The 72089-nt window shown below is 38.9% G+C and overlaps 2 protein-coding genes across 3 annotated transcripts; one reads left to right on the top strand and one right to left on the bottom strand.

The window, feature by feature from the left end:
- Positions 1 to 2562: 2562 nt before the first annotated feature.
- Positions 2563 to 15683, top strand: rlf (RLF zinc finger). Its single transcript, XM_046855433.1, has 8 exons — positions 2563 to 2860; positions 6675 to 6829; positions 7676 to 7757; positions 8853 to 8988; positions 9877 to 10079; positions 10450 to 10586; positions 10700 to 10841; positions 10929 to 15683. Exons 1-8 carry the CDS (start codon positions 2684 to 2686, stop codon positions 15450 to 15452), a joined length of 5556 nt encoding a protein of 1851 aa, XP_046711389.1. The 5' UTR covers positions 2563 to 2683; the 3' UTR covers positions 15453 to 15683.
- Positions 15684 to 23094: 7411 nt separating this feature from the next.
- abhd12 (abhydrolase domain containing 12, lysophospholipase) lies at positions 23095 to 54127 on the bottom strand. Of its 2 annotated transcripts, XM_046856086.1 has the most exons (14): positions 53994 to 54127; positions 52964 to 53108; positions 37879 to 38000; positions 36136 to 36241; positions 34253 to 34372; positions 33548 to 33578; positions 31132 to 31177; positions 30350 to 30479; positions 29065 to 29102; positions 28758 to 28837; positions 28462 to 28544; positions 26713 to 26791; positions 26381 to 26508; positions 23095 to 25395 (listed from the first exon to the last, which is right to left on the bottom strand). In XM_046856086.1, the coding sequence occupies exons 2-14, from the start codon at positions 53104 to 53106 to the stop codon at positions 25362 to 25364; spliced, it is 1140 nt and encodes a 379-aa protein (XP_046712042.1). In that variant the 5' UTR covers positions 53107 to 53108; positions 53994 to 54127; the 3' UTR covers positions 23095 to 25361. The 2 variants fall into 2 exon arrangements, with proteins under 2 accessions (XP_046712042.1, XP_046712041.1); XM_046856085.1 differs by lacking the exons at positions 33548 to 33578; positions 53994 to 54127 and adding an exon at positions 31947 to 31977 and having other exon boundaries at positions 52964 to 53394.
- Between the last annotated feature and the right edge of the window lie 17962 nt (positions 54128 to 72089).

Genomic DNA, 72089 nt, shown 5'->3' with positions numbered 1-72089 from the left:
CAGCTCTTAATATTTGGTTTTGCTTTAAATTAAAATTATTTACTGAATCAATGATTTACTGTTTTTTGTTAATTAAATGAAGATACCATTTTGAACAATTGCTTTATTACTTTGTCTTTTTTTTTTAACTGCCATTTTTAATATTTGTTTCATTATGTGGTGGTAAAGAGGCTGTTTTGTTGTTTTTAATGCAGTGTTGAAGTCTAAAAATTGATTTGTATTTAAGGAAATAAAACATCACAAATCAGCTGTTTTGGACTTTTCACTAACGTGTGTCTTGGTGTAGAAGGACTAGTGCTAGGGTTAAGTTTCCTCACTGTAGTTGGTGCAAATAAAGTAAAATTACAGCAAACTATTGAATGTCTGGAAAAAGGGATCTCTTACATGATAGAGTGCCTCCTGACTGAGGTGCTTCAAGTTCTTTTGATAATCCTCCCACCAGTTTCCTTAAAGACAAACAAATGTGATATAATATGCATGCACAATCAACAAAAACAGAAATGGCACACACCGGTTTAATCAGATATCTATCTGTCTGTCTGTCTGTCTGTCTGTCTATATATATATATATATATATATATATATATATATATATATATATATATATATATATATATATATATACACAGAGTTGAAAGTAACAAATTACATTTACTTGCGTCACTGTAATTTGGTGTTTTTTCTACTTTTTATTCTACTTTTTATAGTAATTTTTTGAAAATCTTTAATTTTATTTTTACTTAAGTATGTTTTGTTGGAATTCTATTGTACTTAACTACATTTTAAATCATATCTGTTAATGAGTAAAAAATACATTAAAATAACGCAATCGCGCCTTTTTAGGCAAAACTTTCAATCCACAATTACTATTGTCGCAATTTATACAATATATATGCCATATGAAATGAATGAAAAGTGTTATATTTAAGAGAAGATCTGCTGATGTTTTTTTAGACTTGAGCATTACAATATAACCAATCATACAATTTTGTTGAGAACGCAGGGTCCAATCAGAGCGTTTTCGATTCGTCACTGCGGAAAACGCCGGGGTTTTTCAACACATGCGCTCACTGTCTGAATTCTGAATCTGCATTTCATGATTTCTCTCATTTGTATAAATGACATTATAATATAACAATATAATAACGTTTTTGTTATTGCACTTTAATTTGTAATGGTGTTCTTTCAATTGAAAAACAACAGGTTTGATATTTATATACATTTGTCCTTTTTGAGCTACACTAGATTTCCCCATCCCCACTGGGTAAAAAGTAACTGGGTAAATTTTACTCTGAGTACATTTTAAATAAGCTACTTTTCACTTTTACTTAAGTAAATTTTTAGATCTGTAAATATACTTGTACTTTTATTTTTAATACTTTCTACATTTTATTAAAGTAGCATATAAAGTAGTATATATATGTTATAGGTAGCAGTTATTATCCACATTAGCTGTGTGATGTTATTGCTTATCACAGCTAATAGAAGTGTCTATATTATAAACTATCAATTGATCCATGCGAGAAGATTTCAGCAGAAAACAAATACTGCCACATCACAGATGCCACCGTATGCAATCGCAATCATTGTCTTTTTCACTCACCAGTCACATTGCACAGAAGAACATGTGTGGTTAAAGCAAATAATAAAAACTTCATGATTTCTGATCATCTATGATCATCTACGACAAACGAAAGAACCTGCTGTGATTAGGGCTTATATGCACTCTCAAAGTGCAAGGTACAACAGTTGTTTTTTATCTTAAAGATCCACCTGATTTATAACTTGGAGACAGTATGTGGCAAAGTGCAAGCAATAGTAATAATAAAATGTGCATTTCTGTGAGCGCAGAGTTGATTTTATTAAAGGTAATCCAGAAACCTACAAATTATTATGTTCTGTAAAAAGAAATAAAATACGTCTGAAAAAAAAGAACTGAAACTGTAATACAAAACAGGCTGTATAAAAAAATCTTATTTAAATTCTGCATTTGTGGGTGGAAAGCCCCTTTGGTGATCCAGCCCCAGTGGTGGATGAGGCCTAACCTCGACCTGCTCTAACTTCATGATTGCTCACAAGGGAGTTTTCTTTTTTGACTATCTATATATATATATATATATATATATATATATATATATATATATATATATATATATATATATATATACCCCAAGAAGCTGAATAATAAACAAAATATTACACCTGGTCCAGTTTGTATTTTTATTATTAAGGAAAAAATTAAAAATTTAAAAAAATTAATAATAATAATAATAATAATAATAATAATAATAATATAATAATTACAAAAAACATATAAATATATATAATATAATATAATATAATATAATATAATATATCTTAATAATAAAAATACAAACAAGACCAGGTGTAATATTTTGTTTATTATTCAGCTTCTTGGGGCACGATGCCAATAAAACCCATTCTCTAGGGTCCCCCTTTTCGTGGGCGTGGCCTAAATTCGACCTGTGTAACAGTGCGCGCTGTTAAGCTGTTGACCCCCCTTATCTGATTGGACGCAGCTCGACCCCTCCCACCTCGGAGCCTCTCCCTCAGACAACTCCTCCCTCCTCTTCCCACCCACCCACGCTTTTCAGTCGAGGCCCACTGTTGGCTGGGATCACGTGACCCGCCGAATGCGTACGCGCCGGGGCCAGGAGTGAAGATGGCGGACGAGAGCGCGGACGGGGATTCGGATCGGAGCAGCCAAGGCTGGGCGGGCGGGGACACGTTTTACGCCATGGAGGGTTTGCAGGCGACCCTGCAGCACCTCGAAGCCACGTTGAGGCAGCGAGACATCTCGGAGGCCTCGTCCACCGAGTACTGCGACAACTTCTGTCAGGTAAAAAAAAAAAAATCAACAACAAAAAAACGGTTTCCTCAGAGCACTAGCAGCGAGTGTGCTAATGCTAATGCTACGCGCTCCTAGCTAAACTATGCAGCTTGGTTTGAGAGCAGGAGGAGGAGGGATTTTATTTTGATTTAATTCGATTTTTATTTTTAATGCGGCTAATTCGTGCTAAAGCTCCCACATGCAGGGTGACTTGTGTTTTGTAATTGTTTCAGCGTAACGGCTGTAGTTTTGAAAAGCTGCTCGAGCACAACTCCCAATTTTAGTGCCAATATGTGCCATGCATTGGCTCCTAGTGCACCAGGCACTATTTTAGTGTCATGCATTTTAATGGACACTTCTTCATGTCTTTCAATTGATAATCATGGAAGCTTTGGGTGTTATATATATATATATATATATATATATATATATATATATATATATATATATATATATAAATAAACATACACACACACAAATAAACTTGCATACATGTATAGTTGGTCAGTTTTGGGTGGGGCAACTGTGTTTATGGTCTGTGCATCTTGTCAATAATAACAATCATCCCTGTTGTCTTTTGTGCTTTATTATTACTATTAGTAGTATCCATTTTTTTGGTTGGTGCACGACTAACTTTCCAAAGTTCAACACCACAAAGTGTGTAAGTCTGATTGGTCACACAGCATCTGCCAAGCTGCAGCTCATGTGAATATGGAGATGTTGTGATGATGTTATTATGGGATTATTGGAGGGTTTATGCTTTTTAACTAGAAAATAGTGAGTGAAGCATTAAAGCATGTGGTGCAATGTTTATTTTTAAGATCGTAATGCAAAGAATTTGGAGCAAACCTTTTGTGTTTATTTTATACATGTATATAGAAGGGCACGTTAGAGAAGCTTTAACGTGATGGTAAAAAACAAAATCTGTTTTTATTTCATTTATTGTCTCACACATTTGCGACGAGCGTGTCGTACTGTGTGTTTGTGTATGTGACCCTTTTTATTCTCGTTTGCTTTCCGACATCGGTGTCAAACTTTTCTTCAAGAGCTACATTTGCTTCCTGTTTTCTATTTCTTGTGCGCTTGGCTTGTCGTTTTAGCGAAATGTAAATAATAGCAGTGAAAGGAAGAATGCTTACTTGCTGAGGTGCAACGATGCATAGGCTTCCTTTTTTTGGTTTATTCTACAGTAGTTTGGTCAAGTAGATTTATTTCTGATGGGTTTCAAACTTTTCTTTACCCGCTTTGGCAGTAAACAGATGTCCTTTTTAAAAAAAAAAACCAAAAGGAAGAAAAGCCACTAAAAAGTCATTTCCTGTCCGACACAGCCCTGGTACAGTGCCTGACTGTAGCACATCTGCAAGTGACACCAGCGTCACACATGTACTTGTGGGTGCTGGTATTACTTCACTGGTAAAAGTGAATTTCCTGAGATTTTTTTCTCTCTCTTGCTTTGTATTGCAGTAAAAAGTTAATGCAAAATATACTCTTGAGGAACGTTGTCAAGTTCCTACAAATAAAGTGTGTAATTAGTGACTAGGGCTTTTAAAGATCGGACGTGTGAAATGAGCACTGGACAAATAGTCTTTGTAAAGGAAATTGTGGGTGAGTATTGGTTTATTTCTGAAATCAAAGCTCAATTTAACGACCCTCACACATAACCATAATCGATGTAATAAATAAGAAATGTGCATGAAGCACAGTGTAGGTGTGTATCTGATGATGAGCAGGAACATTTCCTCCTCTCCAGTAAGAATAGAAACGGTTGTGATCACGGGCGGAATAGTTTAATGGGAATACAGGATGTAGTGCACATTAGTGTGTGTGAGGAATTTGAGCTCTCAAACGGCAGCGAGCAGACGCTCTTCTCGTATCGGGAGATTTGAGGAAACCAGCTCGGCAGCTCTAACCACCAGTGCAGTCATTTCACATGGTTGTTCTGATGCCCTGGTTGGTGACACTTTCACCAGGTGACATGTCCTCTTCATGACTTTCTGTCTGGCTTTACGGGTGTCTCTGTAGGACAGACCCACAGAGATTACAACCTGATGCACTCCCACCTGCTGCTTTTCATTGTGCGAATTTCAAAAAAAGAAGGACAGAAACCGACTGTATATCTGATAAACACTGATGGTATAACATCAACTTTTCGATAGATTGTCACAGTGTTGTTTTATCAATAGACAAGTTTGTGGACACCCGACCATAAAGTTTGTTTGTGCTTTTTAACATCCCATTCCACATGTACTCCCCCTTTTGCTGCAATAATAACCTTTACACTTTTAGGAAGATGTTCCACTAGATTTTGGAGAGTGCTTATGGAGATTTGTTTAATCTCCAGGTGTGGCTGTAGGTGAGGTGAGGAGGTCTGATGTGCAGTCAGCAGTCCAGTTCATCTTCAGTAGGGTTGAGTTTAGAGCTCTATAGAAGGCCACTCAAGTCATCACCAGGGACAATGTGCATTGTTAAAAGCGCTGGCATTACACTACATTACATTAGGACTGCTGTTTTATTTATCAATATGAAAAGGTTTCTCCTGAGCGTAAAAACAATCTTGACTGTTAAACACAGCACTAAAATCTGTTCTTTATTTCTAGCATGCATTCTAAGCTTTTGTCGAAGGGGATTCCTTGTGTGTGTGTGTGTGTGTGTGTGTGTGTGTGTGTGTGTGTGTGTGAGTGTTTAAGAGCCAGGGGGATAGCGCACTGTTACCCTAGGTACATCCGCTCTGATCCCGAAGGTTCAATCAGTGTGCCGCAGAGCAGATGGTTCGAGGTGAAAACGGTCAATCAGGGATTTCCTCAAACACGGTCTCTTCTGAATTTGGCAGCTCATTAACCTCTCAATGTTCATAACCGGTGTCTTCTGTACAAAGACGTTAAATCATCTGATAATTGGGTCATCGCTAGATATAGCTATACTTAAATCGTTTGCAAAGGATCTAATAGATGTTGTGAAGTGGAATGGGATAGAGCTGGCCCAACGGCACAATTTCACCGAGATCAATTACAACCCGTGAAATTCTCAAGTGATCAAGTAAAAATGAAATCTGTGAGACTGATGGATTATTTGTGAAATGCACACACTACCCTTAAAAGGCACTGTCTGGATTTTGCACCACGCTGTTTGCTATTAAACTTTTTTACACTCTCTCCACGTTCGAAAGCAGAAATGTGTTTCGCAACTTGACAGTAGCGAAAATGTGACTTCCTCATTTTGTACCACGCTAAAGCCGGCGTGTATTTTAACCGCTCTCAGACCGCTGGATTATTCTGGGCCCGAACCTCTTTTCCATTACAGCTGCGCGGTCATGTTTAAATACGATCCGCACTGTCCTTTAATTTAATTCTGAAACTACTTCATGATGCACAGCGAAGTGGTAAAACAAATCAAACTAATTCTTAACACAGGGTAAATCTTCAGGCTGGAGGGCTTCGTAGTTTCTCGGTGTGATGGAAAGCTTCAATCTTTTGGCAGTTTAGGAGATAAAAGGGTGCTGAAGTAATGAAACGGTGGAACTTTTAGTAATAAAATGGACATGCTTGTTTTGTTCAAAAGTAACCATGAAAGAAGAATATGCTGTATGCTGTGTTAGCACTTGCATTTTAACACGAGTTAATGTTGCAATAATCGACTCAAATAAGTTATTACCCATTAATAACGAGACGCTCATCACTAATTCGAGGTGCGTTTTGTGTATAAGTGCAAACGAAACATAATCCTTGTGCTCTCAGTGAATCGAAAAACCTTTATATCTACATTTAAGGACCACGAACACTAACCGAGCTGAATAATGAATGAAGGATTTTTCCGTTCTCCGCAGGCTCTGGTGCACTACGCCGGGAGTCGGAACTCTGTAGAGCACGGACTCACACTGCTGGATGTCTACTGCCTCTCAATCAACTGCTTTGCATCAGCGAGGCCGCACCTGGCGTCCAGCTCATCCAGCGTCGCCCTCGTTCTGAAGAGACTCGCACTGTAAGCACCGCTTTCACTGCACAGATCGTTATCCGGGCTCTGGATGTGGATCGTTAAGGAGAAATAAAGTCAGTTACGTTATGACATCTTAATCAACATCACGGCCTGATTGACAAAACTGTACAGAGGAAACTTTTAATTGTTTTGGTGTTAAATTTTTTGTTTCTTCACTACAGATCAGTGGTATGTGTATTTTAAATAGTGCTCATTTCTGGTAGTTATAAAAGCTCTATCATGTAGAAGCAGCAGCACAATACATTCAAGAGCTTCAGTTAATGTTCACATCAAACATTGCACATTTTCCCTTTTCCAGATATTTTTTTTGTGCTTTATAATAATAATAATAATAGTACTAATAATTTTTTTTATGTAAGTACAGCTTTAAATTATGGTTAAAATTCAGTATTGTAATGCCTGAGTGTATTTACACAGTTTACCACAATAATCACAATTATTTAATCACATTGTCCAGCCCTGATTTTGTCCACAGTGAGCTAATTGGTGCTCAGAGCATTCAATTTGAATTATAATTAATTTTATTATATTTATTTATTGTAGTAGCAAGTTAGGTTGATTAAAACGAAACAAAAAAAATGATGCTAAAATCAGTTTTTCTGCGTTCCTATTGAGGTCTGCCAATAGTTTTGGTTTGACCAAATGTTTTATTATTATTTGTTTTCAGCTTAATTGAATTCCACACCTTAATTAGTTGTTTTTTTTTTTCGTTAGTCAGCCCTCGCCTGTATGTTTAGGGTCACCTGAATGTTCACCCCATCTTCCTCTTCTCTTTTACTGACTTTCCCCCCCCAGCATTGCCTAAATGCTGCTCTGTTCTGCTTTAACTAGGAGCTGCTTTGAGTTGTTTCTGTCCGTTCCTTCGAATGAGATCCCATGTGAAGCCTGGCAGCAGTTTAACGGCTCTGTCCAGGTAAGATTTTACCCCCTTCATTACACAACCACAAATGCCGAAACTTTAGTACTTCGGAGGTCATAATCTGTGGTTTCTTTCATTTTTTTTTTTTTTAGAACAGTAATGTTTTTTTAAATGGCTTTTATTATTTAACACTGTTCCAGAGTTCATGGGTTTAAAAACGTATTCAACCAGTCGACTGTAACAGCAGACCTGCATGAGCTGAGTGAAGCATTGGGCAAAATGTGCCTGAACTTGCCTCTAATGTAAAGCGCAAAAGGGAAACTTCTTCAGTATTCGATGCAACAGTGAATATTGTCACTTGAATAAGATCGACCTGCAAACCTTTCCTGCTCCTATTGTTCTGTGGGGCAATCGGCATGTCCACTCAGTCCCAGTACAGATACTTCTGATTTATTCAGATTAGGAGAAAATGACATTTCCTGCTATTAATTAGGGTTTGATAAAATGGTGATTCAGTAAAACTTCCTGCAGATAGATTTAGATTCAGATAGTGATTTAGATGGTGTAGTCACACACATTTGCACCGATGGATAGTGATCGTGTCCCTTTCTTCTCCTCGGATCCGCCCGATTCATCCAGACGCCCAACCTCTGGATGGATTTCTCTTTAACCGGAGACCACTCTGCAGCTGAGGAGGGTTTTTTCCATGAACAGCCTAAAGATTCATAAAGTTACTGAGCAGTTTATGAATACTGAGGATGGATTTGGACTGTAATTAATACAAGGTCTATTACAATGGCTTTTAGGAACACAGGGTCTATGAGCTGTTACATTTCTATCACTAACCAGTGAACCTCAAAAAGGATGGAATTATAATGACATTAGGTGCCACCCCAAAAACAAAAAAAAGGGACAGTTTCTTTTTTGAATCGGTTCCTCTTGAGATTCCTTCTTAATTCAATGCCCATCGATAAAAGCGCTCTACTAATAAATTGATTTGAATAGATAAACTCCAGATTTATCTCCCCTGACTTTTAAAACACTTTATAGCCTGGACTAGTTAAACCACAGGACTTTGTTCAGTGTGATAGCTTTGTGCACGTTATCCGTTACACAAAAGACGATGGGGTACAATGTGTGTCTCTGCAGGCGGCGCATGAAGCCATGCTGGAGTATGGGAGTACAGACCTCCAGGCGCTGGTACAGATCACTGGAGAGGGTGGGGCATGGGGTAACCCTGCCCTCGTTTCCCTCCTCACAGAGCAGCCTACAGAAGCTGATAAATGTCAGTAGCTGTATATTTCCTTGTTTTATAATCGCAGTGTTTATAGCGCAGTGTTTTCCACATCTGAGGTGTTTGTCAAGCCTAAGAGAAATTATCTTGGGAGAATATATGCACGTTTGTGGTGTTTCCTCTGGGGAGAATTTATGTAGTGTCAAATGAAGGGCTCCGTCTGGTTAACGCTCGCATCCTAATTTTAAGGATAATTTGGTGAAATGCGGGTGTAAATATGTTGATGCGTTTTTCTATCACATTTTTTGTAATAGGGCTTCTTAAATGACCATGGGGTCGTTAAAAAGTAAAAAAAAAAAAACCAAACAAATTTTAGACCTTTTTTAAAAAAGCTTTAAATAATCTTAAATACACTGTTTTAAGTCTTAAATAATTGTAAACAGGTCTTTGTTTTCCAATGTCCATGTAACTCTACCTCTAATGCACATTTAAATTGCAGCACTTGATTTTTTTTGTTTGTTAGTTTCCGTGGTGGTGTAGTTCTTTCTTTCTCAAGTCCAAATATAATTTGCGGTATTGCGGCTACAAATTAGAACAACATGCAACAGCCAATCAGATTTTTGTTATTGGCACAAATTTCTCCTGGATTATACCACGGATATAAACGGGTTTTATTTTTCAGCTATAGGGAAGTGCAAGTGCAACAACGTGTTTGTGTGTTTTTAAGGTCATGTGATGGGTCTTAAATTACATTCTTATTGGTCGTAAAAAGGTCTTTAAAGTCTTACATTTGACTTTGTGGAAACCCTGTAGAATTTAAAAGAATTTTGTTGAATTTAGTAGAATTTTTTTGGGAATAAAAATGCTTGAATCCACATACATGTAAATTGGTATTAATCTACAATTCCCCACAGCAATTCAATCTTATCTTCCCAACAGTAAACGCCTACCTGGGTCTGGAGGGAGGGGACTTTTTGGAGATGAGGATCAAGCATCTGGAGAAAGTCGGTGAGGTCGAGAAGGCCCTGATCCTCACCAAAGCCTGTGGCAACTGCAGCTTGTTGCCCAATCAGGCCACATTTCGCCAAAATTATGTCACACAGCTCTGCCAACAACTGCCCAGCGAGGAGGCAATTCTGCAGGTAATTAACCCGGTCGCTTTGCACACAATACAAGACTGGGATTTTCGTTTTAATACTTCCATACACATAAACATGTAAGAAACTAACAGGTCTATACAGAATGATCTCTAATCATGCATTTATAAGCACGATTGTCTTTTTCAAACATGATTGTAAATCATACATGTGCTCTAATGAAACATTTGCCAACCTGTTTTCCCCTCAGCCTGCCTTTTTTTCATGTTTTACCTGCCACAATTTAATCTCCTACTCTGTCACTGGTGATTGGTTTGAGTAGTTTTGAGTGTCTGTGGGTTTTTTTTTTTTTTTTCTTCTTGAAAGGACTCTGCCTGGGCAGTGTGGTTTAAAATGCTTGTCCCATCCTGTTTAGATTTCCAGACTGGACGGCAAGGATGTTTTAGAGATCATTTGCAACATGGAGACAGAAGGTGATGAGAACACGGCCTTCATCCTTTGTACCACGTACTTGACGCAGCAGCTGCAGAAAGGAAACCTGTACTGCTCCTGGTCAGTGTTCATACTTTTGAGCTGAACAAATGTTTTCTACAGATTGAAATTTTAGGTGAATAAAAATATGCCTTTGTATTTTTGATATTCCTTTATTAATCTTTTTTCTTCAGGGAGCTGACATTGTTTTGGAGTAAGCTGCAGAGGAGGCTTGACTGTTCCCTCGACTCGTTCCTCGAACGCTGCCTCCAATTTGGGGCTATAGCAAAGATTGCCCACCATCTGCTGTTCCTTATTCGAGTAATCCAAACTGAGGTGAGGAATTGTTTAATTAAAGGATTTCTTTATCAGCTTTTAATAATTGAGTGATATCTATCCATCTATGTCTTTGTTCCCCCTCAGGTAATGCACCTTGGTCTGGCAGTGTCTGTTGAACTTTGTGTGAAAGCCCTTCAGCTGTTAAGGCAAGAGTATCCAGAAACCAAAACCATTGTCTGCAAAAATGTGGCCTGTCTCCTCCCGGATGATTTGGAGGTGCTGCGAGCATGCCAGCTGACCGAGTTCTTTTTAAGCCCCTCTCCAGAGGTGTTTGCAGGCCTCGAGGAGCTCTACAAGCGTCCGGATCAAAAGTATGACGAGGAAAACGCTATAATCCCAAATTCATTACGGTGTGAACTGCTGCTTGCACTCAAAGCCCACTGGCCATGCGACCCAGAGTTTTGGGATTGGAAGACTTTAAAGTGCTATTGTATGAAGTTGCTTGGACTGGAACTCGAGGAAGACGATAGTCCTGTGTTGGAAAACATCAACAGTGTCACGACTGGGATAAACAGCGAGAAAGAACTAGATGATGATGATGATGATGATGATGATGATCACGAGGTTGAAGAATACAGCAGTTCTGACGAGGCGAACGAGCATGACAAGGAAGATGAAAAACGAAAAAGCTCTAGAGATCTTCTTTGGACTTCGGAAAGATCCAAAAGGTGGCTTCAGAACAAGGTGCGTTGTGAGATATGCCAGAAGGATGTGATCGAGTCACGGCTGTGTCATCACGCCAGAAAGCATGTGGAGAATGGCGTGTGGAAGTGTCCTGTGTGCCTGCAAAATTGCGGGAGCAAATCCGAATTTGTGCCACATACCAAAAAACACCTCCAAATGCCTGCGTGCCATCTGAAAAGAAAGAAAGTTAAAAACAAGGTGAAAGCCAAACAAACGCTGGAAACGGACGTATATCATTTGAAAGAGTTGGAACCTGGTGAGCTGCGTGTGGACCCATTTTGTGGTGGGCCAGAGCACGCCGTAGAGCCACCTGCCGTAGTGCCTAATAACGAAGCGGATGAAGATTACATCACATTTGATTATATCAACATTCACTATAAGTTACAGGATCGCGAGGTTTACATATGCCCTGCCACCGACTGTTCAAAAACGTTCAAGCTTTTCAAATATCTGGGCGTTCACTTGAGGAACGAGCACGAGGAGACGGACCCGAACGTAAAACATTACGTCGAGATGAGCAATCGGCGCGAGAAGTGCACGTTCTGTCGGCGAACGTTCATAACTGCGTATCACAACCAGAAGCACCGGCGCATACATTATGAAGATTGTCCTTACACGTGCGTAGTTGCAGGTTGCAACGCTCGCTTCGAGTCAATCAATCAGCTCATCATGCACAAGCACAGACATGGCTTCCGGCTCTCCTACCACTGTGAGCTGAACGGCTGCAGCCTCTCCTTCTGTGATCTGGGGCAGTTATACCACCACGAGGCGCAGCACTTTCGAGATGCGGCGTACACCTGCCCCAGCCCGGGCTGCAAGAAGTTTTACTACTCTCGGCAGGAATTTCTAAAACATACAGACACTCATGGCATCACCTTCACAGAAAAGGACTTTGAGGCTCAGAGGAAAGCGAAAAGGAAACTTCTGCTGCCCGTTGTGGGGGAGGGCGACGGCTCAAAAGCATCCTTTCAGCCAAAAACGGAATGTGCAAACAGTGAACAATCACAACACTCGGAAAGCAAAGACTCCACGGGTTTTCCGACACGTGTAGCCGTGTGTTTCGATGGCAAAAAATTTACCTGTGGCTTGGAAAAATGTGGAAGGACATTCAGCAAAGCCAGAGATATTCAAAAGCACTTAAATATTGTCCACCCCAACCAGTTGAGAAAGGAAAATCCAGTATGCAGAACGGTGGAAAACGAAAAGCAGTTAAAGGCTAAACCGGTAAAGGAGCCCGATGGTCAAGAGAAAGGGCTTGCAAAAGGATGTAGTCAAGAACAAGCTACAGATGCTGCACTCTGTGATAAAACACTTTCAACACCAAGTAGCCCTGCATGTCTCAGCGGAATGACTGGCGCTTTGACTGAAATTGTCTTGGGGCTTAATCAGCTAAGTCTTAATAGTACCATGACTAGACAAGTAAATCAGAGTTTACACGCTTCAGGATCGAAAGCGCCCCCGGTGACCTGCTCTAAAACTGCGAACGCTATAACGCAAACCAAAGTAACGGCGAACAAGTCCGAGATCGGGTCCTACCAAGCAGCTGCTGATTTGATGAGAAAGGAGGTAAAGGTAGAATCCCTATCTATACCGGTTAAGGGTCTTTCTTCCAACCCCGACAAACCAGACAACAATCTGCACATAATTAAACCTTTTGCTTGTGAAGTCGAAGGCTGCTTCTACAAAAGTGTTACAAGTCATGCTCTGGTGCAGCACTACGTCAAAAAGCATAACTACACCGACGAGACGGTGAAACAGATGGACATTTTTAACCCGCTCAAGTTCAAGCCTTTTAAATGCCACCTATGCTTTCGCGGATACAAAGAAAAGAAAGAGTTGAAGTCCCATTTGATTCTGAAACATAATATGAGCAAAGACATGGCAGAGAAAATTCTGTGTTCTTTGGCTGTATTGGTGGATCACTTCCCACCTTCAGCACTGAAGACCAAAGAGTTCTTTATTGACCAAAAGGACGCACCTACCGGGCTTCTAAATGGAGACCATTATGCCTGGAATGTCAAAACTGAGAGAATTAATGGCAGCATTATGCCTAGACACAAGAGTGAAAACAACGGTTTGTCGTCACAAAAGGGCACCTACGTGGGCAAAATACGTGTAGTAAAATCCAACAGAAGGGTTAGTACACGTTTGAGGAGAAAGCTGAAGATCGACGAAGACAAAACCTATTGTTGTTTACACAAGGGCTGTGGCGCTGGCTTTTCGAAGAAGTTCAACCTTCTGCATCACCTACAGACCGTGCATTCCTACCGCTCCAATCTTTGTTGGCAGAAGACTTTCCCTTGTAAGCATGAAGGGTGTAATAAGCAGTTTAACCACGTGTCGAGTCTGAACAGGCATTACCGCAAAGACCATCCGGTAACCGAGGATCCCATTCCGAGATTCAAGTGTACCTTTCCCAAATGCAATGCCACCTACCACCTGAAGAGCAGCCTCCTGCGCCACACCAATCTGAACCACCAGCATCAGACTCAACCGAAGTCCACGGCTCCGACTTCTATCGACAAGTTCAAAAACGTATACAAGCACTTTGGTAGCTCTGGTCCTCTGGTGGTACGGCTACAAAATACACACAAGAGAGAGACCTCTAATAGTGGCTGCCAAAAAAAACTGATCATTACCTCCAGTTCTCAGTCCAAAAGGCAGTCTTTAAGATGCCACCCTAAAGCTGAGGAGGATGTTGAACACGATGTGGAAACCACAGAGAAGAAACCAGGTGTCAAAAGTATAACACCAAAGAAAACAAAAGGCAAGTCTGGATACCGAACACCCGAGGAGGCTTTGCAGATGTGTCAGGACCGTTGTTTACCAGAGGCTTACCCGTGCATGGTTCAAAGCTGCAATTCTGTGGTATCTAGCAAGCGCAGCCTACAACGACATTATATAAAGTGTCACAGAATGCTTAACACCAAAGTGAGAAAGAATAAAGACACCCTGTTTTATACCGCAGAACAACTTGAAGAACTGATACAAAAGAAATCAGCGGTATCTGCTTTGCCAGACCGGGCCCCTAATGGAGTCCTCAAAATGGAGTATCAAGCCGAGACTGAGAACTCCGGCACGCCACACATTCCCATGAGCCTCCATTCGGTCAACACCGAAAAAGTGAACCAAACCACGGCTTACTCGAGGGACACCAGTGCAAACTGCAGCGTAATAATCGGCACGGACGACCTGCTTTTTGGGAAGTCCAATGGCCAAGCTGACACAGAGGAGCGAACAAAAACAGAGTCCCCTACTCCTCCACTTGTGCCCCCTCCACCCCTCGACCTTTCTCCACCATCTACCCTGAAAATAAATGTCAACAATACATCACTGGACGTTACAAACAGAGAGAGCAAGACTGTCGGTGTTCCTGCCACCGTCTATATACACACAAATGCTTCCTTGATGCGTCAGCCTCTATGGGGGAAAATTTCAGAACTTTCTGAGCCATTACCTTCCACACCTCAAAAAGACACTAACCTGGGTCAACGCGCGTTTGACATGGCGACTTACAAGCCGCTGGGTTTCGAGTCCTCGTTTTTAAAATTCATCCAGGAGAACGAAGAGAAATCTCAATTCGACCCTGTGCGGACAGTGGCGGTTTTAAACCCATGCTTCAAACCCGGCGTCGCTCGCCGACACGAGTCCTTCCGACACAACAACTCCGTCAAGGAGAACAACCTGAGAAAATCCGCCATCCGCCACAGTCGGATGTCACACTTGTCCCCGCTTAAGTCTTTGCTTTCTAAAGAAGAATGCAGTTCTATCCAAAACCTGCGTTTTATCCTGGAAAGAGCGTTAATGGGCTGTGGTGACCAGGCAATAAAGCAGCTTCAGTTCCTCAAGCCCGTGGTGGTCCTAGAACGACCCAAGTCATCTGCTTCCCTGCTTGATCTTCTTCCCTCTGAAACACAAGCGTAAACTGCACAAACCGCTACTTAGTCATGTAGAGTTTTCAACTCATGGTTTATTTTTTTCCCTTTGTTTTTTTTTTTTTTGGTGATCCAAAATACTTCCACAGTATTTTTTTTTTTATGATCATTATTACAAACTGGTTATTTGCCAAACTGCAGAGGATGATGTACCATGTTTGCTTACCAGTCACATGTTTGTATGTGTTCGAAGAGCAAATAAAAAGATCTGGGAATTAAAGTGCAGTTTTTTTTATTATTATTTAGGACCTACTCCTTCTATACACTTTCATGATCTACATTTTTTTTACATTTATTTAAATAATATAAAACTGTTTCATTTTGTTGCTAAATTATTGTATTTAAAGTAGAAAATGCTGAATTTGCATTCTATAGTGATAGTATACTTATCGGTACTGTTATCAATACTACGCTCTATGATTTAATGCAAAAAGACGTTAAAAAAAGGTTATTTTATTACTGCTAAACTTTAATACTGCAGTTTACAAATGTGTCCAAGCAAACAGAAAAAGGCACATTTTAATCAAATAAAAATGCCCTTGAAAAAAAAAGTGCTCAGCATACAACAGCACAACTTATTTGAATTAGAGGTTAATCCATAGTGGATTTTACCGATAGCTAGCTTGGATCGTACTTGCTAATAACCGATTAATCGACCGATTTAAAAATTATTAATGAATAAATAAAAAAAACGTAAACTAGAATTTTTTTTTTAAATACTGATTTTTCAAAATGTGCTAAATAAAATAGATTCATATTTATTCATACAAGTTATTTAAATCATCTTTCGGCTGCTCCCATTGGTGGTTGCCACAGCGGATCTTCAGTCTCCATACTACTGTCCACTACATCTGCCACTTTCAAATGTATTATCTGCATGTCTTCCCTCACCACATCCATAAAACTTATCCTTGGTCTTCCTTTTTTCCTCCTGCCTAGTGGCTCCATCCTCATCATTCTTCTACCGATATATCCCATGTCCCTCCTCTGCACATGTTCAAACCATCTCAATCTCACCTCCCTCACCGTGTCTCCAAAACATCCTACATACGAAAAGCTTAATAGTTTCAGGTCTGCTACCTCCAGCTCCACCTGTTTTATACTCAATGCCACTGTCTCTAAACCATACAACATCTCAGGTCTCACCACAGTCCTATAAACTTTCCCTTTCACTCTCGCATATGCTTTTAATTATCTCAAGAAAAAACACGAGAAGGAGAGGAGGAAGACGTCTACAGAGACAGCAGGGAGACTGGAGGAGAGTGGAGGGTCAGGTTTGTACTTTAAATGTTGTTACTATGACTGGTAAAGGGAGAGAGGGAGCTGATATGATGGAGAGGAGAAAGGTAGATATGTTGTGTGTTCAGGAGACCAAGTGGAAAGGAAGTAAGACCAGGAACATTGGAGGTGGGGGTTTAAACTGTTCTATCATGGTGTGGATGGAAAGAGAATTGGTGTAGGGGTGATGCTGAAGGAAGAGTACAGTAAGAGTGGAGGTGAAGAGAGTTTCTGATACATGTAGGTGAAGGGAACAGAGGTGATGAGGAGGTGATGGGTAGGTATGGTCTTGAGAGGAATGTAGAAGGGCAGATGGTGGTAGATTTTGCTAAAAGGATGGAAATGGCAGTGATGACACTTATTTTAAGAAAAAGGAGGATCATAGGGTGAGTATAAGAGTGGAGGAAGGTGCACACAGGTGGACTATGTTCTATGTAGGAGATGCAACCTGAAGGAGATTGGAGACTGTAAGGTGTTGACAGGGGACAGTGTAGCTAGACAGCATCGGATAGTGGTCTGTAGGATGGTTTTGAAAGTGAAGAAGAGGAGGAAAGTGAGGACTGAAAAAAGGATGGGATGGTAAAATAAGATGGGGAAATCATAAGGAGAAAGAGGTTGGCGAAACAGAATTGGGATCGACAGAGTGATGAGAAAAGTAGGAGGAGTACAAGGAGATGCGGCAGCAGGTAAAGAGGGATGTGGCGAAAGCCACGGAAAAGGCATATGAGGAGCTGTATGAGAGATTGGACACTAAGGGAGGAGAAAAGGATTTGTAGCGATTGGCCAGGCAAAGAGACTGAGCTGGGAAGGATGTGTTGCAAGTTAGAGCAATAAAGGATGGAGATGGAAATGTGTTGACTAGTGAGGAAAGTGTGTTGAGAAGATGGAGGGAGTATTTTGAGCAGCTGATGAATGAGAGAGAGAGAGAGAGAGACGGTTGGATGGTGTGGAGATGTGAAGCAGGAAGTGAGAGCAGCGATTAAAAGGATGAAGAGTGGAAAGTCGGTTGGACCAGATGACATACCAGTAGAAGCATGGAGATGTTTAGGAGAGATGCAGTGGAGTTTTTAACAAGATTGTTTAACAAGATTCTGGAAGATGAGAGGAAGCCTGAGGAATGGAGAAGGAGTGTGCTGGTACCGATCTTTAAAAGAGTAGTGGAAGCCAGGCTGAGAAAAGAGGTGACCATCTGTGAGCAACAGTATGGTTTCATGCCGAGGAAGAGCACCACAGACACAATATTTGCTTTGAGAATGTTGAAGTATAGAGAAGGTCAGAAGGAGTTGCATTGTGTGTTTATGTGTGTTTGTGGATTTAGAGAAAGCATACGACAGGGTGGAGAGAGGAGTTGTGGTATTGTATGAGGAAGTCAGGTGTGTCAGAGAAGTATATGAGGGTGGTGCAGGACATGTATGAGAACAGTGTGACAGCAGTGAAGTGTGCAGTAGGAACAACAGACTGGTTGGACTGCATCAAGGATTGGCTCTGAGCCCTTTTCTTTTTGCAGTGGTGATGGACAGGTTGATTGACGAGGTCAGACAGGAGTCTCCCTGGGCTATGATGTTTGCGGATGATATTGTTATTTGTGGTGAGAGTAGGAAGCAGGTTGTGAAGAGCCTGGAGAGGTGGAGATATGCGCTGGAGAGAAGGGGAATGAAAGTCAGTAGGAGTGTGAATGAGAGGGCAGTGGAGGGGTGGGGTTGCAGGGAGAAGAGGTGGAGAAGGTGGAGGAGTTCAGGTACCTGGGGTCAACAGTGTAAAGTAATGGAGAGTGTGTTGGAGAAGTGAAGAAAAGGGTGCAGGCAGGGTGGAGTGGGTGGAGAAGATTGATAGCAGGAGTGATTTGTTATATGTGTTTGTTTATAGGACTGTGGTGAGACCTGCAATGTTGTATGGTTTAGAGTGAGAGAGGTGTGAGAGAGGTGAGGGAGGCGAGATTGAGATGGTTTGGACATGTGCAAAGGAGGGACATGGGGTATATCGGTAGTAGAATTCAGAGGATGGAGCTACCAGGAAGATGGAAAAGAGGATGGCTTTTGGATCTCAGGGAGAAGGTTTATGGATGTGGTGAAGGAAGACATGCAGGTAGTTGGTTTGAAAGAGGCAGATGTAGAGGACAGGGGCGTATGGAGACGGATGATCTGCTGTGGTGACTCCCAACGGGAGCAGCCTGAAAGAAGAAGAAGAAGAAGATCTCAACACAAAATCTTTGGTTTGGGTATTATTAAAGGTAAATTGATACGGAACAGATTTTTCCTTTGATTTCTTGAGCAGAATCAATGTTAAACATTTCATGAATAGTCCCAAATGTGTCCAGTTCCTCCTTAAACAGTTTCCTGCACACCAAAGTAAATGAGCAAATGATGCTATATGAAAATCCAACAATGGGCTGCTGTTCCCTTAAAGAGTTTGTCAAATGTTTCCTGGAAAGTCTTTGGATTCACCTCGATCCTTATAAAGATTTAGAAGTTACTGAAGATGATTGAAGGAACAGATGCCTCTAGAATAAAACTGCACACACTAAATCTAGGAGCAAATGAGGTCAGAGCAGCTAGGAGCTGATTGTTTTGCATTTTTATTTAAAAGCGCATTGCACCCGAGAGTGAACGTTTTGGACCAGATTGACCTTGAAAAGTGCAGGTGAAGGCAAACCACAGGCCTGACCAGTAAGAGCCTTACATAAAGGTGAGGTGACTCTGTAATCATGACCATTTACACTAATACATAACACTACACTGTCATTATCAATATCTGGAAATGGGTTCGCACCAGGGAGGCATATGTCCGTTTGGGTAGAAGCATTGGAGACTTGGGGGACAGGAACCAGCTGGTATGCTGACCACAGTCTGGGGTCTGCTGGGAGCGTAGAAGACAGCAGTGTGTCAAGGAAAAGCACATGTTCAGCAGCCACATGCATTAGCAGAAATTGGCGAAACATCACAACATGCTTTGTTGCTACTTTGCGCACGTGGTTAGTAAACGAAAGTAGCAGAAGTAAAAAGCAAAACAGATACTTACACATGGTCAAAAGGGGTGTGTGTGTGTGTTTTTGCCTGATGTACAAAAATAAAAATAAAATGACAAGAAAGCGGTAGGAATACAATGATTCTTATTCTTTATATACAATTTTAATGTGTCTCTCTCTCTTTATGCTTTCTTTCTTTTTTGTTTTTGTTCTAGCTTTCTTTTATTTTCTTTTTCATTACCTTGTTATTCTCTTTATTAATAGAAAATTGTGTCATAAATTTGTAATGAATTGTGTAATGGAAATTACGCCAATCATGAAATGCTGTTCATATAATGTTCATGCTCTATACAGTGTGAAAATAGCGCCCTCTTGTTGAACACAACACAAATCTGATACAAAACTATTACACTTTTTTCTCAGTTTCTTTGGAGCGTTTCAAAAACCTGAACTTTTCTCAAAATCCTCAGTTCATCTCTCGAAAGTAAGTATTTGTATCAATGAACAGCTCATTGCCTTCAAAATGAAAAGTCCTTTTGTCATTGTTCAGAGACAAGATCGTCAAAATGTTTAGGCGTGTTCTCAGTATGATGCACAGTTTCAATTCTTAGTTGTTCATCCATTTTTAGAAATTGTAATTCTTTGTTTTGCTCTGTTGTCAATTGAAGGGTCATGAGATTCACCTTTGACCTGTTTTAGAGAACTAGTTGATTATTGGTTGGTTGGTTGGACTGTTTTAACCATTTTGCATTTAATGACGTATACAATAAACTGATGCTGAGATGTTTTGGGGGTTTAGACGATTCAGGTGAAAAACCAGTATAAAATATTTTGATCAACATGAACATAAACAACTGATAACGTAGGAAACAGCAGACACTCGTACACAATCGATTAAATGATGTACGAAAGCATTCGCAGTTCGATCAAAGCAACGAGAACTCCTTTTACGATGGGCACAAACGATGTTGCGGTTGAACAAGTAGTTTTGAGATCTTTATTTCGGATCTGACAATTGCTCCAAAGCAACCGAGAAAAACTGTAATCTAGAATATTTAACCCTGAATCGAAATGACTATGCAAAACGTAAACAAACAAACAAACTGCTTTTCCTGGATATGTGTTTAAGTTATAATGAAAAGATGAACAGATGAAGTGAGACCAAATATTCAGCAAGTAGCATCCAGGGTTCTGGCATTGATCCTCATGTTATTGTCTGTTCATTCTTACTGCATGGTCTCTCTTTTGTACAAGGGTTTTCTCTGGATCCTCTGGTTTCCTTCTACCTCTTAAACAAACAACAGTATGGTCTCTAATATTTGCTGTAAAAGAATAACTCACTGTGTAAATGTGTGCACGTGTACTCTGACACACGACAGATTCCTTATCCACCATGTCCCTGACCATGATAAACTCTTAATATGTGAATGGTTTTTAAATTTCAGCCAGAAAACGTGTAAATTCTTACGTATCAGCTTTTTCGTTAGGTCTAAAAAGCATGAAGAGATCTAGCTTATCTATACATGAACATATTCACACACCGTATGGCTAAAAGTATGTGGAACCCTGTCACACCCATATGTGGTTCTTCCTCAAACTGTTACTACAAAGTTGGAGGCACACAATTGTACAGGATGTCTTTGGATACTGTTTCCTCTTCACTGGAACTCAGAGACCCAATCTTGTTCTAGCATGACAATACCCCTGTACACAAAGCCAGATGTGAAAGAACTCGACCACAATGAATGGCTTTGGGATCAACTGAACATTCACTGACCTCAGTCCTCCTCACTGAACCTCCATAGGTACTTTTGCTCTTGTAGCTGAATGAGCACAAATTTCCACAACCACTCTAAAATCCACCAGACAGACTTCACAGAAGAGTGGAGCTTATTATAAGGGGAAAAAATGGAGTGAATCTGAAATAGAAATGTTAAAAAAGCATGTATGAACTTGATGCTCAGGTGTCTATCTACAGCATTTTACAAAAGTGAGTACACCCCTTTACCTTTCAGCAATCATTTTAGTAAAATCCTCTCAAGAGACAAAACTATAGAAATGAAAATTGGAAGGAGGAAAAGAGGAAGGCTTTTGGATCTCCGGGAGGAGGTTAAAGAATGTGGTGAGGGAAGACATGCAGGTGGTTCCGCTGTGGTGACCTCTAACGGGAGCAGCCGTGAAGGGCGTCAAGCAAAGTGGGCCTTGCTCAAGGCTGGGATTTGAACTCATGACTAACCAAAAAGTCCAACAACTCCATTTTTGTGGTACATTGCAGGATTGAGAAAGCCCCATTTCCTGATCAGTGCTCTGACTACTAAACTATGGAGCTGACTGAGATGCACTGTGTTACCTAACCTTGATAAACAGGTGCTTCTATATAGATTCATATTCATATAGATTAATATCAGATTATGGGCATTTTTTATTTCACAGATACTCTAATTGAAAATTACCTGATGTTCACAGTATTCTTCTTCTACTGAGTTCACATGTGTTGAAAACACATACATCATGCTAGCATAATTCCTACCACCTAAGAACCTCAAAACCTTGCTAGCTCTGATCCTACATTGAACTCCTAAGGATCTTGAGCTCATGAATAATGTATGAGATGGAAATGGTATGTCAGACCAAGACCTGACTTGTTTTGCCAATAGGGAAATAATATGGAAACCCTTGATGGGCTTTTTTTTTTTTTTTTTTAAAGGGAAATCAGTCCAGGTCTGAGTAAACACTATCCGCATGTCATCAGTATGGTCTTCTTTCAGCTTCTCCCATTAGGGGGCGCTACAGCAGATCATCCGTCTTCATACCCACCCCCGTCCTCTACATCTGCCTCTTTCAAACCAACTACCTGCATGTCTTCCCTCACCACATCCATAAACCTCCTTGGCCTTCCTCTTTTCCTCCTTCCTGGTCGCTCCGTCATCAGCATTCTCCTATTGATATATCCCATGTCCCTCCTCTGCACATGTCCAAACCTTTTCAATCTCACCTCCCTCACCTTGTCTCCAAAACGTCCTACATGTGCTTTTGTCAGATAAAGAATAAAAAAGATAGAGAGAGGCTGGTAAGGGGAACAACTCTTTATAGCTGAATAAAAGTATTAGGACATCAGAATTTTTGAGCTATTTCTGGTTCTTCCCCAAACTCTTACCACAAAATTTGAAGCACACAATCATATAAGACTTAATGTAGTAGCATGAATTTTCCAGTCACTAGGAGACCCAAACCTGTTCCAGCATGACACCGTTTCTGTGCACAAAGCCAGCTCCATGAAGATCTGCATTACATGGTTTTGGAGTGGAGGAAGATCTCCTGCTATATAGCTCGAAACCCAATCGAACTCCTTTTTGATGAATGTGAACACACTGAAGAATCCAGTCAGTTGTGAGTTCAAACCTTTATTATGTACAAACAGATAATACATCATCTTGTTGTTTTCCAGTAGTACAGTAAGGTACAGCAGCTAAAAAAACCCAAAAGAAAACTGTAAACCACGTGATATTTTGCCAAAAGAAAAAGGTAGTAAATCTTTAAATAACAAGAGATTTCATAAAAGTATTTAAAACAGACTGAAAATATGGTGTGTTTGGTCTTCGACGAAGGCAGCTGAAAGGAATTTGAGCCGAGAGCTCAGTCTTTTCTCTACATTAGTACACATTACAGAAAGAATTGATGTAGAAAAAATTGATTCGGCTCTGGAATTAACTAATCGGGATTTAAGATCTGAACATGCGTCGGATGCCTTATCATGTGGAGAGGAAAAAAAAAAAGAGGGGTTCATTTGATTTGTTGAACATTTTGGTCACTCATTTATAGGAAGAAAAAGAATTGAGAAACAGTGGAGTCTCACAACATAATCAGAGACTGAGGAATGTTTCCAAAAAGAAAGAATCCATCAAATTAATTTAACATCTAATATGATGGTTTTTGATACATAAAGTGAGCATAATTTTTTTATTTTTTTTAGTTTAGACTTTAGTCATTAATCCTCAAGCCATGAGCTACTTTCAGAATTGGCAATAATAATAATAATAATAATAATAATAATAATAATAATAATAGGACGTCTAACTTTTCCGATTTGCGTATATAATATGTAAAGGACATGGACCCTAATCTAGAGCACGTTCTTTAATTGGGGGGGGAATAAAAAATAAAAAAGACTCGGAGGCCAGTAAAGCTAACATGCATGTGCATAAACACTTCCCTTCATACATCTACTTCATACAGACATGCTCAAGTTCAAGTCTTTCAACCTCATTTTATGGAGAAAAGTTGAAATGCATAGCAGGTGATCTCAATAAAGAAACTAGAATTTAAAAACCTAGGTTACGAGCACATGATCACGTTATGTACTTTTGTAAAACCGTCCTTTTCTCATTGTAATCGAGTCGACCCCCAAAAAATAGAGATATGGACCAAAATTATCACGCAATGGAAATTCTTCTCTCTCCGATTCAAGGTTTTTTAGATATAATCTGGTTTCTCAATGCTTTTACAATTTGCACACACACACAGTACAATCCTACATTCAGAACACATTGACCTATGGCTCATAATGGGAACTTGTTGAAAGTCCCGATGAAGCAGTACAGTACATTATTGCTCCACAGCCCATGAGAAGGTTGATGGCTTCAACGAAACGTGCGAATTGCTTTCTGCAGTAGTTGTAGCTTATAGCTAGCTGATGAAATGCATCATTTTGTCGTAACAGAAACAAAAAAAACCATCTGATTGCCTTCTAGGGACTGTTTTAATTGTACTTATTTACGTATGGTGCAACTCAGTTCTACAATGCTCGTTTAAAAACCATGGATTTCTCAATAATACCGTTTCACACCAGTTTAATATTTGTAGCGAATCCTGGGACACGTGATTAAATAACCCTCGATAATTCACCCGAAAGATTTATACACACATACTGTATATTTATATTTTTGGTAAATATTCATATTATTTTTATATTTGCGAATTTTTCGACATTCGTTCCTGTAAATCTCTAGAAGCAGTTATTTTATTGGATGAGAGAATTTGAATGATATCAGACAAATTATCGATTTGAAAGTGTTCGAAATTAAAAAAGAAAAAAAAGTTCAAACGGTCTGGAATGTGTTATAATATTAAATGTGTGTTATAATTAAATGATATAAAACATATCAGACTTGTAAAATCTGAAATCATGGTGAATGGGAGGAGATTAGAAGGTTGTGTACGCAGTTATTTACGAACTAAACACAAATGTAACAGATTGTCATCACTAGCAAGCTAAAAAAAAAAGGCTGATTTTTCTAAATTAGTTTCTCTCTCATTTTTTTTTTATTGCATAAATCTGCCTTTTTTTTTTCTTTTTTGGAGTTATGCAAAACCCCAGCTTGAACTGACGGCTAATCAAGACACGGTCCAATAAGTTCTACATCTTACACTCGTACGCCACTTTTACTGTGCGTCACTAACAAACATCCAGATACTGTTCAGTGCAGGTTTTGCATATTTCTTTGCATATGTTGTGCTCAAGCTGCCGTTCCCCCATTTCTTTCCTCAGCCTGCTGGCTGTTCTCTGCTCGTCACGTGATTTACTGATGTATGGAATGTACAGGTGTACATCTGTGTGGGGCGGTGGTGGTGGGGGCAATCTGGTCGAGTGTGCAGCTATACGTGGGGATGAGTCATGCTAAGAAAATCACTAGAGAGTGAGAGAAAGAGAAAGAGAAAGAGATGGGAACATTGTGTATGGCATTGTCATTCCATCTATGCATCCATCTATCACCTTCATTCTTTCCATCCATAAACACCATCTTTCATACTTTCCATCCATCCATACATCCATCCATCCCCATCATTCTTTCCATCCATCCATCCATCCATCGATCCCCATCATTCTTTCTATCCATCCATCCATCCATATCATACTTTCCATCCATCCATTTATCCATCCATCCATCCCTATCATTCTTTTTATCCATCCATCCATATCATTATTTCCATCCATCCATCCCCATCATTCTTTTTATTCATCCATCCATCCATCCATATCATTATTTTCATCCATCCATCCATCCATCCATCCATCAATCAATCCCCATCATTGTTTCTATCCATCCATTCATCCATATCATTCTTTCCATCCATCCATCCATCCATCCATCCATCCATCCATCCATCCATCCATCCATCCATCCATCCATTTATCCATCCATCCATCCATCCATCCATCCCTATCATTCTTTTTATCCATCCATCCATCCATCCATCCATATCATTATTTCCATCCATCCATCCATCCATATCATTCTTTCCATCCATCCATCTATCCTCCATCCATCCAAATCATTCTTTCCATCCATCCATCCATCCATCCATCCATATCATTCTTTCCATCCATCCGTAAATCCATCCATCCATCCATCCATCCATCCATCCATGTCATCCTTTCACTGGCTCACTGAGTCAATTATAACTAGTCTAATTCCCCTCCCTCATTCTCTCATTCTCTCTCTCTCATTCCCCTCTCTCAATCCCCTTTCTCTCTCATTCCCCTCTCTCAATCCCCTTTCTCTCTCTCAATCCCCCTTTCTCTCTCTCAATCCCCCTTTCTCTCTCTCATTCTCTCTCTCTCTCTCTCTCTCTCTCTCTCTCTTATCCCCTCCCCCTTCTCTCTCTCTCATTACCTGAGTATGTGAGGCAGCTGGGGACTGCGGTAGATGAATTTGTGCCTGTAGCCCTGAGTGCTGGGAAATGGAATAAACTGCACCTTGTGTCCGTTCAGACTCTTAGACTGAGCTGCGATATTGTAGAGCTGAAGCAGAGGAAAAGAGGGAAAAAGTCATTAGAAGGAAGAAGCGTGCAGTCTGAAGCAGCTCAGAAGAACAGTCAACAAAGCACATATACATGAAATACAAACTACTGAGAACTTACACATCATTCCAATTTATAGGAGCAACCTAAAAAAAACCCCAAACCAAACAGCAGGTTAATGTCTATCAAAGTGTACGTTTCTTACCTTTTTACCCAAGTGAAAAGGGACGACAGGATCGTCTTCTGCATGGAGAATCAGGACTGGACATGAAATGTGATTCACACTAGAAGATTTAAAAACATCAAACATCTCAGAACATTTTCAGGGCAAATCAGAGGTCATGACATCGCTGTCATTCAACTATCAGTGCAGCTACGAGTTTGTATAAGTAATTGTGGTACTTTTTTAAACATCCTGTTCCACATTTAGTCCCATTTCCTGTTACAATAACCTGCTCTGTTTTCAATAGGAGCTTCATGGTGCACAAACCTTCATGGATCAGGGTTTGTGTACAGGGGTAGTGTCATGCTGGAACAGTTTCGGATCTCCTCAAGTGAAGGGAAAATTTCATGCTATAGAACCTAAAGACATCCTATAAAATGGTGTGCCTCCAAGTTTGTGATTAAATTGGAGGTTTTGGGTGTTTCAATACTTTTGGCTGTCTGTTGTATATTTAGTTTTCCACCACAGTAGCAGGGCACGATGTTTTCATTTAAATCTGCGTCATGCGATGTTTACTATTTTCCGTTCAGAAAAGTTCTTGAAAGCTGAACACAGAGACGTGTGAGATTCTTATTCCAAATGAATGTGTACCGAGTAAATAGGGAACGAAGAGGAATAAATGCAGACTGGGCACTTGTGTACCAGCCTACACTATTCTATTTTTATTCTGTCCAGCTTCTTAATACCATCACACTATTGCACGGTAACAAATCGCTCAGATTTCTGCTGCAACGCATTCGTGACGATTGCGCGCGTTTTGTCAGAATCAGCGGCTCACTTGCTCTTAGTGCAGAACACGGTACACTAGAGTTCACTAGAGTACAAATAGAGTTCTATTAATAAACAGCATCCTGGGATCAAATATCAGCAAAAGAAAGGGTTTTGTTATTTATCACAGTGGATTTCTTCCATCTTGCAATCCATCCCTTCATTCTATACATTCATTCCATTCATTCTATCCATCCATCATTTAATACATTCATTCCACCCATCCATCCATCCATCCATCCACCATTCCCATTCATTCATCCCTTATACTTTCATTCTATCCATACATCCCATCCATCATACCTTCATTCTTCCCATCCATTTATCCACCCACCCTATCCATTCACCCATTTATACCTTCATTCTATTCATTTAATTATACCATCTATCCATCCAATAACATCCCTTACTTTTTTCCATCCATCCTTCATTTTTTCCATTAATCTATTCTTCCATCCATTCACACACCCTTCTCAACCATTCACCCATTTATACTATCATTTTATCCGCCCACCTGCCCGTCTGTCCATCCGACAGACAGACAGACAGACAGACAGAGATACAGAGACAGACAGACAGACATACATAAAAGGGACATACAGACAGACAGAGACAGACAGAGGCAGACAGACATACATAAAAGGGACATACAGACAGACAGAGACAGACAGACATACATAAAAGGGACATACAGACAGACCGTTTTTTCTTTTTCTTTTATCAGTAATGTGGACATGAGTCATAACATTTAAAGACCCTCTGACCTAATAATGTGCCTCCCTTTGCACATTGCGAAAGTCTAAGTCTTAAGTCCAACAGAGTGCTACAATGACTTACTAACAAGATTCAAGACATTAGAAGCATTTGCATTAGAATACAGTGTAAACTGAATGTGTGTGTGTGTGTGTGTGTGTGTGTGTGTGTGTGTGTGTGTGTCCATTCATCTGTCTCACAAACGCTTACTTTTCATCACTGGGAAATCGGATGTCATTGGCAGTGATGGAGTCCAAAAAGAACCAGTCGAAGCCTGGCAGATACCTGTAAACCTGTTATACACGAACAAACCGATTACAATCCGAATACAATATACACATTTCTGCTCATATAAACAAGAATAGAATACAAATAATAATATTTCTTCGGTAATCCGTTTAAGCAGAGATTAACCAAAGACCATTTACACGTCGTCTGAATTACACGATGTTTCTTGCACCCTCTTGGACATGCATGAACACAGACAGAAGATGCAGTGGGCTCACCATGGAGAAAGGGTGGCTCTTGGCCTCCTCTCTGATGTTGGTAAAAGGAGACTCTAGGATAACAGCGTCAGGTGGTGTTCCTAAAAAACAGCAGGTGAGCGAGGATTTGAAATTCCATGGATTTGCGACAAGGAAGCTGACGCTTGATTTCAAGAGAGCAACTGTACCACGAATTACGGATGTCTGCCTCCGATGTATTATATTACGTTACATTATTGAAGCGTGTACAGACAAAGTCATTTGGAAAATTCAAGGGTTTTTCCACTGTATGATTGTGTAGTTTCTGCTCACACATGCACGCACTCACCTCTGTCACAAAGACGCCTGGCTAAGTTTGTGGCCACTCTGGGAAAAAAAACAGAAATAAAACAGTCATGCGCAAACTCGCTACCGTCCTGCTTCTTTTCATGCTCCTTGTGAACATTAATATGCTGTCCTGTCCATCAGGTGCCCTACGTGAAACGAAATTGAATTGAGAGACATATTTATTGTCTGACATCGTCGTCTTGCTTTTGTATCTCTGTATGTGCTTCTTGTATTAACAGTGAACTTAAAAATAAAATAAAATGTCAGTCATTTGAAAATAATTTGTGTTATCGTATTACTGAAGAAGCTCCACTAAAAGTGTAGTTGTGGAGTCCAAATTGTCTTTCGTTTTTTTTTCGTCTGTAAACAGTTATTTCAAGAAACTTTGGCATGCTGTAGCATTAAAGGCCATATGCTCTGAATCCTTAAATATGAACCTTCAACGCCTCTTTTCTGTCCAGTCACTCACACAGCACCATTTCCAGGCATAGAAAAACAAGGCGCTCAATTACGCCCCCTGTCCCGCGGCCGCCCGCGCCCATTTGAATTATTTACCTGTTTCTTTGCTGAAGTTTAATATACAGTAGATATTGCAATTTTAAACACAAAAAATGTGTTTAACCACATATTTATGGAATGTTGCGAATAATATGTATAGTATGGGGTGGAGCTTTGTGGTGGGAGGGCGGAGCCATTTGGGGTGGGGCGTGGTCAGGGTGACGACAGGAATCTAGGGTGCCAAAAAGGCTAGATTCTATTACAACACCTCTCTAACAGTGTTTTATCCACAATTGTTTTCTTCGACTGTAATTTACGCTATATGGACAATTGTATTGAAGGACCTTAGGAGGCGCTAGCATTTAAATTTCCCTTCACTGGAACTAGGAGACCCAAACCGGTTCCAGTATGACAATAACCCTGTGCACAAATCCAGCTCTCTGAAGATCTGCTTTACATGGGTTGGAGCTGAAGATCTCGACTGCTATAGAGCTCTGAGCTTCAACCTATCAAACACCTTTGGGATGAATGTGAAAACCGATTGCCCCTCAGGCACATTCATCACCATCATTAGTACCTGACTTGTGTGAATAAGTAGTAAATGAGCACAAATTTCCACAACCGCTCCAAGATATCGTGGAATTTTTTATCCCAGAAGACTGAAAGTCATTTTAACCAGCAAATGGGGACTAAGGTCATTTATAAGTTGCTCTTTTTTCAAATGGTGTATCCATGACTGGACATAAAAAAAAGCTTCCAGGATTGTTTAACGGGAACTCGAGACTCACCCGGTTCCCAGAGAGTGGCCCCAGATATAGAGTGGCTTGTTGCCGATCCTCTGTTTCAGCCACTGGTAGAGGAAGAGAGCGTCCTGTGTCATCCCTCTCTCAGATGGGCTGCCTTCTGAATCCCCCCAACCTGAAACACATACACCATGTGTTTATACATCATTTACATTAAAGGGGGAAAAAAATGTATTATCAAGGTCTTAAATTCGGCCCACTTTCTCAAGATAAACTATTTAGATTCATACCTTTACTTATGTTGTATAAAATAACATTCGAGACAAGATTTTTGGGACGGCCGAGAAGATCATTGGAGTCTGTCTCCTCTCTATCACGGACATTTACATCAAAGCCAAATTGCGTTGTGGACGACCCCACAACAAACCTGCTACAAACCTGAACTCAAACGCACAATACTCATTTTAATTAATAACCACATCGTAACTGTTTACCTGCTGTTTCGCACAACAATTTTGTGTTTATGTTTACACTCTTGTTTATAGTCCTCTTTACACACATTGTGCTGTTCAACATATTATACAGTTGTTTTGCTGGTATTAATTTGTCTATTTTGTCTTCAACGTTTGCACTCGATGCACTTTACGTGGCGAGGACAACTTTAGTCCTTATATCTGTGTTCTGATATGTAGCTCTATGTTGTAGCTGTGTATTGTTTGATGTAGCACCAGGGTTCTGGAGAAACGTTCTCTCATTTCAGTTATATAGGGTTGAAATGACAAAAGCTTCTTGACTCGTTTCAGGAAAAAATAAATAAATCTACTTACCTCTATAATCAAATGTGACTACATGGTAGCCTAATGAACTAAGGACCTGAAAGACCAAACAATGTGAGAGAAACAAAAGGTTCAGTATTTAGAAGTTTCACAAACAATTTAAAAAAGAATAAAAAAAAAAAAAACGTTTTGCTAACTTGAAAGTCATTTAAACTAAAGTCCTAAGAAGCAATGCATTATAATATTTTTTCTCTCGTTTTCTCGTTATCACGACTTAATTTTCACGCGATCTCAACATAAAAATTTTCTCAAGACGTAATTGTATTGTGAGGAAATTTTGTGAATGTTTCTGGAGCATATCGTGCGTTTGTGTCCGAAATCGTACCATGAATTTGTTCGTAAGTTGTTACCGTGTTCGTTATTGACTACGCGTGTCTCCTAATGATGTAAGAGCTATAAATACCATCAAATAAACTATAAAATATACTAAAAACAAATCACAATACTGCATACAATATTTTGTATTAAGTAAAAAAAAAAAATAGAAAAGAATACAAAAAAATTCAAAAAAAGGCGCGTTACGGTCGAGGACTAGCTCGCGGCTTGTTTTTCATTTTACTTTGAGGACAGGTTTGTTCGTATCCGCTAAAGTTAGTAAAGTGGGGAGTGTCTGTAATTTATATTTTTGAAAATGTTTCTATCTACAATAAAACACTACAATGTGATGACAAAAATTGATCAAAAATGTTTTACACATTCGACAAAAAAATAAACAAAAAATGGTTTTATAGTACTGAAGTGTATATAATGGTGTGTGTGTGTGTGTGTGTGTGTGTGTGTGTGTGTGTGTGTGTGTGGTGTTTTACCTTATAGAGCTGCACTCTGTGGTCTCCTCCCCTGAAAAACAACCACAACCGAGTAAGACAACATTACACACACTGGCAAACCCTTATGTTTGTATTCATGATAACTAAGTGTTCCTGGGCGGCTTTTGGCTTTTTCTTTTGTGTTGATGTTTGGTTACTAAGATTAAGGTAAATTACAGATTAAGGTTTAGGTATAATAATGATCTGGATTAACACTTACACAATATGGACAAAACTATTGGTACACCTGACTTTTCCAGCCATATGTGATTCTTCCCCAAACTGTTACAAACCTGGAGACCTGGAAATTGTATAGGAACGTCTTTGGATGAAACGCATGAAATTTCCCTTCACTTGAACTGAGTCGGAGTAGAAGATCTCCTACTATCGAGCTTTAACCCGATTAAACACCTTTGAGATGAATTTGAACGCTGACTGAACCCCAGACCGCTTCACTTCACCTACATCAGTGGCACAAGAACACTCAAAAAATCTAATTCCCAGAAGAGTTGAGGTTATTAAAACAGGAAATAAGGCTGAAGGTGGTATGGGATGTTCAAAAAAGCACATGCCAATCTTATACTCAGGTCTCCACAATTTTTGTCCATATGTGCAGATCAGTGCAAAATCTTCACAAGAAAAAACAAGCGTAAGAGAGTGTGTGTGCGTGTGTATGTATATATGTATGTATGCATGTATACCTGGTTCCTGCATTGCCATGTAGATAGAACATGACTGGATGAGAGGAGTGGAGCTTGTTTTCGTACCAGTTTCCATCTTTTTCCTGTGCCTCCTTCCATAGCACAGCTGGTACTGTGTGCCTGAAGAGAGACAGAGAAAGAGAGAAAGAGAAAACAAAAGGTTCAGTATTTAGAAGTTTCACAAACAATTTAAAAAGAATAAAAAAAAAAAAAACGTTTTGCTAACTTGAAAGTCATTTAAACTAAAGTCCTAAGAAGCAATGCATTATAATATTTTTTCTCTCGTTTTCTCGTTATCACGACTTAATTTTCACGCGATCTCAACATAAAAATTTTCTCAAGACGTAATTGTATTGTGAGGAAATTTTGTGAATGTTTCTGGAGCATATCGTATGTTTGTGTCCGAAATCGTACCATGAATTTGTTCGTAAGTTGTTACCGTGTTCGTTATTGACTACGCGTGTCTCCTAATGATGTAAGAGCTATAAATACCATCAAATAAACTATAAAATATACTAAAAACAAATCACAATACTGCATACAATATTTTGTATTAAGTAATAAAAAAAATTGAAATGAATACAAAAAAATTCAAAAAAAGGCGCGTTACGGTCGAGGACTAGCTCGCGGCTTGTTTTTCATTTTACTTTGAGGACAGGTTTGTTCGTATCCGCTAAAGTTAGTAAAGTGGGGAGTGCCTGTAATTTATATTTTTGAAAATGTTTCTATCTACAATAAAACACTACAATGTGATGACAAAAATTGATCAAAAATGTTTTACACATTCGACAAAAAAATAAACAAAAAATGGTTTTATAGTACTGAAGTGTATATAATGGTGTGTGTGTGTGTGTGTGTGTGTGTGTGTGTGTGTGTGTGTGTGTGTGTGTGGTGTTTTACCTTATAGAGCTGCACTCTGTGGTCTCCTCCCCTGAAAAACAACCACAACCGAGTAAGACAACATTACACACACTGGCAAACCCTTATGTTTGTATTCATGATAACTAAGTGTTCCTGGGCGGCTTTTGGCTTTTTCTTTTGTGTTGATGTTTGGTTACTAAGATTAAGGTAAATTACAGATTAAGGTTTAGGTATAATAATGATCTGGATTAACACTTACACAATATGGACAAAACTATTGGTACACCTGACTTTTCCAGCCATATGTGATTCTTCCCCAAACTGTTACAAACCTGGAGACCTGGAAATTGTATAGGAACGTCTTTGGATGAAACGCATGAAATTTCCCCTTCACTTGAACTGAGTCGGAGTAGAAGATCTCCTACTATCGAGCTTTAACCCGATTAAACACCTTTGAGATGAATTTGAACGCTGACTGAACCCCAGACCGCTTCACTTCACCTACATCAGTGGCACAAGAACACTCAAAAAATCTAATTCCCAGAAGAGTTGAGGTTATTAAAACAGGAAATAAGGCTGAAGGTGGTATGGGATGTTCAAAAAAGCACATGCCAATCTTATACTCAGGTCTCCACAATTTTTGTCCATATGTGCAGATCAGTGCAAAATCTTCACAAGAAAAAAACAAGCGTAAGAGAGTGTGTGTGTGCGTGTGTATGTATATATGTATGTATGCATGTATACCTGGTTCCTGCATTGCCATGTAGATAGAACATGACTGGATGAGAGGAGTGGAGCTTGTTTTCGTACCAGTTTCCATCTTTTTCCTGTGCCTCCTTCCATAGCACAGCTGGTACTGTGTGCCTGAAGAGAGAGACAGAGAAAGAGAGAAAGAGAAAATAAAAGGCAGACAGAATTTTAAGCAAACTTTCTTAATGTCCTCAGTAAGACAATGTCAACAACAACAACAAAAAGCTGTCCCAATGATAGTCAACACTCACCATCACCTTTTTTTTTTCCCTCATAAAAGAGCTGCTACAATCACTGCCAGGTTTATTATATACATGTAAACAGGTGGTGAGCATTTCACTGCAGATTTTACTACTTATACATATTGGTAGTTTTGCAGTTATCAGAACAATTGGACTCTTCCTAGACTGAAAATCCTAATATTATTTATATGCAATAAAAAAATGCACACTACACCATTATAAAGTATTAGAGTGGCGACCTACAGTAAGTTAGCAGCAGTAAATAGATATTTAGCAATGCTTTACTGGAGTTACAATGCTTATATTTTAAACTGTGTATTTCTGCACAACGATATATTTTTATTAAGTTAATAAAAAAAGTTGCGGTTTTGAACATACAGATGTTATGATTGATTGACTTATGATTTTTCGTTCTTATAATGATGAGAGCGACATGACAAAATGACAAATATTTACATTTTGTTACGTTACAGCCCTATTCCAGAATGGAGTAAATTCTTTATTTTCCTCAAAATTCTACAAACAATACCCCATAATGACAACATGAAAGAAGTGTGTTTGAAAACTTTGCAAATCTCTAAAAAAAAAAAAAAAATTATAATAATCACATGCACGTAAATATTTAGTCTTTGCTCAATACTTTGTTGAAGCTCCTTTTACACAATTACAGCCTCAAGTCTTTTTGAGTTTGATGCGTTCTGATGACTTTAAAAAGTCGAGACATGGCCTAGTAGAGGTGTAACGGTACACAAAACGCACAGTTTTACCTCAATTTTTTTTTATCATGGTTCTGTTCAATTTTGTTATGGTTATGGGTTAGTTATTTGTGCAAATCAAAATTGCTTGTAGATTTTTATTAACTCAGTTTACTATTAATAAGATTTTTTAACAACAGTTTACATTTTAATACAATCCTGATTAAAATGCCTGCTTGGTTAAATAATATATAAAATAATATTTTATAAATAAAATTAAATATAATAAATGAAATTAATACAATAAACTTTTTTATTTTGATTACATTGGCACAAATTTAATTGTTTAAATAAAATGAAATAAATTAAAAAATTTAATTAAATAGTTAACATTTGTTACATTTAATACAGATGTGCAAGTGTGTGTGTGTGTGTGTGTTTTACATAAATTTTTTTACAGATATGTTGCACTTAACTGTTCAATTTATTTCAGTATACTTTAACAACTTTCTTCATTTCATTCACTTCCCTGATATGTGGAATTGTATTTTCTGTTTTTAGGAGAAATTATTGAAGCTGGAAATAAAACGCAAAAGAATTTATAGCGCTAGCGTTAGCCACTAGCCTCTTACTCTTACGCTAGAACTATGGATTTTTTTATTTGATTTTTTTTTGCCGTTTAATGCATGCACAAAACAGTGACACTGTGCTAACTCTAGTTTCTTTTTGCATACCCCTGGCATTGTTGTATGTGTATTGTTGTATGTTGTATTAAAGCCCTGTACTGATGCATTTCAGTACGAATACGTGGTACACCCCTATGGTAAATAACGTTACACCCCTATGGCCTTGCCTACCAAGGGGGATGGTGATCAGTATGGGGTAGTGTACTGTAATTTGTTAATCATTTGATGAAGCCGGTGCAGGACGGAGCTCTTACCACACTCCGATTTGAGCGCCCTCCTCTGGCTGAAGGTAGAAATTGTTTGTGTGGTTCAGGCCTTGATCGAGCGGCTTCTTTAGGTCGATAAAATATGGCACCCTCACTGGGAAAAAAAAAAACCCAGATAGGTAAGAGCACAGCCTAATGACAACACGCCTAATGAAAAAGTACAGGGTATCAGTTCCACTTTCTCACAGCTTCGACACCAAGCTTTCATGCTTTTTTATTTTATTCTAAAAGATAAGAGAAATGATATTTAGACTCATGAGGTTTTGGCAGTTGCAAAGCCCTGTGACTTTAACCTCATTACTGCGTGCGTCAAAATGACAAATTAGTCAAGTGGAAGACGGTCATGTGTTTTAGGTTTTCTGTACAGACAAGCACACACACACACACACACACACACATATACACTTTCACTTCCTAGGCTGCATCAGCAAATGTTTGACACACAAGTATACACTGGTGTAGATGATACTATTCATACTATTGATACTATTGCCTACTATCTCACAGCTCACAGGGTTCCTCATGTTTTCTCCAACATGTGACAAAATAAAGCTACATAATATATAGCGTAAAGGAAAAATCATTTTCTGTTGATTTTTCTGGAAACTGAAGAAACTGTTGAGAAACCAGATGATCTTGTGGAGAACATTCAAACATCTGCACAGGCAGTAACTCCAGCTCTGGATGGAATCAGGACCCTAGAACACCACCCTTGAGGTCATTCTGCCACCAGGTTTAAAACTCATCAGCTAACTTTGTAAATATATAGTTTATATTCGATTAGTTGAAATACAAACATTGGTTGTAATTAAGGGTCTGCTGAGCAGAAGGTTGTGAGTTTGAATCCCACTGCCTACATGTTAATGTTGGGAGCTTGAGCAAGGCTCTTAACCCTCATCTGCTCAGTAATGTATGCTGTATTGTGTGAATCAGACCATCAGCCAAATTAGTAAATGTAAATCAAAACATTGTGAAAACATGAAAAATGCTTTAAGTTCCATTTTATGCTTAAGAATTTAGAAAAATGGGACTAAAATCAAGCAAAATGTCTTATAGGTTATGTTCAGGAGACAAAACTGAGTAGTTCATCACCAGGAGTCCTCTGCTTCATTCTTGGCTGCATTGTTATATTTCAGTATTGGAACTTTAGTCATAGTCCGTGTACGTAGACGTGTTGGGAGTCTGAACAAAATGATCTGATCTTTCTATCACTAATGAATTGTTTCCCCGTTGTTCCCCCCCTCAGACACATGATATTGCCAAAAGTATTGGGACACCTGACTTTTCCAGCCATTATGTGGTTCTTCCCCAAACCGTTACCATAAAATGGAGGTACACGATGTGCATGAAATTTTCCCTGCACTTGAACTAGGAGATTTAAACCTGTTCCATGACGATGCCCCTGTGCACCATGATCTCTATGAAGATATGCTTTACATGGGTTGGAGTGGAAGATCTTGAGTGGCTTGCTTTAGAGTACCGTATTGAACATCTATGGGATAAAATGGAATGATGACTGCACCCATAATCAGATTCTAACTTTACTAACACTCCTGTGGCTGAATGAGCACAAATCTCTATAAGAACAATGCAAAAGCTAGTGGAACATCTTCCTGGAAGAGTGGAGGTTAGCAAACAGAGACTTAATGTGAAATGGGATCTTGTAAAGATAACTATTTGTTGGTTTCTACAGTAGATAGAAAAATGTACTAGATGAATGCAATTACTCACCAAAGTTTAAAAAGACCAGCTTGGCCTGGATAGAAGGACAGATCTTGATGATGAATGGAATAGCAATGTAGATCCCCAAAACCCAAAAGAAGATCCTCCTCAATCTCCCCAATAAACCATTCCTGCAAATAACACACACACAATTACATGTTTTTCATTTCTTGATCAATGACTGCCTCGAGTACATTCAATGGTATAATGAATAGACTGACAATAAACAATAGTGTAGATATGAATTATTATTTATTTTTTTATATGTCCAGAATATATATGTATTGTTTATGCTATAGGGCAGAGGCCTAATGTATTGCTTCTGACCCATACACACTAAAGGCTAAATTATTTCATAAAATTACAATTAGATCAAATAAAGCTGGGGAGAGAAAGGATACTGTAACCAAGATTGAAAAAAGGAATAAACGAGAGAGAGAGAGAGAGAGAGAGAGAGAGAGAGAGAGAGAGAGAGAGAGAGAGAAAGATCACAAGAAGGAGAATGCAGAAGGTGAAATAGTCTGGGGCAAAAGTCATGAGGCCAGAGGAGTCAGTTTCTGCTTTCAGCTCTCACCAGACAGGATCAGTTACAGCACTCTCCCAGAATATATAGATTTCCAAACTTGCAACACACACACACACACACACACACACACACACACACACACACACACACACACACACACACACACACACACACAGTAAATATTCCAGGGTAAATGTATTACTGCTAATTTTTCTGACAAATATCAAGGTGCAATCATTTAATAATAATAATAATAATAATAATAATAATAATAATAATAATAATAATAATAATACAAGATGTAATAATTTACATGCTAATAAATAAAGATCTATATGCAATCTCCTTTTAAAAGGAGGGATTGTCATGTGCACAACTAAACACAATAAGGTGCATATAAAATTACTATTATATTGTATATATATATATATATATATAATCTGAAGCCTTAAACTTTCTCCAACTTCAACTCAACAAAACAATTCTCTGGTTACCGGAATTATGGAGTGGAAGCATTAATTATTTGCAGAAATAGAGTTCCTGACAGAAATACAAAAAACAGAATGTGTGTGTGTGTGTGTGTGTGTGTGTGTGTGTGTGTGTGTGTGTGTGTGTGTGTGTGTGTAACACAAGCAACTGCGAACATGTGTCTGTGTTCATTCATTGCAAAACGTCTGTATATCTGTCCCAGTATTTGTGCCTATATTTGACTCAAACACACACACACACACACACACACACACACACACACACACACACACACACACACACACACACACACACCCCTAACTGAACACTGACCTTATTTCTTTTGAATACTAAACCAATAAACAATTGTTATTCGTCAACAATTTGGACACAAATTTGTTTTTATTAATGACTCATAATCCCATGAATGCTGCATTTACACACCATTACAACACATTTGTTTTCTTGAGTCAAACAATAATGTGTTTGTACGCATGCGTATAATATAATAATGCTCTGTACACAACTCTTTGTATTCACTCAACTGAATAGGAAGAATTAGATTAAGAACAAAAATTGTTTGTGTGTGTAAATGCAAAGGCTCTTTGTATATCTCATCCCCCCTCCCCACGAACAAAGACGCAGTACTAGATCAGATTTTACTCCAAAGTATAAAAAGTAGCGCGTCCAAACCAGCGCCCACAGTCGCTTCCAGATTTGCTGCTCATGTGTAATGTTTATGCATCATGGCAATCAAAACCCAGGCCCTGTGCTATAAGTCACACTTAGTGGTCACATGGTGAAGCAGCAATCCAACCTTCAACAGACACCTTCAACACGTCATGGTTTAGTGCCATTGATGTTGACACCACAAAAAGCCCTCAATCAAGCGCAAAGAAAATAAATACGACACATTCATACAGTGAGAACACGGTCCTCTGAAAATGAACACAAATGTATCTATTTGATTTTTTTAAGAGGGAAAAAATTTGCTTAAAAATTCAGAAAATACCTCAAAAATCACATTTTGAAACCCTGAGAATCTGGGAGATTTATCATTAGATGACATGATCAACTATGATATCATATCTACCGTCATAGATATGGTTCTGGCTGGTTGTAAAAATCTATTAGGGTTGAGCAATATCCTGTGTTACATCACCAGGTTGCAACCACATAATAAGAATGATGTAACAATCACAGCCAATGAGACAGGAAGTAGTAATCGGAATTTTTATTTTTAGCATCTCAAGTCTGTCAAGTCCTCCTGGCTTCATGTTGTATTTCCTAAAAATACTAAATTTAGCCTTCCAACATTCCAGCAAATCCACTCAGCATTTCTCAAATCCCTGCTGATGGCGTGTTCCGAAAAAGCTGACCAGGGTCCTTACGTTTTTTCATTTCAAAACTTTTACAGACTCAAGTTCTATTAAAACTGCGATTCTAAAACAGTGCGATGTTAATCAATTATAAATCTAAATTTTAAACTGTAAACCTTCAATCCTACAGCAACAGAGGGATTGTTTATCTGCAATTCATCAAGAAACTACAAAACAGATCTAAAGTCCCTTTTGACACCAGAGGCTTTCGAAAACGATGATGTGCTTTTCGTCGTCGCAGCGACGTTTTAAATATTCGGAAAGTAAATAAAGCGCATGTGGATACGATGCAAGTCAAATCGTCTTATGTGTTGTTTTTTTTTTGGTTTATTTTTTGGTTTACAGGGATGTTTCAGTGTGGATGAGCAATTTTCGGGGACCGGTTGAACCTGAAAATGTGAACGCGAAGCGTTTTTAGACGTATATGCGATTTTAAAACGTATCTGGTTGTAGCCTTTGTTTCATTAAAAATATTGCTACAAATTCTTTATTTTATATTTTGGAAAATAATAGTAAATGTATAGAAACAACATTTTTTCCAATAGTGTTCTTTTATCCATACTTTTCCAAAATGCGTAATTCAATTGAACCCAATTTCACTCAGTATAATCATCAGTGCAGAATGAAAAGAATCTACAGTCTGGGATAGAAAGAAACCAGCCCTAGCTTTTATCTTTCATTTGGACTATTCTTCATAGTTTATCAATGGTGCTGGTGCCTAACACAAAAAAAACAACAGCTCGGTTAACACATTAATACACAACGTGTTACAAAAGAGGTATTCGGACCACACCTCGACACCCTGACAATACCCTGTAACACTAAGAAGATCTCCACCTTGCAGCACCGGTTATGCAGGTAATGCCGTGTATAACAGACTCGTGCATTGAAATGGGAGATTTAATTGCAACACAAATGTTGTCAGTCTGGTCTGACCAAACAAAAAGTTGACTGAAGCATGAAAAGCAATAAGGAGGGCAGAATTAGGGGAGATATTTCAGGTTCGAAGGGAGGAGGAGGAAACGTAGGTGCTGAGTAGGCAAAGCACCTACGATAATGATTTATTCATTTATTCATTACATAACGGTAATTACTCAAAAGATACCTTTATATGAGATTGTATATGCAAGTTCTGTAGAGAAAATCTATGAATTCTAGATAAAAGGACATGCACGTAGTAGAGTTCAGGGAAGGCACATTTAATTCCAACCTGCTTTGTGCTATAACGTAACTAACTCGACCTAAACTGTTTACTATTCATGCTACAAAGTGGCAGGCCACACATTTCACACCATCAATATTATTGAGAAAAGCAGTAGAAACGGCGCGCCGCATCACAGACAGGAAATCTTGTACAGAGAGAATGAATGTCAATACTAAAGCAGGAAACCCAATGAACCCAATTCAATAAGTCTCCTTTCACTGCAGCCACAGCTGCACCTCTTGCCTACATCATCGCTAGCAGAAAAGTCGATATAAAACTTTCTTTCGGCTTCTCCCGTTAGGGGTCGCCACGATATAAACCGCATAAAATGCATCTTTTCGTGCATTACGGTTTTCCTGGGGATTTGAAATAAGGGCAAATTGTTTGTTTTTTTGTGCAAATTCTACAGAAAAGAAAAATCTTTGAAATGTCCTCATAAGCATACATTAATTTCTTCTCCTCTCTTATTTAGTGTAGAATGAAAAGAAAAAAGAGCTATTAAATCCACTTAAATGCGAAGATCACCTGCAGTCTGAATAGAAAGTCTGGAAAGAAAAAGAAATAATTGTTTTAAATTTGTATTAAAATGAGACCTTCTTGCGACTTGTTTATTTTTTGTCATTATAATTTTGTTGTATAAAAGCTAAAGCTAGTTTTCTTCCACTTCCTATTACAAATACTGTACAATCCACCTGCGCTTTTACATAAAACAGATTTACAGGGAAACGTGAGATTTTTAATAAATTTCTTTTTGCCAGTGGTGGACAGTAACAAAGCAAATGTATGAAATGAAATGATTTCCATTCGGGGAGATTTTAATTTCACTACATTTCAAAGTCAAATATCTTTTGACTCAACTACATTTTACATACAACAGCATTGAGGAGTGTGTAAAGGACATTAGACAGTGGATGCGTGAAAACTTCCTTTTGCTCAACTCGGATAAGACGTAAGTACTACACTGGCTCCTAATCAAATCTCGCATTGATTATAAAATACTACTACTGACGTAAACACTTAACGGTCTCGCACCACAGTATCTGAGTGAACTTCTCTACCAGTATGATCCTCCACGCCTACTTAGATCAAAAGGTGCAGGCTATTTGTTGGTACCTCAAATAATGAAGACTACAGCAGGGGGCAGATCTTTCTCTTCTAAAAGCCCCACAGTTATGGGACAGCCTTCCAGTCAGTGTTCGGGACTCAGACACAGTCTCAGTGTTGAAAAGTTGAAAAAAAGGATTTGGGCTCATGATAATTTTTATAGAAATTAATCAGCGTTTGACTCATTAATATCATTCTATTAATAGATCAGTGTGCTGAGAGAAACAGAGTCTTTTCACAAAAACCGAGTTGTTGAAGCAAAGAGTCTTATGACAAAAATGATGATAGGAACATTAGTACATGGTTTGTGCACTTCATCCAACAATGTTTTTACACTGAAGAAAAAATAGATCAGTGCACCCTGGTGGATGTGTTTTGACAGATATGCCTGAGTAAGTTAGTGCTCTGACACACACACACACACACACACACACACACACACACACACACAGGGGACATGATTGACCAACCCGCTGGCTTACAACCCTTTAGGACACCTTTAAGGTCCTCTGATCTTTCCCTGTCTTCAGAGTCCAGAATGTTGTCTTGCAACTGAAGCGAATTAAATCATATACCAACATAAAACAGTCATTGGTTCATCTGCAAAACCAAATCTCCAAACGTCTATTGGTGTGCATGATAACATATATGTTATATTAAAGAAAATACACCACAGGAACATACCGTTTGTCAAGTGGTTTACTAACCAGTCAAACTAATATCATGAATTGCTTGAAACGTAACCATGGATAGACTTCTCTCCACGTACACATCAGATTCTCTCTTGACAAGCACCTTGACAAGCACCTCCAACCTATATGTTTGCCCAAATTATGCTTTGCAGCCACAAAACAAAATGTCCTACATTTGTTCAATAAGCAAAACTGCAGAGATTATTGCGAGAAAATAACATCAGCACTATAAAAAGTGGGTGAAAATTAGAGTTCTTCAAGATCGTCATTGTCCTTCTCGACCAATAAGTACAATTCACTTAAAAGATTTATGTAAAGGAAGTTTTTTTTCCTGAGCGTAAACATTTAATACCCAAGATTGAACTTCTGCAAACAAGAAAACCTCTCAGGTGTATGCTGTACAGGTGAATAGTGAAAAAATGTAGACATGGGGACACTTTTTAAAACGCATTATGTATGATGTAAATATACGACTGGAATTTCAAGGCAGCATTTCAAACACTTTTAAAACTCTTTTCACTTTCCTGTAAGATCTTTCACAAAGGCAGCACTTATTCCAGAGGCTCAGTGGCTGAGCTGTAAAGACCCGCCCTTCAGAGTAATAAATCAAGTTGAAATAAAATGCTAAATCTGGAACATGGTGTCGTCTCACAGGTCTGAAGTTCACTCCTGGGAGATGGGGGGTGGGGGGACCTCAGCTTGCAGAGAAGAAGAGCTTCATGTTCTTGAACAGCAAATGTTGTAGATTCGGAACTCGAGATAATGAGAGATAAGAGAGATGAGAGAGATAAGAATAAGAGAGATAAGAGAGAATAAGAGAGAATAAGAGAGATAAGAGAGAATAAGGGCGTCTGCTAAATGCCGCAAATGTAAATGTCAATACAGGAATGAACTAAATGACAAATGGTTCTTTTTTTTTTTTTTTTTTTTTTTTTTTTTACATGAACTATGCGACACAAACCTTTCCCCCCCCAAAAAAAGAAGAAACCTTGAGAGGAACCAGATTCAAAAGGGAAACCCATCCTCATTTGGGTGACATCAAGATGGTGCTCCAGGCCTCCTCACTTCACCTACATCAGTACCTGACTTTAACACCCTTGTGGCTGAATGAATTTCACACAAATCCATAAAATCTAGTGGAAGTGGAGTGGAGGTTATTATAACAGCAAATTAAGACTTAATGTGAAATTGGATTCTTGACGATCAGCTGACCACAAAATTATTATAGTGCATTATTTTATTTCATCTTCACTTACTGCACCTATAAATAAGCAATGCAAGCATCATTTCCCTCAGAGACAGCTGGCACTAGTAGTTGGAGTTTCAATTTCCTGAATTGGCCTGAGTTAAAGTGAACTTTACCTGCCTCGCCTCATGTCGCTACTTCACACTCGGACCTTTAGTGAATAATAACAGTGGGTCCGATTACTGCAGCCCCTGGTGCACACCACCACATGGATTCTGTTTCAGTTCGGACGTAATTTATGCTACAGCTCTTTTAATACAATGACACACAATACGGCACTACACTGGATCTTTATTAGCGATTAGTCTTAATACTCGTCTCTGCATAGGGCCTGAAGGTCAGACTCCAACATTACAGGGACTTTTTATATATATATATATATATATATATATATAAATTCCAAATGCACATGTTTTTCCCTCATCATTATGACTAATATTACTGAAGTAATTATTGCTTTTAACCAAGATGACCCCAGGGGAAATTGTGATATTATACAGTTCGGTAAATAAAAGTGAGTACACCCCTCACAGCAAGTCAAGTTTATTTCTATTGCGCTTTTCACAACAGACATTGTCTCAAAGCAGCTTTACAGTTGAACAATGAAGGTGAAGGTGAACAATGTGTATTTATCCCTGATGAGCAGCCATGGCGGCTGTGGCAAGGAAAAACTCCCTTAGATGTTATGAGGAAGAAACCTTGAGAGGAACCAGACTCAAAAGGGGAACCTCATCCTCACAGCACCATTATATTATAATCTTCTCATTATATTACAATACTGTAGAAATGAAACTTGAATATATTTTAGAGTAGTCAGTGTGCAGTGATAACAGTAGAGACCTGCACAGGTCAGGTCTTCAGATATCAGCTGTACGTTATGTAACCGTGTAAAGCCACATGTCAACTATTCAAGCTGCTCGACAGGACCATGTAAAGACCCGCCCTTCAGAGTAATAAATCAAGTTGAAATAAAATGCTAAATCTGGAACATGGTGTCGTCTCACAGGTCTGAAGTTCACTCCTGGGAGATGGGGGTGGGGGACCTCAGCTTGCAGAGAAGAAGAGCTTCATGTTCTTGAACAGCAAATGTTGTAGATTCGGAACTCGAGATAATGAGAGATAAGAGAGATGAGAGATAAGAATAAGAGAGATAAGAGAGAATAAGAGAGATAAGAATGAGAGATAAGAGAGAATAAGGGCGTCTGCTAAATGCCGCAAATGTAAATGTCAATACAGGAATGAACTAAATGACAAATGTTTTTTTTTTTTTTTTTTTTTTTTTTACATGAACTATGCGACACAAACCTGTCCCCCCCCAAAAAAAGAAGAAACCTTGAGAGGAACCAGATTCAAAAGGGAAACCCATCCTCATTTGGGTGACATCAAGATGGTGCTCCAGGCCTCCTCACTTCACCTACATCAGTACCTGACTTTAACACCCTTGTGGCTGAATGAATTTCACACAAATCCATAAAATCTAGTGGAAGTGGAGTGGAGGTTATTATAACAGCAAATTAAGACTTAATGTGAAATTGGATTCTTGACGATCAGCTGACCACAAAATTATTATAGTGCATTATTTTATTTCATCTTCACTTACTGCACCTATAAATAAGCAATGCAAGCATCATTTCCCTCAGAGACAGCTGGCACTAGTAGTTGGAGTTTTAATTTCCTGAATTGGCCTGAGTTAAAGTGAACTTTACCTGCCTCGCCTCATGTCGCTACTTCACACTCGGACCTTTAGTGAATAATAACAGTGGGTCCGATTACTGCAGCCCCTGGTGCACACCACCACATGGATTCTGTTTCAGTTCGGACGTAATTTATGCTACAGCTCTTTTAATACAATGACACACAATACGGCACTACACTGGATCTTTATTAGCGATTAGTCTTAATACTCGTCTCTGCATAGGGCCTGAAGGTCAGACTCCAACATTACAGGGACTTTTTATATATATATATATATATATATATATATATATATATATATATATAAATTCCAAATGCACATGTTTTTCCCTCATCATTATGACTAATATTACTGAAGTAATTATTGCTTTTAACCAAGATGACCCCAGGGGAAATTTTGTGATATTATACAGTTCGGTAAATAAAAGTGAGTACACCCCTCACAGCAAGTCAAGTTTATTTCTATTGCGCTTTTCACAACAGACATTGTCTCAAAGCAGCTTTACAGTTGAACAATGAAGGTGAAGGTGAACAATGTGTATTTATCCCTAATGAGCAGCCATGGCGGCTGTGGCAAGGAAAAACTCCCTTAGATGTTATGAGGAAGAAACCTTGAGAGGAACCAGACTCAAAAGGGGAACCTCATCCTCACAGCACCATTATATTATAATCTTCTCATTATATTACAATACTGTAGAAATGAAACTTGAATATATTTTAGAGTAGTCAGTGTGCAGTGATAACAGTAGAGACCTGCACTGGTCAGGTCTTCAGATATCAGCTGTACGTTATGTAACCGTGTAAAGCCACATGTCAACTATTCAAGCTGCTCGACAGGACCATGTAAATTTGTGTAATTTGTATTAAAAGCAGTTAAAATGTCCAATTCTCTCATACTGACCACTGGATGTTCAACATGCACCTCATGGTAAAGACTCTCTGAGGATTTGAGAATTAGAATTAGACGCCTCGGCTATAAGAAGATCAGCATCACCCTGAAACTGAGGTACAGTACAGTGTTCAGGGCCATACAGAAGTTTACCAAAGCAGGTTCCACTCAGACAGACCTTACAAGGGTCCATCAAAGAAGTCGAGTCCTCTTGCTGTGCATCAGGTGCAGAGGTGCTGCAGCATTGCTTTGAAAGTTGCAGAATTGGAAGATCTGCTAGTCAGTGCTCAGACCGTACGCCAAACACTGCAACAAGTCGGTTTTCATGGCTGTCATCCCAAAAGGAAGCCTGTTCTGAAGCTGCTCACAAGAAACCCTGCAAACAGTTTGCTAAAGACGACCTTTCCAAGAGCATGAATTACTGGAACATGTCCTGTGGTCTGTTAAAACTAAGATAAACTTGTTTGGCTCAGATGGTGTCCAGCATGTGTGGCGACACCCTGGTGAGAAGAACCAAGAAAACTGTGTCTTGCCTGCAGTTAAGCAGGCTGGTGGTCATGGTCTGGGGCTCCATGAGTGCTGCAAGTACTGGAGAGCTGCAGTTCATTGAAGGAAACATGGATTCTATCATCTACTTTGACATTCTGAAGCAGAACACGATGCCACCTTCAAAAAACGTGCTGATTGTTAGTTTCCCAACATAACAATGATCCCAAACACACCGCCAAGATGACAACTGCCTTGCTGAGGAAGCTGAAGGTAATTGAGTGATCAAGTACGTCTCTAGTCCTGAACCCTATTGAGCACCTGTGGGCCTCAAGTGGAAAGGTGAAGCCGCACTGTGTCTAACATCAAGCAGCTCCGTGATGGCATTATGGTGGAGTGGAAGAGGATCCCAGCAACAACCTGTGCAGCTCTGATGAATTCCACACCCAGGAGGATTAAGGCAGTGCTGGATGGTGCTCACACACAATATTAATAATGTTGAATGGTGAATTGGTGACTTTCCCCTTCAGCCAGAAGAACTGGATTTGGATTGTAGTCCAGTGTAAGTAGAAATCACAGCACAAAATAACATCTAAAATGTCAACATGTATAAATAATAATTATAAGTAAAAGTGTTATATTAGAGCATGTCGTTTAAATTCTGAATAATGGGGCTACTCTGCTGTTTTTGGGTTTTTTGGGGCTAATATATTTATCTCCTACATGAACACGTCCTCAAGCTGCAGAGCAGAAGTCCAACAACAAGAGATAAACACGCTGAGTCAACACTTTACTGTTCAGTACTTATCTGAAAAACATATGCAACACTTGTCTTCATGTAATCAGGAATCCTGCTTCCCATTAAGGTCGATTACTTCCTTTCAATCGAACACATACTTTATCTGAATTTGACTCGAATGAGAAGTGAGTTGGTGATTAGTAATTAAAAGAGACCGATGAGAACATTCCTCACTTCCTCCTTCTGGTTCTTTAAATTCATTCTCGTTTGCAATTCTTGAGTCTGATTTCACTGTTCAATAGAATTGTGTTCAGAGATCTTCCACTCCAACCAATGTACAGCATAATCTTCATGCTGGATTTGCACACAGAGGCATTGTCCTGCTGGAACAGGTTCGGGTCTCATAGATCAAGTGAATCCAATAAAGTCTTGTACAATTGTGTGCCTCAAACTTTGTGGTAATTTGGGGAAAAACCCACATACAGCTGGAAAAAGTCAGATGTCCCAATACTTGGGTGGGTTAAATTGGTCTAACTGGTCCATTTAAGCACTCCCGCTGCTCAAATGTAAATCATAGCCCACTGATCCTGTAATCAGCTTTAATCACAGCCTACTGTGGAGGACGAACACTTTCCAGAACACTTCAAGAAGAAAAATCTTCAGACTATAAATAGTCATGCAATCAGCAAGTCAGGTCCAGGATTGTGCTTCCAAAACCACAAAGCTTGAACATTAGCAGGTCGTGCTCCTTTTCTGTTCGATAAGCAGGATGAGATGTGTGTTCTTCTAAATGGAGGAGTATTTCTGCTGATTCGGTGATTCAGTGTCTGCATGCTGAGCTCATGCGGCCATATTGCCGGGGCGGAAAAAGATCCACAAAGATCCACTCTCATCTACCCGCTTTCTGTTTTTTTATCCTCTGTAACAAAAATAGAAAGCCCTTCTCCCTCTCTCTTACAAACACACACACAACATATACACCCTTCCTGAATACTTTCTTCTTTCCCTTACACACACCTCCATTAGATTCATCCACCAGATATTTACTCTTTATTTCTGAATCTTTTATTGTCAGCTGCTGAGATGTGAGTGAAACCTTACCAAAGATTAGAGGTCGACCGATACCAATAGCCAGTTTGGGTCGTACTTCCTGATAACGGATAGTTTTAAAAAATGGATACTGGATAAAAAAAAACAAAAAAAACAAAACAAAGCACAAAATAGTATTGAACATAATTGCAAAATTTTTTTTTTTTAAACAATCATTAAAAGGAAAGGCAATAAATATGAATATAATCATTAATAAATATAATTCTATAATTAATCAATTATAAATAAATCTAATAAAGCTCACAGTCTCGTATGTAAAAACAAAGCACGTGGCTTCAGTAATTCGCCTCTAGAGGCCGCTCTTGTAATGACAGCAGACTGGTAGCCGGAAAAACTATCGGTATGGATTTTTGCCCATAGTTCAAGCAAACTATCGGTGCTGATTATTTTGCAAAACTGATTCGACCTCTAACAAATATCTTGAATATTGAATTAAGTGCATGACGTGAAACAAACTGCTGTACTTGTGAACTCTTCAACTTCAGAGAGATATGAAATTTTGAGAATCAGCGTCAACGGAAACACGATTGTTGCAGATTAGGATCTAAATGACCTTGTGTGAAACCAGACAGCTTATTCACATTTGCATATGTGGCCCTTTTTATTCACAGCTTCATAACTCGTTCATCAAGTTAACCGAGGGGACTGAGCAAAAACACACAAATCCAAATCCACTTCTGGTGGAACACATTCCTGGGCTCCTGAGCAAGGCCCCTAACCCTATAGCTATTCCGTTGTATGAATGAGATAAAAGTAAGTTGGTCTGGATAAGGGCGTGTGCCAAATGCCATGAATGTTTCTTCACCTCATATATAAAGATCTTGAAAAACGTGTTTAATGTGCAATTCAGCGTCTCTGAATCTACAAAATGATGCAATTCACATAGAATTTTATTGTAAAGATTTAAAAAAACAATGACGACCGCGACAACAACGGGCTGCGTTTGGTGTTAAGCTTTCATAGCACTCTGGTCCCCAGAGATCTATTTACAGAGAGATTAGAGAAACTACATCCTCCCGAAGAGGCTATAATACAATGGCAGATTAATAAACGAACGAGAAAAGTGCTTCAGCCTAAAGCGATCTTCTGTTTTATTTAGCACAAAGCCAGATTTCTGATTCATGCGATTAACAAATTATCAATTTATTAGCAAACCCACTGGGTTCCTCCAGCACACAGCATTTACATTTATACTGACATTAGTGACATTATCCTTATCCAGAGTGAATGACTTCTCATTCATACAACTGAGCAGCTATAGGCTTAAGGGCCTTGCTCAGGGGCCCAGGAATGAACTTGTTATGGTGGGTCTGAGATTTGAAATCACAAACTCCTGAACCCAGCACAGTCCAATGCCTTAATCACGAAGCTACCACCTCCAAAAATAACTGCATCTACTACATCTACATGATTGTGATTTCCTGGTAAAACCACACAGCATCAGCTTTCCCACTCGTGGTGAACTGATGTGAACACTTTCGCATGATGTTATGCATGTAATCTCATCTCCGTCACACCTCTTTTTCTTAAATGCAAGACGAAAGAAACTGCTGAAAGAAACTTTTTGCTAAAACTACAGTCTACAGATCGACCGATTGGATTTGACCGATTTTTACCGATACTGATAGCTACGTTGAATCCCACTCGCCGATAACAGATTTGTTGTTAAAATAGATACTGGATCAAAAAAACAAAAAACAAGCACAACACTGAATTTATTACAAAAATAAAAATAACAGTACTGAATCATGAAAATGTGCTGAATAAAATAAATATGGATAAATCAATTACATTAATAAATATTGAAATATTGTTGCATTTAAACAAACAAATTAGCATTGCAAAAAAATGAAAATATTTACAACAAATGAATTTAAAAAGACTCCATCCCCAGCCACTCTCCGTGCCGGTCCCAAGCCCGGATAAATTGGGGAGGGTTGCGTTAGGAAGGGCATCCAGCGTAAAACATGTGCCAAATAAAACGTGCGGAGGATCCGCTGTGGCGACCCCTAACGGGAGAAGCCGAAAGAAAGTTTAATTTAAAAAGACTCTTCAAATAAACAGCACATGGTGTCAGTGATTCACCTCTAGAGGTCACTCTCGTATGTATAACGCAACCCGGAAAAACTATGGGTATGAATTTTTGCAGATAGCCGCAGCAAAACCGACGATTTGGTCGTCCTCTAATCACATCTTCTGTTATCAAATTATGTGATTTTGCATAGATGGTGATGTGGACTACTATAAATGAGTTTTACAGTCTCATTATTCCAGAATTCTCAGCCTTGATATTGATATTCAGCACTAACTCAATCTACTCTTAAGCTACTATCTATCCTGCAGCTATACCTACCCTGACTGTGCTGTCAGAAATAATGGTTTGTCCTCTAAAATACAAACAACGCAAACGTGGCTGCATCAATAAGTCTGTCTAAAGGTTCAATTATGTTTCCACTGCACATTCCTCTACAATGTGTAAGGAAAGCTACAAAAGGCCCTGTGTTGCATGTGTACAGTAAACACTTTGAGAATGCATGATGTTCAGCTTTACTTGAAAGCATTTGTAGATTCCAGAGTTCTCCTGGGTGTGTCTGTATCAGTTGCTCACGACAAGTGGGATTCCATGTGCTGAGCTAAAGGAGCTTATGCTCACAAGTACTTCTGAACTCCTGATACCAGAGATCAGAATAAACAAGCTTTATCATCTTGACCCTGACAGCATGGCGTGACTCAGTCAGAACCTGCTGAATCTGCTTCTGTTTCGAGATAATCTGAATCAAATACCTTCTGACCTACTGAAAAAGCTGAATAGTCCATTAGAGTCTGATGTCCTCAGATTTTGCAATGAAAGTAAAATAATAATAAAAAAATGATACAACCTGACATCCAGCAACACACGACCAGCATCATGACTCTCTAAATGAAGCCTAAATCTAGAACTATACCGATTAATCGAGTGATTAATCAATTTATTTTTTTATTTTCTCTTCTGCATCAATCGGATGAGTAAAACAAAGGTGATGCAACCTGACATCCAGCAACACACAGACCAACATCATGACTCTCGAAATGAAGGCTAAATGCAAAACAGTACTGATTAATCGATTTATTTGTCTGTTTTGCGTGTCTACATCATGCAAATGAAGATAACAAAGCTAATGCAATCTGACATCCAGCAACATTTGGTCGGCATCAAAACTCTGGAAATGATGCCTACATGCAGAATTAATTAGTTTGTTTGTTTTTGTTTATTTTGCATGTCTACATCCTGCAGATGAAGATAACAAAGCTAATGGAATCTGACACCCAGCAAACAGCATCATGACTCTCGAAATGAAGCCTAAATCCAGAACGGGACCGATTAGTCGAGCGATTAATCGTTTGTTTGTTTTTTTCCGTCTGCATCATGCGGATGAGTAAAACAAAGGTGATGCGACCTGTAATCCAGAAACACAATGACCAGTATCACGATTCTCTAACTGATGCATTAATGCAGAACGGCACCGATTAATCGGGCGATTAATCATCTTTCCCCCCTGCATCATGCAGATCTTACCTCCTGTATTTTCGCCCCATAGCTTTCTCCTGGGTCTCGGTGTGACCGTCTCCCTTGTCTTTCAGCTCCGTCCCCCGGCTCTGCAGCGTGTCCGAAGCGGAGCTCTCGTGCTCTTCGGTGGGGGAGTTATTCCGCCTTCGCATCGCTGGAATGACAGGAGCGGACCAGATGCGGAAAATATACGGATCAGAACCAGATGAAATGATACGACGTTGTTGTTTTTTTTGGAACGGATGTATCAGTCTGCGTCTGTTTTCCTGACGGCAGGTGGCAGGTGGCGAATCTGATCCAGATCAGTCGACTTGCTTGGACAGCGTTGACGTTTGTTTGTTTTGGTTTTTCCTGTGTCTAAAACTGATCTTCTACATTGTTCTCGCACAAGTGCAGATATCTGCAGCGAGCAGCTGATCAATACAACCCGTCCACCCAACAGCCAATCAACGACGCGCTACTTTCATCAGAAAAACCAATAGAAAACAGGCAACGTCTCGGCTTACTCGGTGGCCAATCACAGAGCACGCACGGCGGCCATCTTGGATTATTATCGGCGTAATGGGGAGAACTTGTTAACCCACTCGTTTTGTGGGAAACTCCTCCCTCTTCGCTATGATTCTTTACGAGGTGCGAAAACAGGTGGGCAGAATTTAGGATCAAGCGGAAGACGGTGAGAACTTTTTCCGGGTTTTGTTTGATTTGCGTTCGGACGTTGGAATTTTATTTTGTTTGATCGATATACCGCGTTTAATTCATTATTATTATTATTATTATTATTATTATTATTGCGATCTAAGTGATACTTTCACGGGAATTCACGAGACCACGGACATATTTATATTTAGCAATATTTCTAGGGTTTCATGAAAAGCATCAGCGCGTGATAATCTCTTGTATATACTGTATAAATTGTATGTTATGTTTATCAGACACGATAATAAGGATGAGTTTCATTTTCTACAAAGCATAAAGAAAATAAATAAAGGTCATGTGCAAGTAATAAACGACAGATGGAAAAAAAAAAACCCAAACAAACCTGGTGCTCATGATGCCTGGACTTCATGAGGACTTGTGAAAGCCTGTCTAACAGGTCTTTACATACATGCTTTCATTCCACCACTTTCCGTCATACACTGGTACCTAAAGCTGTTCTCAAGGGCTCAATCCCAAACTGCTTCCATCTCACTACACTAGTGCCCCCTATAGGTAGCGATTGGTAGGTGCGTTTCTATGCCGCCTTTACCCCCCTGTCCTCTACATCTGCCTCTTTCAAACCATCTACCTGCATGTCTTCCCTCACCACATCCATAAACCTCCTCCTTGGCCTTCCTCTTTTCCTCCTTACTGGTGGCTCCATTCTCAGCATTCTCCTACTGATATACCCCATCTGCACATGCCCAAACCATCTCAATAAAGCCTCCCTCACCTTGTCTCCAAAACGTCCTACATGCGCTGTCCCTCTAATAAACTCATTTCTAATCCTGTCCATCGTCGTCACTCCCAATACAAACCTTAACATCTTCAGCTCTGCTACCTCCAGCTCCACCTCCTGTCTTTTACTCAATGCCACTGTCTCTAAACTGTACAACATCTCAGGTCTCACCACAGTCCTACAAACTTTCCCTTTCACTCTCAGATACTCTTTTATCACAAATCACTCCTGCTATCACTCTTCTCCACCCACTCCACCCTGCCTGCACTCTTTTCTTCACTTCTCTAACACACTCTCCATTATTTTGCACTGTTGACCCCAGGTACCTGAACTCCTCCACCTTCTCCACCTCTTCTCCCTGCAACCGCACCACTCCACTCTGTCTTACTCATACTGACTTTCATACCCCTTCTCTCCAGCGTCTATCTCCACCTCTCCAGGCTCTTCTCAACCTGCTCACTACTCTCACCACAAATCACAATATCATACACAAACATCAAAGTCCACAGAGACTCCTGTCTGACCTCGTCCATAAACCTGTCCATCACCACTGTAAACAGGAAAGGGTTTAGAGCCGATCCTTGATGCAGTCCGACCTCCACCTTGAACAAGTCTGTTGTTCCTACTGCACACTTCACTGCTGTCACACTGTCCTCATACATGTCCTGCACCACCCTCACATAATTCTCTGACACACCTGACTTCCTCATACAATACCACAACTCCTCTCTTGGCACTCTGTCGTACGCTTTCTCTAAATCCACAAACACACAATGCAATTCCTTCTGACCTTCTCTATACTTCTGCATCAACATCCTCAAAGCAAATAAGGCGTCTGTGGAGCTTTTCCTCGGCATGAAACCATACTGGTGCTCACAGATGGTCACCTCTTCTCTCAGCCTGGCTTCCACTACTCTTTTCCATAACTTCATGGTGTGACTGATCATCGTTATTCCCCTGTAGTTACTGCAGGTCTGCACATCTCCCTTATTCTTAAAGATCGGTACCAGCACACTCCTTCTCCATTCCTCAGGCATCTTCTCACCTTCCAGAATCTTGTTAAACAATCTGGTTAAAAACTTCACTGCATCTCTCCTAAACATCTCCATGCTTCTACCGGTATGTCATCTGGTCCAACCAACTTTTCACTCTTCATCCTTTTAATCGCGTCTCTCAATAACTCCTTACTAATCCTATTCACATTTTGCTTTACCATCTCCACATCATCCAACCTTCTCTCTCTCTCATTTTTCTCATTCATCAGTTTCTCAAAATACTCCCTCCATCTTCTCAACACACTTTCCTCAGTAGTCATCACATTTCCATTTCCATCCTTTATTGCTCTAACTTGCAGCACATCCTTCCCAGCTCGGTCCCTCTGCCTGGCCAATCGCTACAAATCCTTTTCTCCTCCCTTAGTGTCCAACCTCTCATACAGCTCCTCATACGCCTTTTCCGTGGCTTTCACCACATCCTTCTTTACCTGCTGCTGCATCTCCTTGTACTCCTCCTACTTTTCTCATCACTCTGCCGATCCCACTTCTGTTTTGCCAACCTCTTTCTCCTTATGCTCTCCTGCACTTCCTCACATGTCACACCATCACGTCTCCTTGTCTTCCTTTCTATTTCCAAATGTCACACCAAGTACATTTCTAGCTGCCTCCCTCATCACTCCTGCAGTAGTTGCTTAATCATCCAGCACCTCTTCACCACCACCGAGCCCCTGTCTGACCTCTTCCCTGAACCTCACACTACACTCTTCCTCCTTCAGTTTCCACCATCTTATTCTTCTTTCAGTCCTCACTCTCCTCCTCTTCTTCTTCACCTCCAAAATCCACCATCCTACAGACCACCATCCGATGCTGTCTAGCTACACTGTCCCCCACCAACACCTTACAGTCTCCAATCTCCTTCAGGTTGCATCTCCTGCATAGAACATAGTCCACCTGTGTGCACCTTCCCCCACTCTTATACGTCACCCTATGATCCTCCTTCTTCTTAAAATACGTGTTCACCACTGCCATTTCCATCCTTTTAGCAAAATCTACCACCATCTGCCCTTCCACATTCCTCTCCTTAAAACCATACCTACCCATCACCTCCTCATCACCTCTGTTCCCTTCACCTACATGACCATTTAAGTCTCAATCACCAATCGTTCATTCCTAGGTACACCATCTACCACTTCATCTAACTCACTCCAGATTTTTTTCTCCTCCATCTCACAACCCACTTGTGGAGCATAGGCACTGATGACATTTATCACCATCCCTTCAACTTCCAGCTTTATGTTCATCACTCTATCAGAAACTCTCTTCACCTCCACTACACTCTTACTGTACTCTTCCTTCAGAATCACCCCTACACCATTTCTCTTTCCATCCACACCATGATAGAACAGTTTAAATCCACCTCCAATATTCCTGGTCTTACTCCCTTTCCACTTGGTCTCCTGAACACACAACATGTCTACATTTCTCCTTTATCATATCAGCTCCCTCTCTCCCTTTACCAGTCATAATACCTACATTTAAAGTACCAACCCGAACCTCCACTTTTCAACACTTCTCCTTTCCCTGCCGTCTCTGTAGACATCTTCCTCCTCTCCTTCTTCTCCTTCGGCCAACAGTAGCCCAATTTCCACCGGTACTCTGTTGGCTAATGATACCTGTGGCGGTCGTTGGTAACCCGGGCCTCGACCGATCCGGTATGAAATTCTTATTCGTGATCTGCATATTTAATTTGGCCCATGTTTTATGTTGGATTCCCTTCCTAACGCAACCCTTCTCATTTACTCAGGACCGAGATATTTATTAGGACCGGCACTAAGAGTGCACTGGCCTGTGCAACCCTAATGGCTGGGTTATACATTTTAGCTATAATTTATCAAGTGTAGTTATTTATCAAGTAGTGGTTTAATGGTTACTGATCAAAAGGTTGAAGATTTAAACCCATGTATCACCACTGTTGGGCCCTCAAGCAGGGCCCCTAACCCTCTCTGCTCCAGGGGACCCTCATCAATAGTAGATAGTATACAAATAGATTTTTCAGCAATGTTTTCAGCAATTTCTCATCTGTCCAAATCCATCTTCTTGGTTCATGAGTTTAATCATCAGGTTGTAGAAAATTCAAACAAATTTCTAAGAATACTTTTTGTTGTGACAAAAATCAATGCTTTAATAAATGAATGCTTTAAAACTAAAAATGCCCAGAATTTTTTTGCATTAAATTTAATGTTATTTTTTTACTGTTAAATATAAAAAAAGGCAAATAATATATACCATAATTAAACTGTGAATCTTATTATATTGTCTAAATGTCATATAAATATATTTGATTTTTTAAGTGGTCTGAACTGAATGTCTCTGTCTCTGTTTTTTTTTTTTTTTTAAAGAAGGAAACAATTAAGAATAAAGGAAATTGCATGGCAGGCAGAAAACCTTTCTTTTTTCCCTCCTTTTACTGAATTAAACATTATGTTAATAATGCACACCAGTACAGCTTTTTTCCCCCTCAATTTAAATAATGCTGTTCCCCGACAAATCACTGCAAGGCTACAGTCAGCATATTCCTTATTAAATGTACTATATTGAAATTCATTCTTTTTTTTTCTCGAGTGAGAAGGTATATTATAACAATATATAGATCTATGATATTTGATGCATTACACTGCAGTGTTGTTTTACAACCACTAGAGGGAGGAATTTCACCATTTTCGTTAATCCATTAGACTATACTAAACTTCTGCATTTTATGATCACTATATAGGTGTTTATTTCAGATATATTTATATATTATATATTTTATGCACTTATTTATGAGGAAAAAAAAACAAATTAAACGTTTCCTCATCATGGTTGTATACTTGTTTTTTGTATTTTTGTGTTTTTAGACTCAACTTTTCAGCGACACTGGACAGATGTGTTGCACCTGATAGGATTTCTACAGTTTCTTTTGGTGACATAAGACAGATGAGCACTACATTAAACAACTGGTTTAGTTTGAGATTTCATGACCGTAAGCAATAATGCAGCATGTTTCCGCTTGAACATGAATAAGCAACAGGTTTCAACAAATAAAAGAAGACACTATGAATGTATTTGCTTAACAAAATGGCATCTTATGTTGAGGAGGCTTTTCTTGTTTTGCCATGCACCCTAACAAGGTTCCCAGGGCCTTTGGAAGAGAAACAGGCCCACAGCATCACAGATCCTCCACCATACTTCACGGTGGGCATGAGGTGCTTTGGCATACTCATCTTTTGTTTTACGCCAGACCCACTTAGAGTGTTTGTTGCCAAAAGCTCAATCTTAGTCTCATCTGACCAAAGCACACGATCCCAGTTGAAGTCCCAGTACCGCTTAGCAAACTCCAGGCGTTTACGTTTGTGAGTGTTAGTGAGAAAAGGCTTTTTCCTTGCATGCCTCCCAAACAGCTTGTTGGCATGTAGAGAGCGTCTGATGGTTGTTTTGGAGACTCTGTGACCCCAAGATGCCACTCTTTGATGCAATTCTGTGACGGTGAGCTTGGGAAATTTTTTTACTTCTCTTACCATCCTCCTCACTGTGCGTTGTGGCAAGATAAACTTGGGACCTCTTCCAGCCTTGTTTGTCACTGTTCCAGTTGTTTTAAACTTCTTAATGATTCCTCTGACTGTAGATACCGGCAAGTTAAGGCGAGTGGCTATTTTCTTGTAGCCATTGCCTGACTTATGAAGGTCGACACACATCTGCCTTACTTGAATGGTGTGTTCTCTTGTCTTTGCCATGTTGACAAATGGGTAAGAGAATTAGGCCTCTGTGTCACGTCATATTTATACCCCAGGAAACAGGAAATCATGAATTACTAATTAAAAGTCCCTAGATACCCTGACCAACCTTAGCAACTACAGAAAATATATAAAAAAAAAACAATTAAATTTTTCAGAGGAATTGTTAGGTGCCAATAATTGTGGGACACATGATTTCAAGTTTTTTCTAAATGTATGATTTTTTACCACCAAAGTTATGTACTTAAATGAAAGGTTGGATTTTTCTTTTTGCATTTGGGTTCTATGTTGTTTTAAAAAAGGAGAATTTTTAGAAGTCCACGACCACATCTTAAACAGGGGTGCCAATAATTGTTGAGGGCACTGTATCTCTCTCCCTTTACCCGTCATAGTACCAACATTTAAAGTACCAACCCGAACCTCTACTCTCCTACACTTCTCCTTTTCCTGCCGTCTCTGTAGACGTCTTCCTCCTCTCCTTCTTCTCCTTCGGCCAACAGTAGCCAAATTTCCGCCAGTACCCTGTTGGCTAATGATACCTGTGGCGGTCGTTGGTAACCCGGGCCTCGACCGATCCGGTATGAAATTCTTATTCGTGATCTGCATATTTAATTTGGCCCATGTTTTATGTTGGATTCCCTTCCTAACGCAACCCTTCTCATTTACTCAGGACCGAGATATTTATTAGGACCGGCACTAAGAGTGCACTGGCCTGTGCAACCCTAATGGCTGGGTTATACATTTTAGCTATAATTTATCAAGTGTAGTTATTTATCAAGTAGTGGTTTAATGGTTACTGATCAAAAGGTTGAAGATTTAAACCCATGTATCACCACTGTTGGGCCCTCAAGCAGGGCCCCTAACCCTCTCTGCTCCAGGGAACCCTTAAATTTACGGACGTTCTCATCAATACTAGATAGTATACAAATAGATTTTTCAGCAATGTTTTCAGCAATTTCTCATCTGTCCAAATCCATCTTCTTGGTTCATGAGTTTAATCATCAGGTTGTAGAAAATTCAAACAAATTTCTAAGAATAGTTTTTGTTGTGACAAAAATCAATGCTTTAATAAATGAATGCTTTAAAAACTAAAAATGCCCAGAATTTTTTTGCATTTAAATTTAATGTTATTTTTTTACTGTTAAATATCAAAAAAGGCAAATAATATATACTATAATTATACTGTGAATCTTATTATATTGTCTAAATGTCATATAAATATATTTGATTTTTTTTTAAGTGGTCTGAACTGAATGTCTCTGTCTCTGTTTTTTTTTTTTTTTTTTTTTTAAAGAAGGAAACAATTAAGAATAAAGGAAATTGCATGGCAGGCAGAAAACCTTTCTTTTTTTCCACTCCTTTTACTGAATTAAACATTATGTTAATAATGCACACCAGTACAGCTTTTTTCCCCCTCAATTTAAATAATGCTGTTCCCCGACAAATCACTGCAAGGCTACAGTCAGCATATTCCTTATTAAATGTACTATATTGAAATTCATTCTTTTTTTTTCTCGAGTGAGAAGGTATATTATAACAATATATAGATCTATGATATTTGATGCATTACACTGCAGTGTTGTTTTACAACCACTAGAGGGAGGAATTTCACCATTTTCGTTAATCCATTAGACTATACTAAACTTCTGCATTTTATGATCACTATATAGGTGTTTATTTCAGATATATTTATATATTATATATTTTATGCACTTATTTATGAGGAAAAAAAAACAAATTAAACGTTTCCTCATCATGGTTGTATACTTGTTTTTGTATTTTTGTGTTTTTAGACTCAACTTTTCAGCGACACTGGACAGATGTGTTGCACCTGATAGGATTTCTACAGTTTCTTTTGGTGACATAAGACAGATGAGCACTACATTAAACAACTGGTTTAGTTTGAGATTTCATGACCGTAAGCAATAATGCAGCATGTTTCCGCTTGAACATGAATAAGCAACAGGTTTCAACAAATAAAAGAAGACACTATGAATGTATGTGCTGAATAAAATAAATATGGATAAATCAATTACATTAATAAATACTGAAATATTGTTGCATTTAAACAAACAAATTAGCATTGCAAAAAATGAAAATATTTACAACAAATGAATTTAAAAGACTCTTCAAATAAACAGCACATGGTGTCAGTGATTCACCTCTAGAGGTCACTCTCGTATGTATAACGCAACCCGGAAAAACTATCGGTATGGATTTTTGCCCATAGTTCAAGCAAACTATCGGTGCTGATTATTTTAAAACTGATTCATTCTAACAAATATCTTGAATATTGAATTAAGTGCATGACGTGAAACAAACTGCTGTACTTGTGAACTCTTCAACTTCAGAGATATGAAATTTTGAGAATCAGATTGTTGCAGATTAGGATCTAAATGACCTTGTGTGAAACCAGACAGCTTATTCACATTTGCATATGTGGCCCTTTTTATTCACAGCTTCATAACTCGTTCATCAAGTTAACCGAGGGGACTGAGCAAAACACACAAATCCAAATCCACTTCTGGTGGAACACATTCCTGGGCTCCTGAGCAAGGCCCCTAACCCTCTCTGCTCCAGGGACCCTCATCAATAGTAGATAGTATACAAATAGATTTTTCAGCAATGTTTTCAGCAATTTCTCATCTGTCCAAATCCATCTTCTTGGTTCATGAGTTTAATCATCAGGTTGTAGAAAATTCAAACAAATTTCTAAGAATAGTTTTGTTGTGACAAAAATCAATGCTTTAATAAATGAATGCTTTAAAACTAAAAATGCCCAGAATTTTTTGCATTTAAATTTAATGTTATTTTTACTGTTAAATATCAAAAAAGGCAAATAATATATACTATAATTATACTGTGAATCTTATTATATTGTCTAAATGTCATATAAATATATTTGATTTTTTTTAAGTGGTCTGAACTGAATGTCTCTGTCTCTGTTTTTTTTTTTTTAAAGAAGGAAACAATTAAGAATAAAGGAAATTGCATGGCAGGCAGAAAACCTTTCTTTTTTCCCCTCCTTTTACTGAATTAAACATTATGTTAATAATGCACACCAGTACAGCTTTTTTCCCCCTCAATTTAAATAATGCTGTTCCCCGACAAATCACTGCAAGGCTACAGTCAGCATATTCCTTATTAAATGTACTATATTGAAATTCATTCTTTTTTTTTCTCGAGTGAGAAGGTATATTATAACAATATATAGATCTATGATATTTGATGCATTACACTGCAGTGTTGTTTTGCAACCACTAGAGGGAGGAATTTCACCATTTTCGTTAATCCATTAGACTATACTAAACTTCTGCATTTTATGATCACTATATAGGTGTTTATTTCAGATATATTTATATATTATATATTTTATGCACTTATTTATGAGGAAAAAAAAACAAATTAAACGTTTCCTCATCATGGTTGTATACTTGTTTTTTGTATTTTTGTGTTTTTAGACTCAACTTTTCAGCGACACTGGACAGATGTGTTGCACCTGATAGGATTTCTACAGTTTCTTTTGGTGACATAAGACAGATGAGCACTACATTAAACAACTGGTTTAGTTTGAGATTTCAAGACCGTAAGCAATAATGCAGCATGTTTCCGCTTGAACATGAATAAGCAACAGGTTTCAACAAATAAAAGAAGACACTATGAATGTATTTGCTTAACAAAATGGCATCTTATGTTGAGGAGGCTTTTCTTGTTTTAGAATGTACAGTGTTGCACAATAAAATGGCCAAACAAAAGATGCTAAATATATTCCTTTTGTATATACAGTCACCATTTGCTGTTACAATAACCTCCACTCTTCTGGGTAGATGTTCCACAAGACTTTGGAATGTGCTTGTGGAGATTTGAGCCTATTCAGTGAGTTAATGAGGCCTGGGTTGCAGTCAGCATTCACAATATATATATATTTTTTATGTAAATACATTTAATTACATTTTATTTTATTTTTATTTCTGCACACACACACACATACATATTTACACATATTTATTCTGTATTGTCTGTATATTCTAAGCTAAATGATGTGCTATTTATATATTTTTCTTTTATGTAATTAAATTACATTTAATTGTATTTTATCGTATTTAATTTAATTTAATTTAATTTAATTTAATTTAATTTAATTTAATTTAATTTAATTTAATTTAATTTAATTTAATTTAATTTAATTTAATTTAATTTAATTTAATTTAATTACATTTTATTTATTTTTATTTATTTTTATTTCTGCACACACACACACACACACACACACACACACACACACACACACACACATACATATTTACACATATTTAATCTTTATTGTTTGTATATTCTAAGATAAATGATTTGTGTTGTTATTTATGTTTTCACTTTTGAGCTTTAACAACAGCTGGAACCAAATGGCCAATCAACCTGATTCTGATTCTGATGAAATATATATCTGTTCTAAAGCCGTAAACAACAACATTGTTGTTCTATAATAAAATAATCCGGATTTGAATGCAGATCAGAAGTCTGGATATTTTGAATATAGCTTGTTGCTGCACTTTCACTGCCTTTTCACTGACTTTCTCTAAAACAGCGCTTAAATGGAGAATGCATCACTCCAGTGCTCAACGCCAAACGCTCTCCTCTCCTTTTCCCGCTGACAGCTGGCATTGTACGAGCGTGACGTGTTTCCCTCTGTTGCCATGACAGGCGTGGTGCTTGGCTTTTGTGTCAACACCAGTCCGCGCTCATTTACATATTAAGATTATGCCACTCGGCGTCACATCTCGGCCCAAAGTGCAAGGCCTGCCTAATGTGTCACGCGCATGAGTGTCATTTCAAAAGACTCCACGCGCACGCATGTGCGTGAGCTCTCTCATTATTCTGTCCCTGCTCGATGAAGTGCTGATTGCCCGTTCTTTGTTTTCGTGTTCATTTATTCGAACACACACCCTGTAATCAACGCCGCGGCAAGGAGACGTCGAAAAAAAGTCGAAGCGCTGGCATTTTCACGTCCGCGCTGACGCTAACGGGAGTGCATTTGGGTTGCACGTGCTGACTTTCTGCTCATCCTAACCATCAGCGCTCACAATATCCACCAGAGGATCCTTAAAGCACGAGCGTTTTATAGCATTAAAATCGGAATTAAAACACTGAAAGGAGGGCCCTCATCAGAGCTGATCAGTCACCCCCCCACTCTCTCCCGCTCTCAATCCCTTGTTCTCCCTTTCATTCCGAGTAATGCCAATGATGAAACAGCTCTCTAATTTCAGTAATTAGAGCGGTCAGCTCGTGCTTGACAACGTCTCATTGCAAAGCCCTTTAAGCTTTCAAAGCCATCAGTGAAAACAAACCCAGAGACACAGCATGGAACCGACACTCTGGAAACAGCCACAATGAAGTTATTTTCAATGTGTTACTTATTGCTTTCAGTTAAATATAATAAAGCGTGTAGCATTTACGTTACATGTCATTTCCTTCACCAAACACCGGGACAAACCATTGATTCGAAGTCTTATTTACTTCTTTTTGAAAAACTGACTAAGTTTTATTGACCCCCATTAATAATAGACAGTAATTCTGACCCATTTGCTATACGTCTTGAAAATGTCCCTTTTTTTTAAGAGCTTATTTCTGAGTGAGATGTTTTTAACACACACACACACACACACACACACACACACACACACACACACACACACACATACTGTTTTTCAATAATCCACTGGCAAATGGAAAATTATAAGTGAAAAACGACAAAAAAACCTCTCCACTTCTCGTTTGAGAAATTCACATTAGGATCTCTACACTGTATAACATGCCTGAAAAGGACCTTTCTGGGAAATGAATTGGAGTAAACAATTTGCGTCGAATTGAACATCACAACTTCAGAATTTCTCCTGCATTCCTGTGGAGTACGAATAAAATAACTTAATAATCGGCCTTTTAAAAACCCTCACCTTTCACCACTTTCTGAGGTAAAAATATGCACTAAAATCAAGCTAAGCCCTGAAACTCCAATATGAGGATTTGTGTTTGAAAGATGACGACTTACACATACATCTTCACTCCATATATGAAAAAGCGAAGGCACAGATTCGGACCATTTGCTATGACATTGGACATGTATCTCAGGTTCATCCCATTTCTCTGGAACACCTTTGAGATGTTTCTACAACATGATTTGAAAAGGCATGTAAACATAACAAATGCGTAGCAGAGCATTAAACAAGCCATAAGGTCACAAAAATTGCCTCAGTTATGAGCTCAGAGACAGGATTGTGTCGAGGCACAAATCTGGAGAAAGCTACAAAAACGTCTGATGTGCTGAAAGTTCACAATGGAATATCATAATCCTTAAATGGAAACAGAATGGAACAACCTACCTGGACAAACTGGGCAATCAATAAAGAAGGGCCTTGTTGCTAAGAAGAGTGGTGCCCAAGAACCTGATGATCATTCTGGTTGAGCACCAGAGATCATGTTTGGAGATGGGAAAATTTGCAGAAGGTCACCAGTTACTGCGACACTTCACTGATCAGGGATTTGTGACCGATTGACGAGACAGAAGTCCAAGACAAATGAAAGCCTGTTAGGAATTTACATCCATTGCAACTCCAAAATCGAGTGGAACATCTTGCCAGAAGAGTGGAGGTAACAGCAAATGGGGACTAAATGTGGAATGGGACAGTTAAAAAGCATATATAGTGTATGTAATAAGCTACAGCACATAGACATGAGTCCGATATATAAATTATTGTGTATCAATAACAACCGTGACTCTACAGTATGAACTTGGTGTTTGGTGAGCTTTTGGTGTTTTCAAGCTCTGGAACCTTCATTTTTCTTTAAACCCGCTATTTAATACAGTGTTAGAAGCTACATTCTGAACCAGTTGAGTGTGTGATGCTCTTACTTTGTTCACATTAGCATTAACCTTATAGCTACAAAACAATCATGAAAGTATTGAGACCCCCGACCATTACACTAATGTTACAAATACATATACATTAATATAGAGTGGGTTCCTCTTTTACAGCTGTAATCTCTTTTATTCTTCTTAGAAGGGTTTTCAAGTGTCTCTGAGGGAACTTTTGCCTATTCACCATGTGGGACAAGAAAGCCTGGTTTGTGATCTCCATCCGGTTCATCCCAAAGGTTTTCAGTGGGGGTTGAGGTCAGGGCTCTGTGTAGGACAGTCAAGTTTTTCCACACCAAACTCACACAGCCATGTCTTATGGACCTTGGTTTTTGCTCTGTTTAAAAGAAAGTACTTTATTTATCTACGTTTACACACAATCACCTTCAAATAGTAACCTTGTACATCAATACAGTGCTCTCATCTTTCCTTCCACTTCAGGAATGTTTCCTGGAAGTCTGTCTTTTCGATTCTTCAGTGATTTGCACTCAATCTCCGCGATGGTCTCAAAACGGCAGCTTTTAAGACGAATCTTCATCTTCAGGAAGGGGTTGAAGTCCGCAGGAGCCAAATCTGGCGAGTAGGATGGGTGCAGAAATGAGATCCTGTGGATTATTCTCAGAAGTTTTTCGGAGTTTGAGCTCCTTGAAGGTCTTTCTGATCCCTCGTCGTCTTCCAGCGATGTTCTTCTGATCTTGAAGCGCACGTTCCACTCAAAACACCTCAAACAAATCATTGCAGCATCACCGTAAACTTGCTGTCAAACATCTTTGTGGCAGATTTGCCCACTTTCACACAGAATTTCACATTTGCTCTTTGTTTTAACTTGATGTCCATGATGAATCACAGACGTGGTGCATTAGTTAGTTAGTTAGAATAGCATTAGTTAGAACGGTTTTTCTCAAAACGTTTTTGATACCACATTGTAGCAAAATGCCTTCTCTAAGTTTTTCCCACATGGTAGAAAGTTAAAAGTCTTGGTCTACTGAAACATTAAAATTTCCCTTCATTTACATTTACACCATTTGGCTCCTTATCCGGAGCAATGTACAAATGAGTAGGGAAGGGTTAAGGGCCTTGCTCAAGGGCCCTGCAGTGGTCGCTTGGTGGTGGTGGAATTTTACTTGTGACCTTTCGATCCAATGTCCAATGCCTTAACCACTGAGCTCACACCTCCCTTCACTGGAAGTAAGGGGTCAAAAACCAACCCATAAAAACAGCTCCACACATTTATCCCTTCTCGTTACAGTTGCCACAATTAGTGGGCACAAATAGTATCTTTCTAGTATACCACTAAAAATTGACTAAGTAATATTTATCTGGGAATTCAAAGATAAATGTGGTATTCTATTTCAGTTTCAAGCTTGAATTCACTTTTCAGAAGGACTCATTTTCTTTACAAGTGTGTAAATGTAGTTCCTCATGGCTAGGTGCTTGAATTTATACACCTGTGGCAAGGAGTCTGATTGAACCACCTGAAATTAATCATTTTAGAGGTGTGTCCCAATACCTTTGTATATATAGTGTAGATCCTGGTTGATCAGTAGAATTGTGCTCATCAAATTTCTGTCTAAATGACTGCTTTAAGAAGTTGGGCTCTGTGTCTATTATTAAAACGAGAAAAAGAACTCATTTCAGGATTCCTTAATAAAGGTGTGAGTGTATTAAGCGTGTACTCGGGCAGGCCATGATGCTATTAGTGGACAGAGTTGTGTGTGGGCAGAGGCACTTTGCTGTTGCATAGCAACAAGGCCTGGTTGCTATTGATGTGGTGATCTCATCTCTCTTGTCTTGTGTAGCCACACACACACACACCTAAACCAGGCTGAGTGAAACATACACACACATGTCCTGTTTGGAGGTCGAGTGGTCCTCCACTTTGTCCTCTGTTAAAATAACAGAGCCGCCTGCGTCGATTGTGTAAATTGAATCGTCCCGCTGGAGCCTTGAGCAAGGGTGCTTCACTCTGACGCTAATTACTGCACACATTAAATCGTTTCATTAGCACAGAGACAACCAAGATGAGTCGGCGAATGAACTACTTTCATCATCCACCAGCAGAACGTTGCCATGTCATTTCACATACCAATAAAACACAGAGCAGCTCGAATGTCATCACACATTCAGGTTTAAATGTTAGAATGATATTAGAATCTTACTATTAAAACACTGTAGTTAAGATGCTCATTTAGTCTCTGCACCAATGTCTGCATTCACAACGCAAGTCACAATGCTCTACAAACAGAAACCCAACAGTGTCTGTCTGTTTTGTCAAGGCCAAAAATGGACCAGCACCATCTTACCTCTGAGACCTCATCACACCTCGCGCTGCACCACGCTGTCTGAGATCCTCCAGCACTGCTCAACTGGTACCACCTTCTCTCAGAATGAGAGGTAAGTACACTTCAAGGCTCTTCTCTGTTCTGGCACCGAGGTGGTGGAATGAACTTCCCCTAGACGTCCGTACAGCAAAATCCCTGACTATCTTTAAGCGACGGTTGAAGACCATCCTCTTCCTGAAACACTTAATTAGCACTTTCCAAGTTTGTAGAATTCAAGAGTTATATTGATATTAAGTTTGTAATCTTGTGTACCAGTGTAGATTTATTCATTACTAGAGACTCAAAGCACTTTTGTACGACGCTCTGGATAAGGGCGTCTGCTAAATGTCGCAAATGTGAATTCAATCTAAGCCTGATTTATACTAAATAGAAATGTTTAGTAAGTCGATTTCCATTCCATAGAGATGTGTTGTGAGGAAAAGGGCTAATGGAGTACGGTTATTTGTGGATTGATTTACAATAAGCAGCTTTGATTTTGTCTTGTAAGTGTATGTCTTGTAACTGACCTCTACATAGTTCCTCAAAAATGGTCTGTTCACTTCAGAGTTTTAACAGTGATTAAAGTATTTGAACAAATGTACCTCGTTAGTGTACTTTACAGTAGTAATTTTTTGTCTGCTTTCTAATTTTATTAAGTGATAAAGATATAAGCAACCTTTACTTTCTACTCAACTAGATCTATGATTTTATATATGTATATTTTTACTATTTTTTATATTTTAGCTTTTATATTTCGACACTGTGGTATATATTTGTACTGTGTCTCGGAGTGATATATATTTTTTTTTCTTTGCTGCTGTAACATAAAATTCCCGATTGTGAGACGAATAAAGGTCTATCTTATCTGAGCTTAATTGAAAATGAGCTAACTACAGTTTGCACCTCTGTCAAAGATGTCAATCAAGGTTCAACACTCCCCTACACACGTCTGCTGCCCGTGAGCGACTTTGTTTTTTTTGTTCTTTTAGCACCGCTGACCTCATTTTCAGTCCAAAAAGAGCTTTTGTTGAAGTTGAATAAAAATATAGGCCCTCTCTGAGACCGAGCGGTGCATCAAATCAGTCAGCTCTAAAAAAATATAAAAAAAAAAAAATTAAAAATAAATAAATAAATAAATAAATAAATATATATATATATATATATATATATATATATATATATATAATTATTATAAAATATATAATTATTACAGATTTGTTTAAGAAAATTAACGCAAAACAAACCACACATTTAATATTGTTACCTTTTTATCCAGATGTGTATCAATAAAAAAAAATATATAAGCACATAGATTATTTAGTGGTGCATTTTTTTAACCCCTAAAACTCTCAGTTTATGGGTTAAATACTCAATTCTTCCTCAATTTTCTTTGCTATAAATCTATGGAAAGTTTAAACTCTTTTGTTTGGGAACATAGGAAATGGGTCATGTGACACATTTTATTTATTTGTCAGTATTAAAGCCCTGCACTATGAGAACTGAGAATAATTGAGGGAAGTGGTACTGTAGCTCACTTGGTTAATGCATTGGTCTTCTGATCCATGAAGTTGCTGGGTAACTAAAGAACTTTGAGGATGGATTCGGACTGTAATTAATATTTACTCTACTAAAATGGCTCAAGATCAAAGGTTGCATGAACAGTTCTGCATTTAAGTGCCTATCACTGAACAGTACACTTTAACAATGATGGAACTGTAATGAATGGACATTCGGTGCCACCCAGAAGAGAATGGGTTCCTTTTTTAATATGGTTCCTCTCAAGGTTCCATCTCAGTGAGTTTTTCCCTGCCACAGTTGCCCCTGGCTCGCCAAACTGAAAATTAAAGGAAGAAACTTCTAGGCACTAAATATATACAACTCGTGATCTGTGTAAAGCTGCTTTGAGACAATGTCCATTGTTGGACTAAATGAAAGTGAAGTCTGATCAGAAGGTCTTGAAATTTCAGCACTGCCAAGATGCACCTGCTGGGCCCCTGAGCAAAGCCCTTAACCCTCAACTGCTCAGTTGTATAAATAAAAGTTATAAATCGCTTTGTTTGTAAAAAACAAACAAACAAACAAACAAGTAGGGCAAAAACTCTGGTTCCCATCAGCTACTGCACCCTCACATACTATGCTGCTATAATCTCTTATCTCTAAGCAATTGTCTTGTATTTAGCACATGTATATAAGTCTCATTTTTCAGAGTACACTTTGTCTCATGCTTGTCATCTATTGTTGTTATTGTAAGTTCCTCGTCTTTATGTTAAGGTTACCGGTTCCTTGCTTTGTATGGTTGTAAAATGCATCTGCTTTTCAGGGTATTGCATAACATTCTTTGTCTTTTTTTTACCTTCATGTCACATTCTAGGGTGGGACATTACACTTGTTTCCTACGATTCCTCTTATTGTTACTGCCTCTTACTGTTGCACATTATACTGTTGTACATGTTACCTTTTTGCACCGCTATGGTCAGTGGTCATTTTATACACACACCTCATACACACACACACCTCATTTCGAATAATTCCCTTCTGTCTTTAAATTTGCATTTACACCATGTACTGTATTATTTGTAATATATATTGTACCGTATTCTTATAAATCTGCACTGAGCTGGTATCTGCACTGGTACCTCATACATATGTACATTGATTTTAACTGCAATGGACTCCATTAGACCTGATGATCAATAACATTTTTTAGAGTGTCATCAGAACATATGCTTTAAGAGATATGACATGCAGAAAAAATATGGCTATTGATTCATTTGAATACAAACAGTAACATTGAGTCACCTGGTATGTGATTTTTGAGCATTGCATTCCACATTTAGTCCTAATTTGCTCTTATAATTCCCTCCACTCTTCTGGGAAGATGTTCCATTAGATTTTGGAGTGTGCTTATGGATATTTGTGTTCATCAGCCACAAGGGTATAGACCTGGGGTGCAGCCAGCGTTCACAGTCATCCCAAAGGTGTTAAGTAGGGATGAGATCAGAGCTCTATAGCAGACCACTCAAGATGTTCCTCTCCAAAGCTTGTAAACCAGATCTTCAAGGAGCTCACTTTGTGCACAAGGGCATCGCCATGCTGGAACAGGTTTGGGTTTCCAAGTTCAAGTGAATGCAAAATGCTATTATAGCGCATCTAAAGACGTCCTGTACAATTGAGTGCCTCCAGCTTTGTGGTAACAGTTTGGAAAAGAACCACATATAGCAGGAAAGCTCAGGTGACCCAATACTTTTGGCAATATAATGTATGTAGAAGCCAGAGTCATCTCTTGAAATGTATCTTCTGGACTGTTGATGCTTATTGTGTTTCATTATTTCTCCCTGAGTAATCATAACAGGTACAAATGCTGCTACAAATCTGAACTCAAACACACACTTAATAGTCAATTCACACCTCCACCTCTTGTGTTTACATTTTGTGTTTATTTACAAGTACCCTCCTGTATTCAGTTCTCTTTTGCACACTGTACTGTATAACATAGTAGGTTTACTGGCGGTGCTATTTTGTGTTTTGTGTATTTGTCCTACACTGCCTTGTGTTGTCTGTTTGCACCAGGTTGCACACGATGCACTTTATGTAACGAGGACAAGTTACTTTAGTCCTTAGCTCTGTGTTCTGTTATGTAGCTCTATGTTGTATGTTGTTTTATGTAGCATCAAGGTTCTGTAGGAAGCCTCATTTCAATG

This window comes from Silurus meridionalis, chromosome 8 (assembly GCF_014805685.1).
Source record: "Silurus meridionalis isolate SWU-2019-XX chromosome 8, ASM1480568v1, whole genome shotgun sequence".
Lineage (NCBI taxonomy): Eukaryota > Metazoa > Chordata > Actinopteri > Siluriformes > Siluridae > Silurus > Silurus meridionalis.
The sequence above is the reverse complement of the archived record's forward strand: the minus strand, read 5'-3'. Positions and strand labels throughout refer to the sequence as shown.

Coding starts and splice junctions, on each gene's coding strand:
- rlf (XM_046855433.1), top strand. CDS start 2,684: ATGGCGGACGAGAGCGCGGACGGGGATTCGGATCGGAGCAGCCAAGGC. Junction 10,080..10,449: donor GCGAGGAGGCAATTCTGCAG/GTAATTAACCCG, acceptor CATCCTGTTTAG/ATTTCCAGACTGGACGGCAA. Junction 10,842..10,928: donor TTCGAGTAATCCAAACTGAG/GTGAGGAATTGT, acceptor GTTCCCCCTCAG/GTAATGCACCTTGGTCTGGC.
- abhd12 (XM_046856086.1), bottom strand. CDS start 53,106: ATGCGAAGGCGGAATAACTCCCCCACCGAAGAGCACGAGAGCTCCGCT. Junction 29,103..30,349: donor GGCCACTCTCTGGGAACCGG/GTGAGTCTCGAG, acceptor TTTTTTTCCCAG/AGTGGCCACAAACTTAGCCA. Junction 25,396..26,380: donor CAGCTGCCTCACATACTCAG/GTAATGAGAGAG, acceptor CTCACTCTCTAG/TGATTTTCTTAGCATGACTC.